At 38.5% G+C, this 72,089-nt stretch overlaps 3 protein-coding genes across 3 annotated transcripts; 1 reads left to right on the top strand and 2 right to left on the bottom strand.

The window, feature by feature from the left end:
- Positions 1-39,013: 39,013 nt before the first annotated feature.
- LOC132628789 (F-box protein PP2-B10-like) lies at positions 39,014-41,108 on the bottom strand. Its single transcript, XM_060344555.1, has 2 exons — positions 39,819-41,108; positions 39,014-39,641 (listed from the first exon to the last, which is right to left on the bottom strand). The coding sequence occupies exons 1-2, from the start codon at positions 39,941-39,943 to the stop codon at positions 39,014-39,016; spliced, it is 753 nt and encodes a 250-aa protein (XP_060200538.1). The 5' UTR covers positions 39,944-41,108.
- Positions 41,109-43,467: 2,359 nt separating this feature from the next.
- Positions 43,468-53,969, bottom strand: LOC132626889 (uncharacterized). The gene is made up of 6 exons (XM_060341918.1): positions 53,604-53,969; positions 53,352-53,469; positions 52,488-52,699; positions 44,867-44,894; positions 44,216-44,324; positions 43,468-43,719 (listed from the first exon to the last, which is right to left on the bottom strand). The coding sequence occupies exons 1-6, from the start codon at positions 53,853-53,855 to the stop codon at positions 43,638-43,640; spliced, it is 801 nt and encodes a 266-aa protein (XP_060197901.1). The 5' UTR covers positions 53,856-53,969; the 3' UTR covers positions 43,468-43,637.
- A 10,613-nt stretch (positions 53,970-64,582) lies between these two features.
- On the top strand, positions 64,583-68,408 carry LOC132628788 (uncharacterized). The gene is made up of 7 exons (XM_060344553.1): positions 64,583-64,686; positions 64,874-65,027; positions 66,043-66,096; positions 66,180-66,278; positions 66,571-66,877; positions 67,069-67,321; positions 67,505-68,408. The coding sequence occupies exons 1-7, from the start codon at positions 64,583-64,585 to the stop codon at positions 68,406-68,408; spliced, it is 1,875 nt and encodes a 624-aa protein (XP_060200536.1).
- Positions 68,409-72,089: the final 3,681 nt, after the last annotated feature.

The raw sequence follows: 72,089 nt of genomic DNA, 5'->3' as shown, positions 1-72,089 counted from the left end.
TTGTTGAGGGTTTCTCTTCTATTTCTGCACCGCTCACAAAGTTGACTCAGAAGTCAGCTAAGTTTCAATGGACAGATGCTTGTGAACGTAGTTTCCAAAAGTTGAAAGACAGATTGACTTCTGCCCCAGTCTTGACACTTCCAGAGGGAGTGGAAGGATATGTTGTTTATTGTGATGCTTCAGGCGTCGGGCTAGGCTGTGTATTGATGCAAAATGGTAAGGTGATCGCGTATGCTTCTAGACAATTACGGAAACATGAACAGAATTATCCTACCCATGACTTAGAATTGGCCGCGGTGGTCCATGCTTTAAAGATATGGAGACATTACTTATATGGTGTCCACGTGGATATTTATACAGATCATAAGAGTCTCCAGTACATCTTCAAGCAGAAAGAGTTAAATTTGCGGCAACGACGATGGCTAGAGTTGCTAAAAGACTATGACGTCGAAATCCTGTACCACCCCGGAAAGGCAAATGTTGTGGCCGATGCTCTTAGCCGCAGGTCTATGGGAAGCTTATGCGATGTGCGACAAGAAAAGAGAGAAATGACCCGTGAGCTTCAGCAGCTAGCCAGCCTAGGGGTCCGAGTAGTGGACTCAGGTAGCAGCAGAGCTACCATTCAGAATTCGGCAATTCCGTCGCTAGTAGTGGAAGTAAAAGAGCGGCAAGGTGAGGATTCCTGGCTAATGCAGTACAGAGATACGCTCGCTCAGAATGGGGGGTCACCATTTGATATTTCGGGAGACGGAGCCCTCCGATGCCGAGGCAAGCTATGTGTCCCCGATGTGGCAGACTTACGCCACCAGATTTTGAGAGAGGCTCATTGTTCCCGTTACTCCGTTCACCCTGGAACGACGAAGATGTATCATGATCTTAAGTCTATATATTGGTGGAATGGGATGAAGAAAGATGTAGCGGAGTTTGTAGCCCAATGTTCCAATTGCCAACAAGTAAATATAGAACACCAAAAGTCGGGTGGCTTATTGCAAGCTATAGAAATCCCAACTTGGAAGTGGGAAGTGATTAATATGGATTTCATTACAGGGCTACCTCGTTCTCGACGCAAGTATGATTCCATATGGGTGATTGTGGATAGACTCACTAAATCAGCTCATTTCTTACCGGTCAGGACGACCTATGTGGCAGAAGATTATACAAGGCTTTATGTTAAAGAAATAGTGAGACTCCATAGTGTCCCAGTGTCTATTATCTCCGATAGAGGAACTCAGTTTACGGCCAAATTTTGGGAGTCCTTTCAAGAGGGTCTAGGGACCCAAGTGCGCCTTAGCACGGCATTTCACCCACAGACCGATGGGCAAGCTGAACGCACCATCCAGACTCTTGAAGATATGTTACGGGCATGCATGATAGATTTTGGGGGAAATTTGGGATGACCATTTGCCACTCATTGAGTTTGCTTACAATAATAGTTATCACTCCAGCATCCTAATGGCACCATATGAAGCTTTATATGGGCGAAAGTGTAGATCCCTGATTGGGTGGTTTGAAACGGGAGAGGCCAAGTTAATGGGGCCCGATTTGGTCCAACAAGCCATAGAGAAAGTCAAGCTCATACAAGATCGGTTGTTGGCGGCTCAAAGTCGCCAAAAGTCTTATGCGGATAACCGTCGAAGGGACTTAGAGTTTCAAGTTAAGGATTGGGTGTTTTTGAAAGTGTCGCCGATGAAGGGCGTTATGAGATTTGACAAAAAGGGGAAGCTTAGTCCCCGGTATATAGGGCCTTATGAAATTGTGCGAAAGATAGGCAAAGTGGCCTATGAATTAGACTTACCTCCAGACTTGGAGTCAGTTCACCCGGTTTTCCATGTCTCGATGCTTCGGAAGTGTGTTGGAGATCCTACGAGGGTCGTCCCAGTGAATGATATTCAAGTGACAGAAAAGTTAACTTATGATGAAATACCCATTGCCATATTAGATAGGCAAGTACGGAGGCTTAGAAACAAAGAAGTGGCCTCAGTTAAAGTTTTGTGGAAAAATAATAATCGAGAGGAAATGACATGGGAAGCGGAAGAAAATATGCAATCCAAGTACCCGCATTTATTTCAGCCCTTGGGAGAAGTCCAAGGTGAGACGTCAAAAATCATAAGGTATGGATGTTTTCCTTTTATGCTTCTGGGTCGTGTGTGGCCAAAATTTTCATGTTGTTATGATGTGGCCCTGTGTGGCATCGATATTATGGGTTGTTGTGACAGGTTGTTAGTGCCATGTTATAGGGGAAACTCTGGCGAAATTTTTATAAAATCCCGGGTGTTCTCGACATTCGAGGACGAATGTTCTTAAGGGGGGGAGAATGTTACACCTCGGAAAAATCTTCCGTTGGTACGCAAGTGAATGAACTAGCGAAATACGAGTATCGGGTTAATGATGACTTAAGGGCATTTTGGGAAAGAGTTATAACGTCCCTTAGATTAGTATTGAAGTGTTAACCAAGTGTTAAGAAGGTTCCATGAGGATCGGAGATCAAACGAAGTGGCGAAACTAAGTTCAGTGACTGATGAGTTCTACGACTCATTATACGGACCGTATAATGTTATACGGACCGTATAGTGGACCGTAAAACCATCACAGTGAAGGTTGGTTGCTGGTGGAATTTTACGGTCAGTTATACGGACCGTATAAAATTTATACGGACCGTATAACGAATCGTCGAATGGTCACAGTGAAAGGTTGCTCACTAGTAACGTTTTACGGTCAGTTATACGGACCGTAAAAATGTTTTACGGACCGTATAACGGACCGTCAAGTAGTCACAGTGAAGGGGTGCTGGGCAGACCCATTTCACGGTCTATTATACGGACCGTATAACCATTATACGGACCGTATAATGGACCGTATAATGGAACCCGACAGTTCGGTGATGATTTAATAAATAAAGACCAAGTTCATGAAAATCATTTCCACATTTCCTCTCTCTCTCTAAAACATCTCTCTACAACTTTTGTACAAGTTTTCAAGGGTATTAATCCATCAACCACATTAAACAAGTAAATCCAAGGTAGAAACCCATCAAGGATCATCTAAAGTCAAGAAACCCAAATGGAGAAAAACTAGGGTTTTACCCAAAGTGGAGTATTATCAACAAAAGCTTGTCCCTACAACTTCTAAGGTAAGATTCATGATTTTTATATGATGTTTACGGTATTGGAGAATTAAAATGCATGGATTGTAGAAAACATGGTCCACTAGGACATGAATGATGAATAGTGACGTTTTTGAGACATAGTTTGAATTGAATCATGATTGTTGTTGTATTGTGATATGAGTGTGTTATAAATGACGTTAAGATCATGAAATAAACATTGTATATGGATGAACGAAGTTGGGTGTTGTGACCATAAATAGGGAAAAATGGAAGTGAATTGAGAATGTGGATAATGTAGATGATTAATGGCCATGGAAATGATATTATAAATGTGTTGTTGACGTTTGGGGTTGAATTATGATATGGACAAATGTTGTATAGATAAAGGAGATGCTGTCCAATTTTCTCTAGTTCTAGCCATGTGCACTAGTTATCGATACTAATGATAGTATGGCCTTAATGAAGGTAGAAACGTGAGCATCGAAGGAGTACGTGCAAGTGTAGAATAATTCGACAAAGAGGTATGTAAGGCTAACCCTTCTTTCATAAGGCATGGTTCTTTGGCCAAACTCCTAATCCCTCTATATGAGCATGTTGACTACAAATGTTTCACATTCCGAGCTCATAAGCTCACTATCCTTGATTGGTACTACGAATGCGCTACGCACCTCAGGTGACGAGTAGGACTACGATATAGAAGTAACAATAACGATAATGATAGTAATGATGATGGTGATAATAATGATGCTAAAAGTGCCTACGGGCTGTTATGCTCATACGTGCCCATGAAGGGCTATAATGAAACCCCAAGCTTATAACGCCGGGTAGAATATATGTGTATGAATATGTATAGAATATGTATACGATTTCGAAACGCGCGCACAAATCTGCAGATGGTACGGATAACCCTGAAGCCTTGGTAGGGCCAGGTATGAGTAACATTGAGCCTTGGTTGGCCAAGTATGTATATGAAATACTGATCCAATGAGGTCGGGTACGCTATGTAAATGCCATGTATACGAAATGATTATGTATGTATATATATTATGTAAAAGAATGTGATGAGACTATGTATAAGAATACGAATGAGGATATGTACACTAATACGAGCACAAGCATGGTACGAGTTTTATTATGGGGCACGAATGACGATGTGAGTAAGTAAGCGACATGATGATGATGATATTATTGTCTCCCCTCCTATGCTATTCCATATATTGTTCATTATGTTGTATATCAATGTTAATCATGCTTTACATACTCAGTACATTCTTCGTACTGACGTCCTTTTGTTTGTGGACGCTGCGTCATGCCCGCAGGTGCACAGGGAGACAGACTTGACCCATAGCTGCCTATTTGAAGATTTCATAGAGAGCTCCATTTCCTTCGGAGCCATATCTTTTGGGTACTCATTCTTTTGTGTATATAACTATGGGCATAGCGGGGTCCTGTCCCGCTCATGATATGTCATACTCTTAGAGGCTCGTAGTCATGTGTATGTGGGTAGAGATGTTTGGCCATGTCGGCCTATGTTTTGTATATCTTTTGTTGGCCTCGTCGGCCTTGTATATTTGACATGGCATAGATGCCCATGATATGTTAATTGATGATGGTCGTCCAATGGGACTAGCTTGATTAATGATTTAAAATGCATGAAATGAATTATGGTTCACCTGGATGTTATGATATGCATGATAAGGGGGTGCCCGGGTGGGGTAGCACCGGGTGCTCGTCGTGGCCCCCTAGTCGGGTCGTGACAGAACTACTAAGGTCCGAGTCAAGGATCTTGGCGGCAAGGTCAAGGGAATCAAGGTTGGAACAAAGAACAAGGTCACTCTAATTGGAGAGATAATCGTGTTATGACCCGTGTTTTCACACGTTTGGAAAGACTTGAATTACATTGGATTCTTGAGATATAAGATCAATTTGATATTTTGTTGAACATAGGAGTTATGCATGAAAGAATAGAGTCATGAAAGTGTGGGACAAGGTTAAGGGTAATTTTGGAATTTTGGAAATTAGTTTCGGGAATTACAAAATGTGATCCATAAGTATTGGGCTCAAAAAATAATTGAAGCAAAGTGAGGCCCAAAATGGGGTGCTTGGCCGGCCACTTTGGCTTGGTCCAAGCCCATTTTATGGGTCATGTGCTTGGTCATGTGACCAAGCACTTCAATACTTATATAATTGAAGACTATGATAAGTATGAAAGGAGATAACCAAGAACAAAAAAATAGAAGAGGAGAAAGAAGAGGGTTTCGGGTTTGCTAGGAAAAAATAGGTACCAAAAATCTTGCTTCAAAAATTTATTTCTTGTTGATTTCCTACTAAGTCAAGGTTCCTTTGTAACTTGGTATAGTTGGATTGGAGTGGGGAGCATTAGAATCATCAAAGTGACTACATCTCCAAGTGAAGGAAACTTGAAGAAAAGGTATGAATTTCTACCTTTTTATTGTGTTGTGAAGTTTTGATTGTGTTGTAGTATATGGAAATGTGTTGATTGTATGAAGAAATGGAAGTTTGCAATGTGGGTTTGGTATATGGCTTGTAGCCGTGTGTATATGCATGTTGTATAGCCAAATTGTATTGAATTTATGTTATATTCTAGTTATGATTGTGATGAAATGCATGTGGGAATTGAAAGTTGGATGAATTTAGTTGATATGGAAAAATAAGCATATGGCCGTGTGGTATGTTGGCTATGGAGTGGAATTGATTAAGTTTGTTTAGTGTATTGGAGTGTTGTTGTAATGCTTGGCATAGAAATGAAGTTAGAATGATATAAGTTTGTATTGAATTGGAATGTAGAAACTTATGTCGTTTTAGTATGATTTTCCGACATTAAGGAAATGAAGTTGTTTGGTTGTTAATGGTGATAATCATTGATGAATTTGGAAGTTGGAAACTTGTTATGGAATTGCATGCCAAAGATTTGATGTTTTGCATAAGTTAAGACTTTGGCGGACAATTGTATATTATGTATATCAAGTGTATATCTTAAGGCAATCGATATGAAATGTATCTAGAACTATATGGTGATGATCTTGTTTGTTGATGAATGTGAAATTATTGATATTAGTGAAAGTTTGGATTGAAATGAAGGTTATGTCAACTTGTGAGAAAAATGTCTTGTTGAAGGATATTTGTGTTCTTAATGTTCTTTGTTGATGTTAATGTCGTCGTTTGGGTTGTTGTTGATGATTTATAGCCGAGTTGAATTCTCGGGGTGCCATATGTATAGGGGAAGTGCTGCCGAAATTTCGGTAGCCAAATATGATTAAAGTTGTAATAATGGCATTAATAACTCACAATTGGTAAACTTGACCAATTGCAGTTTTTCGACGAAACGGGAAGTGAGTTTGGAAAGGCTTAAGGAGCGTGAAAGGTATGTAAAGCAAACCCAATTCTTCCCTTGGCATGCCCTTAGTGTGTTAGAGTCAGATCCGGGCCTCGAAGGACCTCTTGGCCCTCGGAATCCGCAAGACAAAATTTCAGTTTTTCCTTCAGTAGAATTGAACCATCTTTGATACGCTATTTCTTGAAATTATGCAACTTTGCTCCAAATTACTTGGAAAGTCATAGAATGTCTGTATAACCTTTTTAGGTGATACCATAAGCTTAGAGGGCATAATTTGAGCCCGCCGCCTTATTTGTCCCGAGGCGGGCCCACTATTTCCGGTTTTGCCCCTAATATGCTAAAGCTTACTTTTTAAGCGATTTTTGAAAGAAATGTTTTGATTACCTTACTAATCGCTTAAAGAATATTATTTTAAATATTCTATTAAATCTTATAAATTATTTTGACACTAGGAATGACTTCAGGAAGGTTATATTCCTGTAAATTATTATGATATCCGAATTGTATTAGTTCTGATTCCGTCCGACTCCATTGGATTTGTTTGGCTTTGATACGCTTCATCGAGTCTTTGAAACCATTTATGATATTTTTAAATTGCATTAGTCTCTCACTACTCCATTCGTGGATGTCCCAATGTTTCCCACACTGAGCCCGGGCCAGGATATGTTGTCAAGCGTAATTCTCTGCATTGTTCGCCGCATCCCGATGTGAGGGGGCAGGTATACGCGTACATGGGTCTGTGGAGTATGATGTGCCATGTCCGCCTATTCTGATCTGATCTGTTATGGCCATTTTGATATGACATTATATGATACGGGGCCACGCCCCTTTTTCTGATTCCTCTGTATAGTGGCACCAGCGTCGGGAGGGTGGCCACATTCTGTCTGCCGAGTCCTGTGGTAGGGACCGGATATGATATGATATGACATATGTTTCTGTACACATTCTGTCTGATTTGGAAATATGCATTTGACACTCTGGATTTTGTACCCATTTTCTGTAATCATTATGATTTGACTTCTGTGATTCCGCTTTACATATTCAGTACATATTTCGTACTGACCCCCTTTCTTCGGGGGCTGCGTTTTCATGCCGCGCAGGTACGGACGACAGGTTTGCTGATCCGCACGTTTAGGATCCCATTTTTGCTATTTTCGGGCGCTCTCTTCTACAGAGCCCATCTTTTGGTACAGTCTGTCACTGATATCTGGATATGTACTTTGTTCAGGGTATGACGGGGCCCTGTCCCGTCTTATGATTGCGATATGTTCTGTAGAGGTCTGTGGATACATCTGTGTGGGTTCTGTACATATGTTTGGGATGCTTTGTTATATGACAGCCTTATCGGCTTCTGTGTGCCAAGTCTGCTCTTCTGCTAAATTCTGTAGCATCCACTAATGTTATTATTATATTATTATTCTGATAATATGCTAATTTGGGCATCGGGTACGTATAGGTGCCCAGCTAGGGCACTGGTCGCGGCCCACGGGGTTGGGTCGTGACAAATCGTGACAACAATCAAGGGGGTTACAATAATAATTACAACAATCATTGGAGCACAAATCCGTATGTCCCTCCAAAGGGAAATCAACCAAGCTCTAGTCAACCGCCCACTAGCTCAAAAATTGAAGATATGTTGTCAAGGGTGTTGAAGAAAGTGGAATCCACCGACACTTTTTGCAAGGAAACTAGAGATGAGGTTAAATCCATGGGTCAAGTTGTAAGTTCACACTCCACCTCCATTAAATAATTGGAGTCTCAACTTGGCCAAATCTCGGCAATCCTAAACCAAAGGCAAAAAGGCTCACTCCCTAGTGACACAGTTGCAAATCCAAGGAATGATGGTGATCATAAATGCAATGCAATTACTACTAGGAGTGGCAAAACAATTGGGGAAAAGGCGTTGGTGAAAGAGTATGTGTTGGGTGACGAAGAGAAAATGGTTGAAGAACCCATGGTAATTGAAGAAGAAGTGAACCCAAAGAATATGCGGGCTAGTATTGAAAAGCCCATTGTTAATGAGGACCTTTCGAAACTTAATGATGCTTCGAAAAGCAAGGAAGCGGCAGAGGAGGTACCAAGGGCTTCACCGCCCGTTATGAGGCCTCCCTCTCCTTTTCCCCAACGATTGGCAAAGAAAGCGGACGATGGAAAATTCCTTAAGTTCATCGAGCGATTAAAGGGGCTCTCAATAAATATTCCATTGGTTGAGGCACTTGAGAAAATTCCCGATTATGCGAAGTTCATGAAAGATCTTGTGACCAAAAGAAGAAGTCCTGGCATTGAAACATTGGGGGGAACTCATCATTGTAGTGCAATCGTCACCAAAGCTTTGGTGCACAAAAAATAAGACCCCGGAGCGTTCACAATTCCATGCACCATCGGTAAATACAAGTTTGCAAAAACTTTATGTGATCTTGGAGCAAGCATCAATTTGATGCCGCTATCTATATTCAACAAGTTGGGATTGGGCACCCCCCGTCCCACCACGATGAGATTGCTTATGGCGGATAGGACTGTAAAGAGGCCTATTGTTATTCTTTATGATGTACTTGTGAGAGTGGATCAATTTATCTTTCCGGCCGATTTTTAGATCTTGGATTGTGAAGTTGACTTTGAAGTTCCCAAAATCTTGGGAAGACCATTCTTAGCTACTGGGCGTGCCCTTGTGGATGTGGAGAGAGGTGATCTAAAATTTAGGATGAATGATGAAGAGATCACTTTCCATATTTGCAAGTCAATGAAATAACCGACGGATATGAGTGTTGTGTCAGTTATTGATACAATTGATGAAGCAATAGAGACAACCATAGAACATGAGCATATATGTGATATGTTGGTTGCGGTGATAATGAACTATGAAGGGGACAATGAAAAAGAATTTGAGGAGACGGTCAATGCATTGATTGGAATGGGGTCTTATCACCTCAATCCAAAGAGACTTGATCTTGACTTGGAAAACCGAGAAACTCCTCCTGCAAAGCCTTCAATTATTAAACCTCCTACTTTGGAACTCAAACCTATTCCTTCACATTTGAGGTATGAGTTTCTTGTACCCAATAACACATTGCCCGTGATTATATCTGCCCGGTTGACGGATGAGCAAAGAGAGAGGTTGATGGTGATCTTGAAAAGATACAAAAAATCTATTGGGTGGTGTATTGCGGATATCCAAGGGATTCCGCCCGATGTGTGTTCTCATAAAATTCAACTTGATGAAAAATGTGAGCCCAGTGTCGAACATCAAAGGAGGTTAAATCCTCCTATGCAAGAGGTTGTGAAGAATGAGATCATCAAGTGGTTAGACGCCGGTGTAGTGTACCCGATATCGGATAGCTCTTGGGTGAGGCCGGTTCAATGCGTGCCCAAAAAGGGTGGAATCACCGCTGACACAAATTCTAAAAATGAGTTGATTCTCACCTGCAAGGTCACTGGATGGCGAGTGTGCATGGATTATCGGAAGTTGAATAAGTAGACCAAAAAGGACCACTTCCCAATGCCATTAATGGATCAAATGCTTGATAGGCTTGCGGGAAGGGACTATTATTGTTTCCTTGATGGGTATTCCGGGTACAACCAAATCACCATTGCCCCCGAGGACCAAGAGAAAACCACTTTCACTTGTCCTTATGGGACCTTTGCTTTCAAGAGAATGCCCTTTGGGTTATGCAATGCACCCGCAACATTTCAACGTTGCATGATGTCTATTTTCTCCGACATGGTTGAGGAGTCCATTGAAATCTTCATGGATAACTTTTCCATAGTTGGGGATTCCTTTGATGAATGCTTGGAGAATCTTGCCCAAGTATTGAAATGATGTGAAGAGACAAATTTGGTTCTAAATTGGGAGAAGTGTCACTTCATAGTTAGAGAAGGCATTGTCTTAGGACACAAGATTTCGGAAAAGGGGCTTGAGGTCGATCAAGCTAAAATTGAGGTTATCGTTAAACTTCCCCCTCCAATTTCCGTTAAAGGTGTTCGTAGCTTCCTCGGGCATGCCGGGTTTTATAGAAGATTCATAAAGGATTTCTCAAAAATAGCCAACCCCCTATGCAAATTGTTGGAGAAGGAGTCGAAGTTTGTGTTTGATAATGCTTGCTTAAAGGCGTTTGAGGGTTTGAAATGGAGGCTCACATCGGCTCCTATCATCATTGCTCCCGATTGGTCTCAACCCTTTGAGTCGATGTGTGATGTAAGTGGATTTGCCATGGGGCAGTTCTTGGCCAAAAACTTGATAAGATCTTCCACCCAATTTACTATGCAAGCAAGACTCTAAACGGTGCCCAATTGAATTACACTGTCATATAACAAGAGTTTCTTGCTATTGTGTTTGCTTTCGAGAAGTTCCGGGCTTATTTGTTGGGCACCCATGTGGTTGTTCACACCGATCATGCAGCTCTACATTACCTCGTGACAAAGAAAGATGTAAAATCGAGGTTGATATGTTGAGTCCTTCTCTTGCAAGAGTTTGACTTTGAAGTCAAAGATAGAAAGGGTTGTGAAAATCAAGTGGCGGACCACTTGTCTCATCTTGAAGAGGGTGGGCGTCCACTGGATAGCCTAGAAATCAATGAATCATTTCCGGATGAGCAAGTAATGGCGGGGTCGCATGACATGATCCCTTGGTATGCCGATTTTGCTAACTTCCATGCAAGTGACATTATGCCGGAGGATTTGAACTCCCACCAAAATAAGAAGTTTTTGAGTGATGCCCGAAAATTCTATTAGGACGAGCCATATCTATTCAGGGTTTGCGTCGACAACATCATAAGGAGGTGCATACCCAAAGTAGAAATGATGCCCATCATCGAAGCTTGTCACTCATCACCGGTTGGAGGATACCATAGTAGTGCAAGAACGGCGGCTAAGGTTCTTCAAAGTGGCTTTTATTGGCCTACAATGTATCAAGATGCACATGACTTTGTGAAAGACTGTGATCAATGCCAAAGGCATGGAGGCATCGCGAGGAGGCATGAGCTACCGATGACCCCGATTCTTGAGGTCGAATTGTTTGATGTATAGGGTATTGACTTTATGGGTCCATTTGTGAGTTCCTACAACAACAAGTACATTCTTGTGGCGGTGGACTACGTGTCTAAATGGGTGGAAGCCGTTGCGCTCCCTAATAATGAAGGAAGAAGTGTCACCATATTCTTGAAGAGGCATATTTTCTCAAGATTTGGAACCGCAAGGGCAATCATTAGTGATGGGGGCTCTCATTTTTGCAACCGGATATTCAAGAATCTTCTTGAGAAATATGGAGTAAAGCATAAAGTTGCCACCCCATATTATCCCCAAACTAGTGGACAAGTTGAAGTGTCAAACAGGGAGATCAAAAGCATACTCTCTAAAACAGAGAATGCCAACCGGACCGACTGGTCAAAGAAATTGGATGATGCGTTATGGGCTTACCGAACGGCTTATAAAACACCAATTGGTATGTCTCCTTACCAGCTGGTGTTTGGCAAAGCTTGTCATCTTCCCGTGGAACTTGAACACAAGGCATTGTGGGCGTTGAAAAAGTTGAATCTGGATTGGAGTGATGCCTCAAACTTGAGGACAGAACAACTCAATGAGCTTGACGAATTGCGACTTAAAGCCTACACTAGCTCGTCACTCTACAACGCCCGCATGGAGCACTTTCATGATAAGAAGATTTTGCAAAGAGAATTCAGCATCGGGGATCGCGTGTTGTTGTTCAACTCAAGGCTCCGGTTGTTTCCCGGAAAGTTGAAATCCAAATGGTCCGGCCCGTTTGAAATCACACAAGTATTCCCATATGGAGCAATTGAACTTGTTTGCCCAAGTGGAAATAAAATCAAAGTGAACGGGCAAAGGGTGAAACATTACGTGGGATCTCAGAATGAAGCAAATATTATCGAGGTCTTCCTCCTCGATGAGCCATGAATGGGATGAATAGGTACCAACGTCGTGCTGCGACGTAAAATCAAGCGCTTCTTGGGAGGCAACCCAAGTTTCATTTTCATGTGTTTGTTGTTTTTACTTTTGTGATATTTTTGATGTGTGTCCAAGTGTGTAGGAATCAAATCGTGTGCACAAAGAAGAAGAGTTGGGAAAATGCCAACAGGCATAACATGCCACTCGCATGTCGTGCCTGCTGCAGCACCTGCGTCTCGCATGTGATGCCACATTTCAGGCCATGAAAGCCAAACTCTCTATCAGCAGATGCGAAGTAATGGCACAACATGCGACTCGCATGTTACACATGCGGCACCACCTGCGAGTCGCATGTTGTGCAGGTAGGTGGGATTCGCGGGTCGACCCGACCCGACTCGAATCGGTTTGATTTCAAATAAAAGAATCGTAACTGATGTTTTCATCAGTTACGATCTTCATTTTCCCTCTCCCCCTTCTCCTTATTTCCTCCTATATTATCCCATAATCCCACTTCACTCTAATCACCCTTAATCACATCCCAAAATCTTAAATAGTGTTTCCTTCCCTTTTACTCTGACAAAGATTTTAAGGGTTCCAACTTTCATCAACTCTCAAGGTATGTCAACTCTTCTCTCCTTTACATTAGGTGGTATCTACGAATTGCTCAATCCCATGTTATTATCATGTCCTATCATTTGGTGTAATTAGTTAGTTGGGTAGATTCATCTTATGCATTATGTGGGTTGTTGGAAATTGATGAACAATGGGGAATTCTTGAGTACCCATGCTTGTGTAGTCCTTCTAGGAATTGGTTGTTGATGTATAATTATACAGCGATTGGGGAATTCTTGAGTACCCATTTGTTGTAAGAACTGATAGTTGATGCATGCTGAAAACGTGTTTGATGAAATGCCTCAAAGACCCTATGAGTGTTTGGATGTTGTGGAAATATGATCATTCACCAAAAATGGGGAATTTTTGAGTACCCATGGCACATTACCTGCAAAATAGGACCCATGATGCCTTCTGATTTGCAAAGTGTTATTGCCTTTTGTGAGGGACAACCATCGAACATAGGCGTGAGTAATTAAATAGCTTTTCTCAATGATAGACGGGATGACAACCCTCTTAAGGGAAAAAGTTACATAAGTATGTTCTTGTGTGTGTGCATCTGTGTTGTGTGTAAAAAGAAAAAAAAACGCAACAAAAGATTTCCTTCAGTGACTCACTTGCGAGCAGTATCTGCGATTCACATGTTTGACATGCGAATCGCACCTGCTGCAGCAGGCGTTGACAGTGAAGACCAAATAATTAAGTATCACCTGCGACACTACCTGCGAGTCGCAGGTCACACATGCGACTCGCATGTGGTGTTTCGCAGGTGGTGCCACCCTTCAATGCTATGCTTTTTTTTCTTACTTCTTTATTGTTGCTAAAGGAACACCATAAATAATGGGTATATTTTTTTTATGTTGTGCAGGATGACTCGATCAAATCAAGCTCAAGGTGGAGGAAAACGAGTAACACGACAAACCTCCACCTCTAGAAGAAAAGAAAAGGCACCTACGGATCCTGTTCCCCAGTCTGAAGAGGGGACACATGAGGCTTCCTCTCCTGAGCCCGAGGATGCCATCACCAGAGGTGAACGAAGGGAAGCAATAGAGCAACGGTTCACCGTGCCTGGATCCAGGGAACTGTATAAGGCTTGGAGTGTCATTAAGCCCGATGGAAATCCAGTCCGGGGCTTCATTATAGAAAAGAGGGTCACTGTACATGGTCTACACGACCAATGTCCGGGCATCATTCGCAAGCTTGAGGCCTTGAGATGGACCTATTTCATGCAGCCCGCTGAATACTACCCGACCCTGGTAATGGAATTCTATGCAGCTTATGCGGCCAAATTGAATGCGAAGAGGTCGCGCCGCCAACCAAATAAAAAGATGGAACACTTCTGTTGGGTTCCGGTTCGGGGGAAGGAGATTGATTGTGCTGTCGATACCATAACATCTATCCTATATGAGCAACGCAGCAAAACAGAACCTGATGAAGGTTGTCCTCCGGTGAGTTCTGAATATGATTTAAAGACGGAGAACCCGGAGGAGCAGCGAGAGTGGGTTGCTTCAGTGATTGCCTCAGGGACTCCACGATGGCTAGATCCATCTGTCTCGATTGAGAAGAACACTTTCAACCGCGAAGCCAAGTTTTGGCTATCCCTAGTATTATCGTGGGTGATTCCTTCCAAGAATAACACCGATATACCCATTGCAAAGTGTATTCTCATTGCTTCACTCATGTCCGGGTACCTCGTCAATGTGGGGGTAATTATCCGAGACGAGATCAAGAACAAGTCCACTCAAAAGGGCACATCACTCTCTTTTCCTTGTTTGATCACTGAATTATGCCACCGAAAAAAGGTTCGTGATATTTCTCGGGTGGACAGGATGTTAAAGGCTGACCAAACGATCGATTACACCAAGTTAGAACCGGAGACTAGAAAGCGAAAGCGGGTGAGCTCAGAGCCACGAGCTTCGGCGATAACACTTGATGCTCATATTCTTAATCCCGAAGACTTGGCCACAGACGATGAGGAGACAGCTCCTAGCACTGATCCTCGGGCTCCGGGGTCTGACCCTTCGAGTTTTTCCACTACAGTTCCCTCTGCCCTCGTTCCACCATCCACCACAGCAGCTCGTGGAGTGTCTACCGAAGGTATGCGAGTGCTTCGGGCAGCGGATGCTAAGGTTAATTGGTTGGTTGAGAAGCTTCCCAATTTTGTGAAAGAGGCTATTGAGGCAGCAATGGCACCCTACACTCAGGCGGTCACAGATATTAGGCAAGAGCAGGACAAAATTAAGGAGCATGTTTGCCAAATCGACCGTCGGTTGGAGCGTATTGAGGGGGGCCGTGAAGGCGGCCTTCCAGCCATTCGGGCGGACCTAGATAAGGTCAAGGAGGATATTCGAGTATTGAAAGTCCCCGACATTGAGCTCAGTGCACCCATTCTACCATACGGTGCCTCCTTATTCTCCACTGGGCCCACAACACCTGCCATGCCTTCGGGTAAAGGGGTTGAGGAGCCCGCTAGGGAGGAAGAAGAAACTGAGGAAGAAGAGGAAGAAGAGGAGGAAGAAAGTGAGGAAGAGTTTGACGAGGAGCTGGAGGGTGACCCAGCTGTTGAGGAGGCACGTACTTCCGCGCGGGCTGCTGGTATTACTGAGGATGAAATTGACACATATGTGGCTATGCAGCAGTCCTATGAGGCGAGCAGGAAATCCAGGGGGGCCTCCCGACCCCCGAGGGCGGGCGAGGCCAGTTCATCGGCCGCCCCTCCAGCTGACACACGATTGACCCCGTCTGTGGGGCCGGAGATAGTGACACCCAGGCCGGAGGGTGATACTGCGCCGCCTCCATTGATAGTACCTCTGTCGGAGGTCCTCCCTGCTGATCAGACACCATCGGACGCCTGATGTGTCCATCGTGAGTTACTCATCCCTTGTACTACATTTGATGCATTGGGGACACTGCATATTCCTTTTGTTGGGGGTGGGACAGCTCACGCTTCATATGTTTGTTTTTATTATTGTAGGATAGGTCATATGTTTGTTTTTATTGTTTTAGGATAGCCCATGTTTAAGTTTGTGCACTTGTAGTTTGTCATTGCCAAGTATAATAGTGATGATTGATCGGTTTATAGCATAATTTTTTTTGGCTTGTTTCGCTTTTCCATCGTTTTTGAATAACACCCCTCTCCCAAAATTCTTGCATATGTACTCAGAGGGGAGGAGCAACACTAACATGACTCATTTGGTGACACACAAATGTTTGCAAAGCCTAGAATGATGGGTTGAGAAGTAGCTAGAAGATAGCAAAGTAATCCATGTGCCATGTGTGTGATAGGTTATTGTTCTAGTCTTGTGCATAATTGTGATCTAGAACTTTCCCGGAAAGTATCTCAAGGTGAAATACTAAACTACACTTGTTTGAAAAAGGATATTAGGCTCTCTTTGGACCGTCACTAAACCTAAAAATTCCTACCCGTTGCAATGATATCATAGTTAACCCATTTTTGAGCCGTAACTTTGTTTTTCTTTTCTTGCACTACAACCTTGTGACAGGCCCCGTCCCTTTTGCCCTTGTTTACCCACCTTTTGGCACCCTATCTCCCTAAGCAAATCGAATACGCTAAAATAGGCTAAAGCGCTTAAGTTTGGGGATGGTAGCTGGCAAAAAAAAAATTATGTAGATATATGTCTATAGAAAGGTGTGTATATGTACATATAAATTTTATGTTTAGCAGTGAACACAAGGGTGTGAATAATGGTTGTGACGTAAGAAATAAATGGGGAAACTAGAGAGGCAATAACGATATTGGCTAAAGGAGGCACGAATGGGCGGGTAATGCTCAAATGCTGAAGAAGGGACAGATTAGGTGAAGGAAGCGTGTTCGAAAATGCTTAGGGAGACGTCAAGTCACTCTTACCCAAATTACATCCCACCTTAACCCCGAACCTTAGCTATGACCCACAAGTCCTAATTGATTTTGAACAAAGTGTGTTTACATTAGTGGAGAAATACTTAAAGGGCAAGCTTATGGCACCACATTTTTGTACTTGTACATTATTTTTTCTGAGTGTGAGTTGTTCTCCCCTTATTCGTATTTTGTTCCAGTTGCTATTTGTGAATATGTGTGTGTGGGACTTTCTTTGGTCTTTTGTGAGGGCATATGGATTACTAAGCTCAACGAAAGAATTACTTCTTGACGATTCATTTGAAGCCGTTTCCTTAAAAGATAGAGTAACATTGTGTCACCAAGTGCAGCGGTTGGTTAATGCTCGCCCTTTGAGGAAAGGCACCATGTTTCGCAACAAGAGGGAGGGGAACTCATATTTTAAATGATTATGTTTTGACTGATCACGATCATCATTGTAGTACCTTAGCAATTGGCATATATTGTAGTTCTATTTTAAATACTTGAGGACAAGCAAAAGTATAAGTTTGGGGGTGTTGATGTGTCGTGAAATTACGACACATTCGACGCCAACTACTTAGTCTTTTGTAAATCCCCAAGTACTTTTGATGTCATTTCTCGTGTTTTTGTGTTAATCTGTAGAATAACATGTGGTGGAAGCAACTTGAGGCAAAATGAAGCAAAAACCAGCTGAAATGAACCATGGCATCACCTGCGAATCGCATGTACTGCATGCGAGTCGCAGGTGTTGCAGCATTTGTTGACAGAGATAGGCCAAAGAAAACAGGACAGTGGTGCAACACATGCGACACCACATGCGAGTCGCAGGTGGTACCTGCGAGTTGCATCCCATGCCGCAGATGCTGCACCACAGCTGATTGAAGATGCGGCACCTACGATGATTTGGTGCAACCTGCGACTCGCAGGTTGCACATGCGACACCAAGTGCGATTCGCACCAGATGCGCAGGGGTATTTTTGTCTGGAAATTGTTCCCGTTTTGGACATTCTATAAATAGATTTTCTAGGGTTTTGGACTGATTATCTTACATATTTTTATCCTAGATTTTTGTGGAGCTCATTTATTATTGGTTGGTGAAGCCTTTAAGAGATTTTTTTTTGGCTTTTGTCATCTTCTCCATCTAATACTTTTGTAAGCTTTATGAATACACTTTACTTTATTGCTTTACCTTTAATGAATATTAGTAGCTAATCTTTTTAGCTAAGGTTGTGGGACCAAATGTGTTAGTTATGTGATTGAGTTTCATATTCATACTACATTTATATGCTAATGGTGTTTTCTATTAACTCTTCAAGCATTAATATCTTGTGATGGTGTACAACATTACTTGTGCCTTAATACCAGTACTTTGCTTGGAAAAGAAAGTAGAGGTTAGGAAAAGAGTTAATAGCGACAATTTGGGTCATTAAATCCATCTAATAGCTTGAGCTAGGAATAGGAAAGCTAGTTGAGGCTACATGGGTGTTCTCTTATAAAACATTCTAGGGCTTGGAAAAGCCTAGAATGAAATTTGCTAATTTGGTTGGAAAACTTTTGGCAAGATTCGCGTGACCCTTGGTTTAATACGCTTAGGCATATAAATAAGTTGAATTGATACCCAATCGCATTACTTTCCATTGTAACCACAACCTTAGTCTCATTCACCAATAGTTTACATCTCATAACCATTCTTAATCTTTATTGAACAATCAACAATCAAACTACTATTATATTCCCCTCTCCCTTGAAATATAGACTAATAGTCGGGTGTTACACTTAACAATTATATTTCTTCATTGTATTCTCTGTGGAATTCAACCCCAACCTCGTTGGGTTCTATATTTGACAACGACCGCTTACTCCTGATATTAAAGGTGTAATTTGGGCGTATCAAATATATGGACTAAATGGTTTCAGATTATATATTTTAAATAAACCAGAAATATTAATTAGAACATATTGTGAAGCCATAGTTAAATTCCACCAAAACTAGTAGTCGAAGAAGATGGTTAAACTTTATAGATACTATATCAATTTATAATCTAATTTTTGAACATATTAAAGGAAAAGGTAATAACTTAGCAGACCGGTTAAGTAGGTCAAAAATTACTGTTAACTAATAAAAATGTTTTATATTGACAGCATGAGACCAACAGTTCAAAAGACTGCAGACAAAGGAAAGGGCATCCAAGCCTCACCCCCAGACATTTACAGACAGACAGTATTTGGTAATCTCCATTTTAGACCACAAGCTTCAATAGGAAGTAAAGTTCTAGAAAGAATACAGTTTGGGACAAAGCATAACTTAATATCTTTTCCACCATCAAACATGACATTTAGAAAATTACCAGACTGTCACGACCCAACTAGAGGCCACGACGAGCACCCGGTGCTAGCCCACCCGGGCACCCTATTAACTTACCCTTATGCTTACATCTAGGTGAGCCATATAATTAGACATACATTTCCTTTTTATTACATTATACTAATCCATTTCGGACAATAATATCTTTCATATCATCAAGGCACTTATGCCACATCAATGTACATGGCCACATGGCCGACAAAATGCTATACAAAACATAGGCCGACAAGGCCAGACGTCTAATCATACACACGTGGCTACGAGCCTCTAAGAGTAGTACAACACATCACATGAGCGGGACAGGACCCCGCTATGCCCATAATTATATACACAAAAGGATCAGTACCCAAAAGATCTGGCTCCGAAAGAAGTGGAGCTCTCTATGAAATCTCAGGCTAAGCAGCTACGGATCAAGTCTGTCTCCCTGTGCACCTGCGGGCATGACGCAGCGTCCACAAACAAAAGGACGTCAGTACGAAGAATGTACTGAGTATGTAAAGCATGATCAACATCGGTATTGAAACATAATAACAACATATGAAGTAGTATAGGAGGGGAGACAATAATATCATCATCATTTCATATTCCATAATAGAACTCGTACCATATTTGTGCTCATATTCGTATACATGCCTTTATTCTTATTTATATACATAATCTTATCTCCTTCATATTCATAGTACATATATAATCATTTCATATACTTATCATTTACATAGCATACCCGCCCTCGTAGGATCGGTGTTTCATACATACTTGGCCAACCAAGGCTCAAGGTTACTCATACTTGGCCCTACCAAGGCGTCAGGGTTATCCGTACCATCTGCAGAGGTGTGCGCGCGTTTCGTAATCGTATACATACTCTATACATATATTTACTCTACCCGGCACTATAGGCTCGGGGTTTCATCATAGCCCTTTCATAGGCACACATACATACAATATCCCGTGGGCACCTTTAACATCATTATTATTATCATCATCATTAGTATCATCATTTTCGTTACTTCTATATCATAGTCTTACTCTTCACATGAGGTGCGTAGTACGTTCGTGGTACATAGCAAGGGCAATGAGCTTATGAGCTCGAGAGGTCAATCATTTGTAGTCAACATACTCATATAGAGGAGTTAGGAGTTTGGCCAAAGAAAACCATGCCTTATGAAAGAAGGGTTAGCCTCACATACCTTTTCGTCGAATTATCCTACACTTGCACGTACTCCTCCGATGTTCACGTGTCTACCTTCAATAAGGGTGTACTATTGTTAGGATCGACAACTAGCATACATGACTAAAGCTAAAGAAAATCGGGCAGCGTCTCCTTTGTTTATACAACATTAGCCCATATCGTAATTCAACTCCCAAACGTCAACAATACACTCACAATGTCATAACAATAGTCACTTATCATTCATATTACCCACATTATCAATATTTCTCAATTTGCCTCTTATTCACCCATTCTCATGGTCATAATGTCCCACTTCGTCCATTCGTCGAAAGTGTCTAGTTCATGATCTTAACACCATTTATAACACATTCATATCACAATGCTACAACATTCATGATTCAATCCAAATTACTCCTTAAAATGTCACTATTCATCATTCATGACCTAGTTGACCATATTTTCTACAATCCATGTATTTTAATTCTCCAATACCTTAAACATCATGTAAAAATCATGAATCTTACCTTGGAAGTTGTAGGAACAAGCTTTGGTTGATAATACTCCACTTTGAGCAAAACCCTAGTTTTTCTTCATTTGGGTTTCTTGACTTTAGATGGTCCTTGATAGGTTTCTACCCTTGAATCACTTATTTAATGTTGTTGATGGATTAATATCCTTGAAAACTTGTATAAAAGTTGTAGAGAGATGTTTTAGAGAGAGGAAGGAAATGTGGAAATGAATTGGTGAACTTGGTCCCTTATTTAATAACTTTCAACTGAACTGTCGGGTTCCATTATATGGTCCATTATACGGTCCGTATAATGGTTATACGGTCCGTATAATAGACCGTGAAATGAACCTGCCCCGCACCCCTTCACTGTGACCATTTTACGGTCCGTTATACGGTCCGTAAAACAGTTTTACGGTCCGTATAACTGACCGTAAAACGTCACCAGTGAGCAACCTTCATTGTGACCATTTGACGGTCCATTATACGGTCCGTAAAACATTATACGGTCCGTGTAATGGGCCGTGTAACCCACCAGTCACTGAACTTAGTTTCGCCACTTCGTTTGATCTCCGATCCTCATGGAACCTTCTTAACACTTGCTCAACACTTCAATACCAATCTAAGGGACGTTATAACTCTTCTCCAAAACATCTTTAAGTGCCCAATAAATCGTTATTCATTTTTCCTTTCCGATACTTATCAAATACTTTAGCCCTCTCTTGGCAATCCTCTTCCCTCATCTCTAACATCTTAAAATATCTTGTCTAAAGTCGTCGAATGCCATTCCTCACTCATGAACATATTGTATACTCGTACTCTTTACTAGTTCATTCCCTTGCGTACCAACGGAGAGTTTTCCGAGGTGTAACATTCTTCCCCCCTTAGGAACATTCATCCTCGAATGTTTAGGTGTTCGGAAATTCTATAAAAATTTCGCCAGAGTTTCCCCTATAATATGGCACTACCATCCTGTCACAACAACCCATAATATCGATGCCACACAGGGCCACAACATACTAGCATAAAAATTTGGCCACACACGACCCGAAAGCATAAAAGGAAAACGTACATACCTTATGATCTTGACATCTCACCTTGGACTTCTTCTAAGAGATGAAATAAATAGGGATATTTGGATCGCATGCTTTCTTCCGCTTCCCACGTCATTTCCTCGCGTTTACCGCTTCTCCATAGAACCTTAACTGAGGCTACTTCTTTGTTTCTAAGCCTCCGTACTTGCCTATCTAACATGGCAATGGGTACCTCTTCATAAGTCAATTTCTCTGTCACTTGCACATCATTTACTGGGACGACCCTAGTAGGATCTCCAATACATTTCCGAAGCATCGACACGTGAAATACTGGATGGACTGACTCCAGCTCGGGAGGTAGATCTAACTCATAGGCCACTTTTCCTACTTTGCGCACAATTTCATATGGCCCAATATACCGGGGACTAAGCTTCCCCTTTTTGCCAAACCTCATAACGCCCTTCATTGGGGACACTTTCAAGAATACCCAATCTTTCACTTCGAACTCTAAGTCTCTTCGACGGTTATCCGCATATGACTTTTGACGACTTTGAGCCGCTAACAACCGATCTTGTATGAGCTTGACCTTTTCTATGGCCTGTTGAACCAAATCTGGCCCTATCAACTGGGCCTCTCCTGTTTCGAACCACCCAATCAGGGATCTGCACTTTCGCCCATATAAAGCCTCGTACGGTGCCATTTGAATGCTAGAATGATAACTATTATTGTAAGCAAATTCAATGAGTGGCAAATGATCCTCCCAATTTCCTCCGAAGTCTATCACACATGCCCGTAGCATGTCTTCAAGAGTCTGAATAGTACGTTCAGCTTGCCCATCGGTCTGTGGGTGAAATGCCGTGCTGAGACGCACTTGGGTCCCTAGACCCTCTTGAAAAGACTTCCAAAATTTTGCCGTAAACTGAGTCCCTCTATCAGAAATAATAGATACCGGAACGCCATGGAGTCTCACTATCTCTTTGAGATAAAGCTTGGCATAATCTTCTGCCACATAGGGCGTTCTGACCGGTAAGAAATGAGCTGACTTGGTGAGTCTATCCACGATCACCCATATGGAATCATACTTGCGTCGAGAACGAGGTAGCCCTGTAATGAAGTCCATATTAATCACTTCCCACTTCCAAGTTGGGATTTCTATAGCTTGCAACAACCCACCCGGCTTTTGGTGCTCGATTTTCACTTGTTGGCAATTAGGACATTGGGCTACAAACTCCGCTACATCTTTCTTCATCCCATTCCACCAATATATAGACTTAAGATCATGATACATCTTCGTTGCTCCGGGGTGAACGGAGTAACGGGAACAATGAGCTTCTCTCAAAATCTGGTGGCGTAGATCTGCCACATCAGGGACACATAGTCTGCCTCGACTTCGGAGAGTTCCGTCTCCTGAAATATCAAATGATGACCCCTCTCTCTGAGGAAGTGTATCTCTGTACTGCCTTAGCATGGGATCGTCATATTGGTGCTCCTTCACTTCCGCCACTAGTGACGAGACTGCTGAATTCTGAATAATAGCTCCACTGCCACCTGAGTCCACTAATCGGACTCCTAGGCTAGCTAACTGTTGAAGCTCACGGGCCATCTCTTTCTTTTCTGGTCGTTCATCACTTAGACTTCCCATCGACCTCCGGCTAAGAGCATCAACCACCACATTTGCCTTTCCGGGGTGATACAAGATATCAACATCATAGTCTTTTAGCAACTCTAACCATCGTCTTTGTCATAAATTCAACTCTTTTTCGTTGAAGATATACTGAAGGCTCTTATGATATGTATAAATATCCACGTGGACACCATATAGATAATGTCTCCATATCTTTAATGCATGGACCACCGCGGCCAATTCTAGATCATGGGTAGGATAATTCTGCTCGTGTTTCCGCAGTTGCCTTGAAGCATACCCGATTACTTTGCCATGTTGCATCAATACACAGCCTAGCCCAACGCCTGAGGCATCACAATACACAACATATCCTTCCAACCCCTCTGGAAGTGTCAGAACTGGGGCAGAAGTCAATCTACCCTTCAACTCTTGGAAACTACGCTCGCAAGCATCTGTCCATTTAAACTTTGCCGACTTCTGGGTCAACTTTGTGAGTGGTGCAGAAATAGAGGAAAAACCTTCAACAAACCTCCGGTAATAACCTGCTAAGCCCAGAAAGCTACGAACCTCTGTAGGAGTTGTGGGCCATGGCCAAGTTTTCACGGCCTCGATCTTTTGACTATCCACTCGAATACCATCAGCTGCCACAATATGCCCTAAAAATGCCACCGAGTTCAACCAGAACTCGCATTTGGAAAACTTTGCAAATAACTCTCGAGCTCGAAGAACTCCAAGGACAATACGCAAATGATCCGCATGTTCTGCCTCGGATCTAGAATTCACCAAGATATCATCGATAAATACTATCACAAATAAGTCCAGGAAGGGTCTGAACACATTATTCATTAGATCCATAAATATTGCCGGAGCGTTAGTTAGCCCAAATAACATTACCCGAAATTCAAAGTGGCCATATCTTGTTCTGAAGGCTGTCTTAGGGATATCTTTCTCCCTAACTCTCACTTGGTGATACCCGGACCTCAAATCAACCTTGGAAAACCATTTAGCACCTTGCAATTGATCAAATAAGTCATTAATCTTCGGGAGAGGATATTTGTTCTTAATTGTCACTTTATTCAGTTGCCTATAGTCAATGCACATTCTCAAGGAACCATCTTTTTTTCGGACGAACAATACGGGTGCTCCCCACGGGGATGAGCTAGGCCTAATAAAGCCTTTATCGACCAGATCCTTCAATTGCTCTTTCAACTCTTTCAACTCTGCGGGTGCCATCCTATAAGGAGGAATAGATATGGGTCTAGTGTCTGGCAACACATCAATGGCAAAATCAATCTCCCGCTCGGGAGGAAGGCCTGGAAGCTCTTCCGGGAACACATCCGGAAATTCATTCACTACCGGGACTGACTGGAGAGTTGGCGATTCAGCTTCTACATCTTGAACCCGCACTAGGTGGTAAATGCAACCTTTCGTGATCATCTTTCTTGCCTTTAGATAGGAAATAAACCTACCTTTTGGTGACGCCGTATTCCCTTTCCATTCTATGACTGGTTCTCCCGGAAATTAGAAACGAACCATTTTCATTCTACAATCAACATTGGCATAACATGAAGCCAACCAATCCATGCCCATAATGATGTCAAAGTCTACCATCTCTAACTCATGCAAATCAATCATAGTACGACGGTCACAAATCATAACTACACAATCTCTATATACTCGGCTAGCTATTACCGATTCACCCACAGGTGTAGACACCTCAAAAGGTTTGATCGACTCCGGCTCAACTGTAAATTGTCTCGCAACATAAGGAGTAACATACGATAATGTGGAACCCGGATCAATCAAAGCATATACATCATGAGAGAATACCGATAATATACCTGTGACCACATCAGGAGAAGACTCAAGATCTTGGCGTCCAGCCAAAGCATAAATACGGTGCTGAGGACCGCTAGTACTGGGAGCTCTGCCTCTACCTCTACCATGGCTGACTGGCGCATGTGAACCTGGCCCCGTAGGGCGTACAGATGCCGACGATCCGGCTACCGACCCTGATGGCTGGGTCCTACCTCTACCATGCACTGAGGGGCAATCACGCATAACATGACCCGGTCGACCACACGAATAGCAAACATCTGAACCCAATCGGCATCGACCCCAATGCGACTTCCCACATTGGGAGCACTGTAGTACAGGTGGCCTTGACTGGCCTGAATCACCTCTAAACTGGGACCCCGAATAACTCTAACTCGGCCCGAAACGAGCAGATCTATCAAGAATCAGGCCTGGGAATCGTGGAGGTGCACTGGTCATGGAATAACCTGAATGTCTGGGGAACTGCTGCCTGTGTCCACCTCGGGACTCACTCATCGGGCCCGTAGATCTGGCCCTCTTGCTATGACCCCTGTCCAGATCACGCTCACCTCTTCGCTGCTGTAGACATTCCTCTAAGTTCTGAGCATGTGCCTGAATGCGTGTAATATCCATACCATCCTGAAGGGACGCAGTCAAGCATTTGTCCACCAAATGTGGCCCTAGGCCCTTTACAAACTGGTGTACCCTGTCGCCCATATCGGCTACCATGGCCGAAGCATACCTAGCCAAGGAGTTGAAACGAAGGCTATACTCTAGGGCACTCATACTACCCTGCCTCAAGTTTAAGAATTTATCGGCCCTAGCCCGCCGAACTTCCGGAGGCATATAATGACGAAGAAAAGCATCAACAAACTCCTGCCATACCGGGGGAGGTGCATTGGCTCCCCGTGAAGCCATCCATACCGTGTACCACTGGATTGAGACATCCCTCAACCTATATGACGCCAACTCCACCGACTCGGTGTCTGAAGCATGTATCAATCGGAGCGTCCTAAGCATGCCATCAATGAAGTCCTGAGGATCCTCCTCCGGTTTTGACCCAAAGAATTCCGGAGGGTTTAGAGTGATAAAATCACGGGCTCTTGCACTAACAGCCCGGTCACCATGCCCTGAACCTTGTCTCTGAGCCTGGGCCACAACCAACTGAGTCAACAAAGTGATGGCCTCTTTCACATCTTGGCCAGAAGCATTTGGTGGAGGAACTAGAGGTGCTGGAGCTGGGGTTGAGGCTCCCTCATGCTCCTCTGTAACAGGCAATGTCTGGGAGGACTGAGACTGAGCCTCACTCTGGGACTCATTTTCCTCTACTACCGGTGGCGGTGCTTTCTTAGCCCACTTTTGTGCCACCGTCTTGCCCTTTTGGGCTACCATAGCCTTTCCCTTTTTAGGCATCTCTGAAATACATAGCACACGATTTAGGAAACCAGAATTTCTTACATCATAGCTCTATCGCACGATTATTATGAAGAAAGAAGGTCATTCATTCCTAAAATGTCCGCAGCTTCTTGTTTATAAGTGTGGCGCGCAACACACCCATAACCAAGACTCTACTAGACACGGCTCGTAGACACACCCTAGGACTGAACTGCTCTGATACCACTTTTGTCACGACCCGACTAGGGGCCACGACGAGCACCCGGTGCTAGCCCACCCGGGCACCCTCTTAACTTACCCTTATGCTTACATCTAGGTGAGCCATATAATTAGACATACATTTCCTTTTTATTACATCATACTAATCCATTTCGGACAATAACATCTTTCATATCATCAAGGCACTTATGCCACATCAATGTACATGGCCGTCAAAATGCTATACAAAACATAGGCCGACAAGGCCAGACGTCTAATCATACACACGTGGCTACGAGCCTCTAAGAGTAGTACAACACATCACATGAGCGGGACAGGACCCCGCTATGCCCATAATTATATACACAAAAGGATCAGTACCCAAAAGATATGGCTCCGAAAGAAGTGGAGCTCTCTATGAAATCTCAGGCTAAGCAGCTACGAATCAAGTCTGTCTTCCTGTGCACCTGCGGGCATGACGCAGCGTCCACAAACAAAAGGACATCAGTACGAAGAATGTACTGAGTATGTAAAGCATGATCAACATCGGTATTGAAACATAATAACAGCATATGAAGTAGTATAGGAGGGGAGACAATAATATCATCATCATTTCATATTCCATAATAGTACTCGTACCATATTTGTGCTCATATTCGTATACATGCCTTTATTCTTATTTATATACATAATCTTATCTCCTTCATATTCATAGTACATATATAATCATTTCATATACATATCATTTACATAGCATACCCGCCCTCGTAGGATCGGTGTTTCATACATACTTGGCCAACCAAGGCTCAAGGTTACTCATACTTGGCCCTACCAAGGCGTCAGGGTTATCCGTACCATCTGCAGAGGTGTGCGCGCATTTCGTAATCATATACATACTCTATACATATATTTACTCTACCCGGCACTATAGGCTCGGGGTTTCATCATAGCCCTTTCATAGGCACACATACATACAATATCCCGTGGGCACCTTTAACATCATTATTATTATCATCATCATTAGTATCATCATTTTCGTTACTTCTATAACATAGTCTTACTCTTCACATGAGGTGCGTAGTACGTTCGTGGTACATAGCAAGGGCAATGAGCTTATGAGCTCGAGAGGTCAATCATTTGTAGTCAACATACTCATATAGAGGAGTTAGGAGTTTGGCCAAAGAAAACCATGCCTTATGAAAGAAGGGTTAGCCTCACATACCTTTTCGTCGAATTATCCTACACTTGCACGTACTCCTCCGATGTTCACGTGTCTACCTTCAATAAGGGTGTACTATTGTTAGGATCGACAACTAGCATACATGACTAAAGCTAAAGAAAATCGGGCAGCGTCTCCTTTGTTTATACAACATTAGCCCATATCGTAATTCAACTCCCAAACGTCAACAATACACTCACAATGTCATAACAATAGTCACTTATCATTCATATTACCCACATTATCAATATTTCTCAATTTGCCTCTTATTCACCCATTCTCATGGTCATAATGTCCCACTTCGTCCATTCGTCGAAAGTGTCTAGTTCATGATCTTAACACCATTTATAACACATTCATATCACAATGCTACAACATTCATGATTCAATCCAAATTACTCCTTAAAATGTCACTATTCATCATTCATGACCTAGTTGACCATATTTTCTACAATCCATGTATTTTAATTCTCCAATGCCTTAAACATCATGTAAAAATCATGAATCTTACCTTGGAATTTGTAGGAACAAGCTTTGGTTGATAATACTCCACTTTGAGCAAAACCCTAGTTTTTCTCCATTTGGGTTTCTTGACTTTAGATGGTCCTTGATGGGTTTCTACCCTTGAATCACTTATTTAATGTTGTTGATGGATTAATATCCTTGAAAACTTGTATAAAAGTTGTAGAGAGATGTTATAGAGAGAGGAAGGAAATGTGGAAATGAATTGGTGAACTTGGTCCCTTATTTAATAACTTTCAACTGAACTGTCGGGTTCCATTATACGGTCCGTATAATAGACCGTGAAATGGACCTGCCCTGCACCCCTTCACTGTGACCATTTTACGGTCCGTTATACGGTCCGTATAACTGACCGTAAAACGTCACCAGTGAGCAACCTTCATTGTGACCATTTGACGGTCCATTATACGGTCCGTATAATGGGCCGTGTAACCCACCAGTCACTGAACTTAGTTCCGCCACTTCGTTTGATCTCCGATCCTCATGGAACCTTCTTAACACTTGCTCAACACTTCAATACCAATCTAAGGGACGTTATAACTCTTCTCCAAAACATCTTTAAGTGCCCAATAAATCGTTATTTGTTTTTCCTTTCCGATACTTATCAAATACTTTAGCCCTCTCTTGGCAATCCTCTTCCCTCATCTCTAACATCTTAAAAAATCTTGTCTAAAGTCGTCGAATGCCATTGATCACTCATGAACATATTGTATACTCGTACTCCTTACTAGTTCATTCCCTTGCGTACCAACGGAGAGTTTTCCGAGGTGTAACACAGACTGTGTAATAGATAGACCAGAGACATGCTTGGTAGACAATCTATGGATATCATACAATAAAAAAGACACAAAACATTTTATAGCAACTTTAAATGCTCTATGCCAGTATTTTACAGACAAGAATCAAGATAAAAAATTTAAATATTATGTTGTAATACATGACAAGACAAATGGTATTTTTCAAACTTGGCCTGAAGTTATAGATTCAATAAAAGAAATGGAAAAACCATTTTTCAAAGGTTTTCATGATTTTACTGAAGCATTAGACTATGCTAGAGGAATACTGGGTCCAAATTACTATATTTCTCTAGCACTTAGACAAAATCCAGACAAGGTTCCTCAATACAATATCCAAAAGGACACAAGCAAAGTGATTTTTTTGTGACTATTGTTCTTCAATGACTGAGGCATTCAAAAGACTAAACCAGAAAAATGAGATATTGATCCAAGAAAAGACAAGACTCATGGAGTAAGTGAGAATGCTAGAACATAGACTCCAAACAGTAAAATTCGAATTGATTCAATCACAGAGTTTTCCATCTCAAGACGAAATGGATGAGACGAGTGTGCATTCCCCAAAATGCAGTAAAATCCACTGTATCGGATAGAGATACAGCTAGCCCTGTTGAAACGGTAACCGGTAAAGACTTATCAAATCCATTAATGGCAGTCACTTTGCCAAAGTGAAGATGAAGGATGTTCATCTCTTCAGACAAGACGAAGACTACCAAGGACATTAACACCAGGAGACAATGCAAAAAAGAAAAGTTTATTATCGAAAAAGAAAAAAAATCATAAAATAGAAGACATAGTAAAACAGACATTAGAAAAGATTTTTCAAGAAAAAATCAAGAGAAGCATATAATTAAAAATCCTAGTCCACAATTATCTCCTAGTCCAGAAATGTCTCCAGTGCATAGTTCAGACCCTGAAGGATTTATTGAAGATTTTCAGAATAGTGCATTCCAAGATTCACAAGACCCAAACGATGTCGATTCGGGAATGAGTTTTGATTCTGTTGCACTACACAATCTAGACACCTAAAAAGGGATGATAGACATATAATCATGACAGCTAAGACAAAGAAAAAGCAGATTCGTTGAAGAAAGCAACAAAGACGGATGAAGACAACTTTGATAAAGTAGCTTTAATAAAGAAGCTACAGGACCAACAAGGACAATAATACATAGACTCTTCTGAAATTTTCACATGACGATGGGGCCCCAAGCGCACCCGGCTGAATTCAGAAAGATTCTTTAACAATTTGAAATCCGAAGGTGAAGTCCGGAAGCTCCTATAAATAGAGGACATTTGTGAAGACAAAAGACATCATCAACAACACATACAAGCACCAAACACCGAAAAATCCATATTCCCCTTCCCTTTCACCAAATGCTTCAACTCCTTTTCCCAAACCAAACCTTTGTAATATAAACCTCTAGTGTAAAATAGCATTAGTTTTCCAATAATCCTCCAAGTGTGAGAAGTAGTCTCTGGGGTTCCCCGAAAGGGCAACCTCTCTCCGTCTTTAAGTCATGTAAGTTTTTATAACTATGTTTATGTATTACTCTCCCAGTTATGTACATTATTAAAATGTTTATTGTAAATCTATGTTATATAAATCTATGTTTAAGTAATTTCTTGTTATTGTGAATCTGTTACTCTTAGTATATCGTATTCTCTTAATTTCTTAATAAACTCGATGGATTAATCTGTAAATTCCTAGGTGTTGAGAGGCCATTAAAATATCCAAAAATGATAAAGGAAGAATTGTTGGCCATGTCCGGGGTACGGTTAAAGAAGAGGATTATTAAGAACAGAGGTTAAGAAAAAGAGATGAACAGTGTAACAAGATTCATAACTGGACAGAGTCCATATTAAGTAAAAAAAAAAAGGGGGGGGGGGGGGGGGGGGGGATAAATAGAAACTTAGAGATACAACTATATGATAAGAAGACATTTAGGAGTGAGGAAGTACCGAGTAGCATTGTTTAAAAACTGAACTTTTCTATCTATCTCTAATTCTTGTGATTTTAAGAAATCGAAATTCTGTTCTATTTTTTTCAAGATTTTCTTTTGTTTATGCTGCGAAGATTCTATTATGTCTAATATTCAACTTGTATTTTTATTATTTTCTTGAGATTTTTCACTTAAGTAACTCTAAAGACAATCAACAAAGATTACAAGAGTTAATAGATATAATATCAGGTTTATAATATAGACTATTAGGATATATAAGATCTTGAAAATTCTCTCAGAAACAAGTACCAAAACGCTTTAAACCATATTAATTATCTTTATATGAAAACACAGCTTTTCGCAAGACAAATAGCTATTAATTACTGGAATTTATATAGAGATATAGAACGTAAACAAGAGCTAAGAAAAATCCATATTCCCCTTCCCTTTCACTAAATGCCTAAACTCCTTTTTCCAAACCAAACCTTTGTAATATAAACCTCTAGTGTAAAATAGTATTAGTTTTCCAATAATCCTCCAAGTGTGAGAAGTAGTCTGTGGGGTTCCCCGAAAGGGCAACCTCTCTCTGTCTTTAAGTCATGTAAGTTTTTATAACTATGTTTCTGTATTACTCTCCCAGTTATGTACATTATTAAAGTGTTTATTATAAATCTGTGTTATATAAATCTATGTTATATAAATCTATGTTTAAGTAATTTCTTGTTATTGTGAATCTGTTACTCTTAGTATATGGTTATTCTCTTAATTTCTTAATAACTCGATGGATTAACCTGTAAATTTCTAGGTGTTGAGATGCCATTAAAATGTCCAAAAATGATAAAGGAAAAATTGTTGGCCATGTCCGGGGTGTGGGTAAAGAAGAGGATTATTAAGAACAGAGGTTAAAAGAAAGAGATGAACAGTGTAACAAGATTCATGACTGGACAGAGTCCAGTAAAAAAAAAAAAAAAACTCACACTTAGAGGATTATTGGAAAACTAATGCTATTTTACACTAGAGGTTTATATTACAAACGTTTGGTTTGGGAAAAGGAGTTGAAGCATTTGGTGAAAGGGAAGGGGAATATGGATTTTTCTATGTTTGGTGCTTGTATGTGTTGTTGATGATGTCTTTTGTCTTCACAAATGGCCTCTATTTATAGGAGCTTCCGGACTTCAACTTCAGATTTCAAATTGTTAAAGAATCTTTCTGAATTCAGCCGGATGCGTTTAGGGCCCCATCGTCACGTGAAAATTTCAGAAGAGTCTATGTATTATTGTTCTTGTTGGTCCTGTAGCTGCTTTATTAAAGCTACTTTATCAAAGTTGTCTCCATCCGTCTTTGTTGCTTTCGGCGTCTACACTTACTATAGAATATTTACTTTCATTATCAGACATGTATTCGTCCACATTTATTAAAGTTTCTTGAAAATCTTCTATTAATTGGGAATTTCTTGTTTTATTGTTTATTCATTTGGGCATGTATAAGCTAAATGTTCTACACTTCCACAAGTAAAACATTCTAATCTATTCTTGTAATTACTTTCTATTCTATATTTTCTAACATATATATATATATATATATATATATATATATATATATATATATATATATATATATATATATATATATATATATATGTAATATAAAACTAGGCATAGACAAGGTGATGTGACACCTCTCTATGATCAGCAATGGTATTTATCTTTTTTCTCCTAATTTTGGCATTTTCCCTAATTTTTTCCCATTTATTTGCTATTTTAAAAAAAACTCAAAAAGTGACTCATTGAATTTTAATGCTGTTTAAATCGGGTAATTGCTCATTCTCACAGTTCTTCCCTATTAAATCTCTACACGACTACACCGACGTCCCTTGCCCATTAAATTAATTAATATCATTAGCATTATCATTAGCGTCTAGTATAACGTAAGTAATCAATTTCAAAGGTCTGACAACCACACTCATTGCAACAGGCTATAAATATTAGTAGCGGCCTAATTCCATGTGCACTGCAAGAAATACAGTTCAAGAGAAAATTGAACACTGCTTCACGGCGTGAAATAATATTTTTTTAGGCTTTTTAGTGGAGTATATTTTTCGTTGAAAATTAGACAAAAATGCAAATGTCATGGTCATGCCTAGAAGAACTAAGATTAAGTTTACATGAAAATGCGACTTTTTTTTTTTAATGCCAATAATATAGAGCATCCAATCGAATATCTCTAGGGTGTTGGAGGCTATAGTATAACAAGGTTAAAGGAACTATGTGCTATATCTGAGAATTTAAAGTGGAAATCAAATTAACTAATGGAATTTATTATTTTTCTTAAACAAACACTCACACTTATGTGACAGATTTAAGTTCGTTATTTAAACTTTTGAGGATCATGTTCATTACTCAAAACTTGAGTGATTACAATTCTCACCGAGTCCGGAGTTTTGAATGGTTAAGTTAAGATTGAAATAGGAGGATAAAGATAGGATGAAAATCTACAAAATAAATTAAGAAAAGGGAAAGAAAGTATTAGAAGCGAGGAAATTTGATCGCATAAATGATGGGATACATTTAATTAATCATTGATCTTTTTTTTAATTTCTTTTCCTTATCTATAACATTTTTCGTATCCTATTCTTTTTACTTTTTTAGTCTTTATTTATATTTTATGAAATATAAGTGTCAACAATTCATACTACTAAGGCACAATATATTGATTAAGAAAAAGGCCTAAAAAAGAAGAAGAAAAGGTGAGTTATTATTGCAAGGTTACAACACCATTAATTTGTTTTCTTTTCATTACTTTTTTATTTTATTTTTTTCTTATATACTGATCTAAACATGCTATTTTTTTTTTTGCCCTGTATTATTTCTATCAAAATCAATAAAAAGCTAAAAGAATCATGAAAAAAGCTATTTGATTGTAAAATTGATTTTTTTAATAAAATTATGATACCCATAATAAAGTATATTTATTTATGACCGCGCGAGTGAAGCGCTACCAAGCACACTAGTTAACTTATCCGCGCTTCGCACGGTAAGAAATTACAAAAATCACGAAATGATATATTTTTTTTTAAATAAAAATTAGTCGACATAGAAAAAAGATAACTTTAGCAAAACAAAAATTAATATGTAATAGTATAAAACATACGTATAAGGAGATCCACGATTGAATATATAAGGAAAAATACATTAAAACATAAAATAGAAAAGTATACCTAAACAAAAGCCTCCCACTTTTGGTAGTTAAACTCTACAATATGACATTTCTGTTTAGTTTATTTTAGAAATTTCAAAAGTCTCAAAATATACTGGTACTAATAAACATTATTTATAATAATTAATATTATTTGAACAATATATTTTGCATTACTTTATTATAAGAAGTCAAAAGCAACTAAATATACCTACTTGATTTTTCATCTTCCACTATAATAGTCATCTTCCACTATAATAGTTACTGTAAATATATCTACTTAACGTTTCCTTTTCCATTGGTAATAGTTAATATCATTATACCTATTCAACTTTTTCTCTTCCACGGTAATACAGTAGTTATTTATTATATAGAATAATATTTACCATTAATAATTAAAATTATCTCTACTATTTGTGATTTTTTTTTTTTTTTTTGTTTTTACCTTGTTTTAAAAGATCAAGAGTCTAAATATAACTATTGAGATATTCCTCTTCCACTATACTATTAGTTTTTACTCGATATCAAAAATCATTTTTTGATCTTTATGACATTATAAAACCTTTTATCATTTTTTTTATAATTGCTCTTTTGTTAATTATTTTATGTTTTTTTAACCACAATATATAACAAATTTTATTTTTCTGCAACGATGAAGAACGACAATCCTGTATTACCAAAAATTATTTTGCAGAATAACAATCATGTATCAACATTTTTCCACATAAGCCACATGTAGAGTAGTAAATTTAAATCTTAGTATTTAACTGAAGCAACTTTTAAATCTCAAATTATACGTAGTTCATCTATTAAAAATAATGTTCATATCTCTAATTGATGTTTATCTAATAAGGAAAAATGTATATTATAAAATTTCCATATGATTCGATATCTGAGAAATTAAATAGTCGCACAAACCTACGGCTTCAAGTTGAACCATCTCGGATAATGAAATGGACTATTAATTCAAATGTCAAATACCTTATTGGAACTATTTGACTTAAGCGAATTAATGAAGGTCTGAAATTTCTGACAACCTTTTTCCATCCATCAATTGTGCTTCTGCAACATCTACTTTAAACTCTTTCACGAAATAAATCGAAATTACAAAAAAAAAAATACATTAAATTAAATCAACGACCTCGTGCAAGATTCGACATTCGTCGAGTGAAATTTCACATGAGAAAAAGTGTCTTACTTAGTAATAAGTGCTTTGTAGCCCGAATAAAACTCATTTGTTCTCCGAACATGCTCTTTTCCACAAAATCAACAACCATAAGATCCCAATTGATATGAACTTATACAATTATACATGGAGGAGGACCATTGGTTGTCATTAAATTATACAGTAATAATTTGGAGGTTATTGACATGGAAAGGAACGGTGGTGATGGACATGAAAAGGGATGGAAGTTATGAATATCATTAATTAATTGTAATAAAGATTGTAATTATGTACAGTTCCTGAGACATTTTCATTAGCCACCTACAATTCATGAAGTCTTTCAATTGCCCATAGTTATTTTCATTAATTGTTGCAATATTTCATTTGTCTTTGGAAGAAAAAAACTTAAGCACATTTAATATAATTAAGAGAGTTAAATGAGTGCTTTTTTAGATTATTTTACATAGACTATAAATGAGAAAAATAGAAAAAAGCCCAAAAAAAGGAAAAAATAGATAAATAAGAATGGTGGTTATAGAGAGGTGCCACATCACCTTGTTTATGCCTAGTTTTATATTATATATAGATATAGATATAGATTTGAAAGCATGCTTAGGTTAAAGAGAACAATTTGCATTTGCTAGCGAGAAAAAGGAAAGACCCCTTCTTTAACTGGTCCTATTTGTGTCTTCTAGAATGAACTTAAGAATATACTTTTCAAATAAAAAGGAAGCCAGATAGACTTTTAAATCTTCAAGGGTTATAGGTTCTTGTTGAAACTAAATAAGATTCACAATCATCATTTTAAAAAGGGGAAACGTGCAAATATACCCCTCGATTTTGCGATTTAGAGCAGATATACCGCCCGTTATACAAGCGGTGTAAATATACCCATGCAGCTACAAAAATGGTGTAAATATACCTTTTTTGCTGACGGAATTCTTTTTAAAAATCATTTAGTTTATTTTTTAATTAAAAACAATACCATGTGGCTTTAAAAAAAGTCTACCCATTTTTTTTTAGTAGACAAATTTTATTTTATTTTGACAATAAAATGTAAATATAACCATACCAACAAATTGAATACACCTAAGTATTACCTAGTACTTAACCACCAACTGGGGTCAAGAGAAGCCAGGCCTCAAGAAAACTAATTACAAATTTTAGCCAAAAACCAAGCACATTCCTAGTTGCTTTGTATCCTCTAAACATAGTAATTCTCTCCCTAACTATTGTCTTTATTTGTTGAATGACAAAATCTTTATGTACACACAAAATCTATACACTCTGCCCTTTGAAAATTTTCCCATTTCTAGCTTGCTATATATGGTATAACACCCATATCCAGTAGCTATTTTTTCTCATTTAAACTTACTCCACCTCATCTGCTTGAATTGTTGTAGAGTTAGCTGGACACTTCCCAACTGCAACTTGATCCCCAACCAATCTTGTATTCCATCCCACAGCTCTTTAGCCCATTCACAGTCCACAAATAGGTGTGCTGAGTCTTCTTGTTTTTGTGCATTACACAACACACACATGTCATCATCACAGTCAATGCCCAGTCGGCTTAACCTTGCTCTAGTTAGCAATCTCTGTTGCATTGCCAACCATACCAGCACTCTATGTTTCGGCAGCAAAATCTTGCTCTGAATCAAGTGAGCTTCTGCAATTTTAGGCCTGTCACCGAGCAATGCAAGAGCACTCATAGTCACAGAATATTTGCCATTGCTTGTGAGACAGTAACTGTCTTGTGAGTACCAATTGATCATGCTCAGTTTTATCTTGTGAAGTTGCTTCCAATACCAGCTACAGTCTTGCTTTGGGACATGATTCCAAAAATCTACCTCGTCTTTCATATAAATGCCATGCACCCACCTTACCCACAGTTGCTCCTTGCGATGCATAAATTGACAAATTAGTTTCCCTACAGATGCAATATTCCACAATCTGCCAGTTTTTCACATTCAAACCACCCTGTTTCTTTGAACAACATAATTCATGCCAAGCTACTAATGCAATCTTCCTTCCTTCCTCTTTAGAACCCCATAGGAACTCTCTACATTGCTTGTTCACCAGTTTCAGTACACTCTGAGGAAGTAAGAATACTGATCCCCAAAAATTATACAAGGAAAATAGCACTGAATTAATTACATGGATTCTACCTGCATATGACAAGTGTCTAGTAGCTGAGGCCCTGGTCTTCTCTGTGAATTGTCCTTTACCCCTGCTATGAATGTGCTTGACTTGTCACTATTTGCAGTTAAGCCAGTGGTATCTCAGAAACATTGTATAGCCTCCATGACTCTAGTTACTGAAGCCTCTGTCCCTTTGCAAAATATCATTAGATTATCAGCAAAAGTGAGGTGAGTAAGCTGTTGTTCCTTGCACATTGGGTGATATCTAAAATCAGGCAGCTTACTCATCCTTGCCATGAGTCTGGAGAAATACTCCATTACCAGGACAAAGAGGAGGGGTGAAACTGGGTCACCTTGCCTTAACCCTCTTCTACCTGGAAAGAACCCACAACCCTCTCCATTAACTTGGACAGAGAACCAAGTTGTAGTCACACACTCCATCACCAAATGAGTAAATTAGTAGACATATTTTTCTAAAGCCACATGATAATTTTTTTCTGGTGGGTCTGGTCTGGTTTGTTTAAAAACAATGGATAGATTTTTTTTTTTAAAGCCTCGGAAATATTTTTTTAAACAAGTCAGACCCGATCCACCAAAAAAAAAAATTACCATGTCGCGTTAGAAAAATATGTCTACTAAAAAAAATGGGTAGACCTTTTTTTTAAAGCCACATGGCATTTTTTTTAATTAAAAAATAAGCTAAATGATTTTTTTTTTTAAATCTCGTTAGCGAAAAGTGTATATTTGCACTATTTGTGTAAGGGCAGAGGTATATTTGCACCATTTTGTAACGGCAAAGATATATATACCACACTTTTTTAACGGGAATATATCCACTCTAAATCGCAAAGTTGAGGGGTATATTTGCATCTTTACCCTTTTAAAAAACTTGTACTTTTTCATTTTACATTTTTTTTAACTCATTAAAATTTCATACTCATTGAGACAAGGTATACGTGCAAGGCGGGTACCCTAAGAATAAATTATACAAGTAGATTATCCTCTTACAATAGTTTAGATACGTGAAGAATGAGTGGCTTATTTGTGTTAAGTTATGGTTCGTTCGGGGGAGGAAAGCCGAGAGCCAATCATTGACACTACTGATTAGAGTCTTGATATAAATTCATTGTTACATCAAGAAATACAACCATGTACTCTACATAGGCTATAATGGAACACAGAAAATTACAGCAGAAAGGAGATGTTTTCAATGATTCACATTCAATTTGGTACATGCAACAAACAATCAAGCTACAAAAAGAAATTAAAACAAGAGTTATATTTAGATTCATCACTGGGGGGCGAAACTCAATTCCTTCAACAATAAGGCCGCTTTTGTCATGCAGGCGCTCAATCTCCATACATCGCGCTTCTACTTCTTCATCATCACCTTCCTTGTTATCAAACTCTCCCAATTGTACTTCCATCCATCCATTGCCTCTTTTCTTTGCATACTTTTCATACAGTGGGTCCGTTTTATTTTTAATAAAGAATCTTGACATACTTGGCATGTACACTTTTGTAGCTCGTTTTGCAGCTTCATTTTCATTCTCATGGTTCACAATTCTGATCATTGCATTCAACGTTTTAATACCATATGTGTCATTCAGTAGCTTGAATACAAGATACGCTGCGTAGTTTGTCCCTGGAGACAGCATTTGAGTTTCTATCTTCCCTCGAATATCCAACCAATGTGTACATTTAAGAATTGCCACTTCCGAGAATCTTCGAAATGATTTGAAAAACACATCTATAAGTGGCAATATATATATATATATATATATATATATATATATATATATATATATATATATATTATGTTTTGTGTTCTATTACAAACAAATGAACAACCTTGCTAGTGCAGAGATAGAGAAGATATTAACGAAAAGGAATACATAAAACCTGGAGTCCGGATGAGTAGTCCATTCCAAATGACGTGGGTTGTCAACAAATGCAATGCTAAGTGCCCTTGATGCCACCATGAAACATTTCTTTCCACTCCACCTATCAAGTAAAAGACTCTGCATTTAGTTCAAATTAGAACATTAGGTGAAGTTTTGTGGAAATTTAAAAAGTTTTTTTTTTTAAAAAGTAAAAATTGTAGTTCAGGAGTTTGTTAGCAAGATGATAAACCAAAATCTTTCAACACTCATATATACGAATGAGTGTCTTACAAGGCTGAAGCATAAAGCGGAGCGTCATACCTATCATGGAGTGGGACGTAATTGCAGAGGCGGATGCATGACTTAGATTTAATCGAACGTTAGTCCCATGAGACTCAAAGTTCTTAATCGTCTGGCAGTGTTTTGAGACAGCCTTGCCTTGCCCCAGAACCACCACCCGAACACGTGCAAAAGAATAGTGCTAATTTAAGGAATTCCTCATTTCTACATATCAGATTCTCAGGCTGCTAGCTAATTCCAGCAGATTACATAATATGATCAAGATTCATGATTAAAGGACAATGATCAAGAAAGGCTTAATACCTTACACGTTTAAGACAAGAAAGAGACAGAACTCATATAGCCAATAAAAATTCGAACTCCCACAAACCACATAGTCAAAGTCCTTTGATCACTCTCAATAGTTACTGGCTGGGACATAACTAACAAACCATCATAAACATAAGAATGAGACTTAGGATTTACACCACTAAGAGTGTCGTGGGATAAATAAGACCCTTTCACTTTTAATCAGAGGTCTTAAGTTCAAGTACTAAGAATGAATTAGGAGACATGGGATTTACCAATTTGCCTCCATCGAGGAGGATATGTGAGTGACATAAGAGAGTAACGAAAAGCTCCTTCTTTGTGGCGCAAATGGGAAGAGACGTTGACCTGGGGATTATTAAATCTTGATGAAGAAATCTCTCCCAAACAACATCTGATTCAGTAGCTGACTTGAATCCCTTCGAAACAGCTGATGATCTTGCTGCATCTGCTGGAGTCGTCAAGGAAAGGATTGCCGATAGGCAGCCCTCCGGCAATCTCAAGAAATGGTTCATTGTAACCCTGTTTGATAATCATGTTACTTGCTGGACACAAGGGAATATATACAGTATAGTATTTGTTTTGCTTTGACCATTCGCATTTTGCTTCCACTTCTTGCCATGAATTTCAGGGTAAGTACTATACACGATTTTTTTTTTCTAGTTTCATTATACTACTTTACTACTACAAACAGTAAGTGAGAGTTAACAAACACCTTTCTGCCACATGCTTCATGGAGTTCAAATTTTATTGGAGGGCAAGTTCATCATTTTATTGAGTTTTAAACTTCCAGTTCATAACATTTTTTTGCGCGGATTGCCCTTCTTTTGGAGTGGTCTTTAAATTTTGCCCCTCATATTTGTGGTCTTTAAATTATACCCCTCATATTGCTGGTCTTTAATTTTTGCCCTTTGCGTTGCAACCCTGAGCGTTCACGCAGAAATCATGAGGATCTGGGTTCGAACCCCCGCTCAAGCATAAATTAAAAAAAAATTGCAAGGCAAGATTTGGGTCGCGTGTATGCCGGACCTGGCATACATTTGTTAAGGAATTACCAAAGTTATGCCAGACCCGGCATACTCTGCCTTATGGGCAGACTTGGCATAAGTATGTCGGGTCCGGCATAACTTTGGTAATTCCTCAACAAGTTTATGCCGGGTCCGGCATAACTTTGGTAATTCCTCAACAAGTTTATGCCGGGTCCGGCATAACTTTGATAATTCCTTAACAAGTTTATGCCGGGTCAACCATATTTATGGACAAACTTTTAATGGGACCAGACCAGTAAATCATAACAAACCAATAAAGAATGTGGATGTTTTGTTCTACCTGAATGTATCTTAATGCATATTCAGGTCTTAAAATGTTGCAAATGTACCTCAGTCTGTTAGTATTTGCACTTACCAAGTTGTGCAAATTGACACATCCTACGATGCACCAGTAGATAAAATATAAAAACAATATCAGCCTTTTATGAACATGCTTTGTTTCTGCCAATGTATGATCTGTTTCTTTCCCAGCGTAACTGCTTTGCTGATGTTAAGTTCAATTTGGTTGCCAATATGCGGAGTTTGAACTAATCAAATTTGGCTTATAAAACAAAGTCTATGTCTTAAGGAAAAGTTATGCCTTATGGGGCACACTTTTAGTTATGCCTTAACTAAAAGTCTACCCCATAAGGCATAACTAGGAAAAGACTTTTAGTTAAGGCTTAACTAAAAGTTTGCCCATAAGTATGCCGGATCCGGCATAAACTTGTGAAGGAATTACCAAAGTTATGCTGGATCCGACATACTTATGCCAAGTCTGCCCATAAGGCATAAGTATGCCGGGTCAGGCATAACTTTGGTAATTCCTTAACAAGTGTATGCCGGTGGGGGCATAGCGAAGTTTAAACTCTGTCTTGTGAATTTTTTAAAATTTTTGACTGAGTGGGGGTTCGAACCTGGAACCTATGGGTTTTAGCCGAAGGGCAAAATTTAAAGATTTCAAATATGAGGGGCAAGATTTAAAGACCACCCCAAAAGAAGGGCAATTCTGTGAATTGCCCTTCATTTTATTTCATTGGAGGGCACCTTCAATACACTGACATTGCATGGTCATACAAAAAAGGGAAAAGGGTCAAAAATGCCCTTCTGCTTTGGGAAAAGGGCTAAAAATATCATCCGTTACAAATTTGGGTAAAAAATAGCCCTTTCGTCGTTAAAGGTTTCAAACATACCTCTATCTTGATGGAAATTCCCAAATCCCCCAAAATTACCCGATTTCATTTTTAAACCCGCTTCATTTAAACTCGACCCAACTACATAAAAAAAACCATATGCGACCAACTTGTTTCCGAGTTCTACACCTGGAGCCACTAGGCACAGGAGCAGGTAACCCATATGCGTTTTTATTTAATTGGGTCGGATTTAAATGGAGCGAATTTAAAAATGAAATTAAGTTATGTTGAGGATTTCCGTTAAAACAGGGATATGTTTGAAAACTTCAATGATGGGAAGGGTATTTTTGACCCAAATTTGTAATGAAAGATATTTTTAGCCTTTTTCCCATAGTAGAGGGGTATTTTTGACCCTTTTCCTACAAAAAATATCTCTAACCTTCCATTAAAACTGAAGTTTATAATCTTGAAATTAAAGCAAACTACACGACATAGCAGGTAAAGATAAGCTAGTATTGTAAAGCTGAGATGCGTAGTCTTAAAAATGAAGCAAGTTATTTGATACAGCAGGTAAAAATAACTTGATACTCCGTATTAATAATCTCTTTATACTATCCATGCATACAAGTTAAATTCTTTCTTTTCCATGAATAGGAGAATATGAGTTGCGGTTGACCATATTCCATGAACCAGAGTCACTTATTTTGATCAAAAACCATACAAACTGTGGATGCGTATAGATAATCATCTAAAGGAACAATGAACCAAAAACGTTTAAATCTCTCAGGCTCCATGTTTACCACTTATTAAGTCCAGTTGGTTCTAAAAGAATTGAAAATCAATAATCATTATTATCCTAAATTAGTATGATGGGGTCGAATCCGCAATGAAAATTGCAATATCAGCAAAATAAGAATCTTTTCAAATTAACAATATTTACAATATTCCCACATAAATGACTTCGAAGTCAAGCATGACGCAGATTCAATTTACACAACTGTACACAATGTTAACATTTACACGCTTTATTCACACAACCAATCCTGTTGAAAGCACACAGCAGAAGCATCTTCAAAGAGCCTTAAAAACCATTTTGGTTGTCTTGTGAACACCTTTAGCAGCAAGTCTAACAACAGATCGGCTCTTGTACAACCTGCAGAAACAACAGGTTTAATCACTGCACTTTTACGTCCTAGCAAAAAATGCCAAGCCCTTCAAAAAATATAGTTCATGCACGTGTCGCGAGTCAGATGCATTTGATGTATGGAGATTAGAAGAACAAAATCTGCACTGAAAACTTGATCATGTCTAACGAATCGGTCTAGCAATGGAAGCATCAACTATGAAAGCAAAATTAACAGATCCACATAGTTCAACCCAAAGTTCTGTATTTTACACAAGGGCCTAAATTATCCAAGAATTTCATAGATTACATTCACACATTTCAATTGATTATCCCTGTGGACGTCACTGATGTAGCAGTCCCAATAGAAAAATTTATAAAACATGTAAAATAAGAAATATGTAAGAATTGGAATGGAGAAACATGGTTAGTGATGATTCATACAGCCAACCTCAACTTGTTTGGGAGCGAGGCCTTGTTGTATGAGATGGAAACGTAGAAAAACAAAAGAAGAATAAGTACTAACCCCACTGCAGCAAGTCCCCAGGTGGAAAGGACATAGAACATTTGCGCAGCATGCCAAATATTGAACAATCTTTCTACTTTCCCGGTGCCTTCTAATGCTTTTGTCAAGGCTGTGAGTCAAGTGGAAGACCTCATAGTAAGATGATGATCAAGCAAAGATCACAAACACACAATGGAAAATATTAAGGAACAGTCAACCAACAAATCAATCAATCTCCTCTAACAATCAATTAATTAACCAATCTCTAACAATCACTCAACCAATCCATCTTTTCTCATCGAATCTATTTCTAAATCTAGCACTTAACCAAAAAGGTGCACTTTCTCCGCTCCTTATCGAATATTTGAATGCAATTCTCTAACAAGATCGAATAAAATCTCATAGATTTGGAGCTTTCATAAAAAATGAAAAATGAACGGCCAGCATTATCTAAAGGAAGACTATATCACAAGTAACCTATCACCTAATCATTTGTTCCTAACCAGCTTTTGGCTAGACCCAGCATTACATTTTGTCAACCTATGCATGTAAATGTCCATTATCCAAGAGAGAAAAAGTATCAAAAAGAAAATGTAGAAGCCACTGTAAAATAAATTTCTATCATCAAATTTAGCACCCGACTCTGGATAGAAAGAACAAACAGTAACTTACTCTTTTGCAGTTCTTCAGGAGACATCTTCTGCAAATGCAATACACATAAACAGTGATAAGAATGACATGACCCAATAAAACTGGAAAGGGGAAATACACTTTTAGTCCATGACTCATTGAGTTACTCTTGTTTCAATCCCTGAGTTATTTGACAAAGCGCATTTAACTTCTAGTTAAACCTTTTTTTTTTTTTTGGTAAAGTAATAAAATTTCATTAGTAAAGCATCAAGAAGATGCAAGGTTACAGATGGGCAAAAAGCTGCTTCAAACAAAAACATGAAGCAGACTTAGCAAAAAACTGTAGAACAATCTAAAGATATCCCATCTCTATTGTACTAGAGAAAAGGAGCAAACAAAATCTAGAAAGTTATCCACACTGTTTACAGGGGCAAAAAAAAGCCAACTGAAAAGACTAACTAAACACCTATACTTTAAAGTGCAAATAGGAGTTGAGATTCCATCAAAGCATCTACTGTTTCTCTCCTTCCATAAGGTCCAAAAAATTACTGCTGGGATCATTCTCCAGATTCTTTTAATAGATTTGTCAACTCTCCAGAGTATCCAGCTAGCATAGGCATCTTTGATGTTGAAGGGCATTACCCATTGGAGACCAAGCATACAGTAGAAGAAATACCAAAGATTAGCTGCTACAGGGCAGTGCAAAAATAGATGGTTGACACTTTCATTGGTCTGCTTGCACATGGCACACATGTTAACGACGATTACACCTCTCCTCCTAAGATTGTCTTGTGTTAGGCATGCTTCCTTCAATGCAGTCCAAGTGAAGCAAGTAGCTCTGAGAGGCTGTCTGGTTCTCCATACAAGCTTCCAAGGCCAGACCTCTAAAAGGCTATTTTGATAACCCCAGTTGCTGTAACATTCCTTCACAGTGAAAATCTTTTCCTTAGAATTGCCCCAGAGGTCCTGAGATTCTGCCACCAAAGTACTTTGTCCCAATCTTTCTAATAGAGAAAGAAAATCATCAGCTTCCCAATCCTGTAAGTTTCTCCTTAAAATTGGTGTCCAACCGTTGTTATCTCTATATTAAGCTAATGTTGCTTCTTTGTTAAAAGCTATCAGAAATAGTGAAGGAAATGAGTCTTTTACTAAAGTGTCCCCAAGCCATTTGTCCTGCCAAAATCTGATCTTGAGCCCATTTTCAGCCTTGAAAGAGACAATCTGGAAGAATTCCTCTTGGAGACTACTGATGTGTTTCCATACTCCAACACCATGTGGTTCATTGCTTCTCTTTGCAATCCAGTGGTCTTGAATACCATATTTAGCTTTGATGAAAGAGAGAATCTGGAAGAATTCCTCTTGGAGACTACTGATGTGTTTCCATACTCCAACACCATGTGGTTAATTGCTTCTCTTTGCAGTCCAGTGGTCTTGAATACCATATTTAGCTTTGATGATTTCCTTCCAGTACCCTGCCTCATTTTGACCATATCTCCAAAGCCACTTCATGAGTAGGCTGTTGTTATGAAGCTTAAGATTTCTGATTCCCAACCCCCCTTGGCCTTTGGGTTGAATAACTGATTGCCATTTGACCAAAGAGAATTTGTGAGTAACACTGTTACCTTCCCATGAGCCTGTCAATTTGCTTTAGAACTGAGCTTGGCATAGGGAAGAGTGACATACAGTAAGTGAGAATGCTGTCTAGGACACTGTTGATAAGGGTTAGCCTACCACCCAATGAGAGGTATTGCATCTGCCAAGTGGCTAGTCTTTTCTCCATTCTTTCAATGACCCCACTCCATATTCCAGATGATTTGAATTTAGCACCCAAAGGAAGTCCCAAATAGGTGGTGGGAAAGAAGCCTGTTTTGCAGCTAAGAATGCCAGCAAAAGCTTCTAGGTTGGCCACTTCATTCACTGGATATATAGTGCTCTTAAGCATATTGATATGAAGTCCATAAATGGCCTCGAGGATCATGAGGGTGGTGTTGAGATTAGAGACCTGCTGACAATGAGCTCCACAAAATATAAGGGTGTCATCTGCATATAGTAGATGAGAAACTAAGACTGAGGTGGAAGGATTTCTGCCTACTTGGAAACCTTGAATCCACTGAAGTTCTTTGGCCTTTGCTAACAGTTGAGATAATCCTTCCATCCCAATGATAAAGAGGAAAGGGGACAGTAGATCCCCCTGCCTGAGTCCCTTTTGAGAAGAGAAAAACCCAACTGGACTTCTGTTCACCAGAATTGAAAACTTCACTATCGGAATACAGAAATAAATCCACCTTATCCACCTTTCCCCAAAACCCATTTACTTCAAAATGTTGACTAAATAAGCTCAGTTAAGCTGATCAAAATCTTTCTCAATATCCAATTTGCATAGGATCCCAGTCTCTCCACTTTTAATTTTCCAATCTAGCCCTTCATTAGCAATCATGAATGCATCAATGATCTGCCTATTCTTCAGAAAAGCACTCTGATGTCCAGAAACTAAGGAATCCACCACTTTTTTCATTTGTAGACACTGCCTATAAGACTTATAGGCCTATAATCTCTAAGTTCTGCGGCACCTTTCTTCTTTGGGATAAGAGCAATGAAAGAGGCATTGCATGATCTCACCATTTGGCAGTTCTGATGAAAGAAATTAAAAGCTGCTAGCAAGTCAGCTTTGATGAAGTTTCATGATTTCTAAAAGAAGGCCATAGTGAAACCATCAGGACCTGGAGCTTTGTCAGGGGCACAAGTCATGAGAGCTTCTGAGATCTCCAATTCGGTGAAAGGAAGTTCAAGGTCCTCTTTATCAACTGTGTTGAGACTTGGCAGACCTTCAAAGAAGGCTGAGGGTCTCCAAGATTCAGTCTCTTTGTAGATTTGTTGATAGTACTCCAGAATACCATCCTTGATCCTTACTTTATCTTCAATTACTTCATTCCCTATTTTGAGTCTGTCAATGGAATTGCCCTTTCTATGAGAGTTGGCCACTCTTTGGAAAAACTTTGTATTCTTATCCCCCTCTTTCAACCATAAACATCTTGATTTTTGTCTCCATGAGATCTCTTCTCTTCAGCGGTTGCTATTTGCTGAAGTTCAAGTTTAAGATTCAATGTCTGACCTTTCTCTTCTGTAGAGAGAGTTCTGAGCTCAGCTAACTGATCCAGCTTTCCAAGTTCTTTGAGTGCCTTCTTCCTTTGAGTCTCAATTCTTCCATAGACCTCCCTATTCCATTTAGTAATTTCTTTCTTGAGATTCCTTAGTTTCTGCATTAGCACAAAGTCTGGGGTGCCTAATACAGTGTAAGAAATCCACCATCTTTCTACCATGTCCATGAAACCCTCAGCTTGAAGCCACATGTTTTCAAATTTGAAATAAGAAGGTGTGGCCTCCCAATCCCCACTTTCCAGGACAATTGGTTTATGATCAGAAAAAACTCTAGGCAAAGGGTACTGTTTGATAGCATTGAACATCTCACTCCATTTTGTCGAGATAAGGAACCTGTCAATTCTAGAGGCTTGGAGAGAATTCTCCCCTCTTGACCAGGTAAATTGTGCTCCCTGAAGTGGAGGGTCAATCAAATCCAGGTCCAGAATAGTGTTGGAGAAGCCCAACATCGCCCTTGATCTTCTAACACAGTTCAATCTTTCCTCCACAAATCTGCACACATTGAAATCCCCTCCTATGACCCATAAGTCAGACCACAATCCCCTGATGGATGCTAACTCAAGCCAAAGATCCTCCCTTTCTGGATTGGTATGAGGACCATAAACACTAGTAAAAACCCATTTGAAGTCCTCAGCAAGACTTTCAAATCTACATGATAAAGAAAAGGCTCCTGCTTCAAAATCAACACATTTCCAAGCTCTTTTGTCCCACATTATTAATATCCCTCCTTTGGTACCAATTGCTTTGACTTCTGCCCAAGAGATCCATCTGTTTCCCCAAATTTGCCTGATTAGAGATGGATTCCATGTCTCTATTTTGGTTTCATGCAGACAAATAATAGCAACTCTCCACTTGTGAATAAGAGATTTCAAAGTGCTTCTCTTGTCTTTATTGTTGAGACCCTGCACATTCCAACTGAGTGTTTTAACTCTCATCTGGAATGAGCCTTGTGAGACCTGCCCCTTTCTTTCCTCCCACTCCCGTCATGGAGACCCCAATTCAATATTTTATGTTCAGTAACTGCTTTGCTTTTCCCTTACTTTAATTCCCCTGTTTTATTTTTTTGCTCAAGAATCTGCACTTTCCTTCTTTCCTCCATTCTCAGAATAATACCCAGAAGTTCATGCTCAAACCCAGCAACATTTACCCCTAACACTTTGCAAGCTTTCATCATTGTCAACTTAGTCCATTTTGAGATCTCCACCACATTCGGGATATCAACAGTTTGAATTTGAGGATCATGCCAAGGCAAAGGAAGGACTGTTGAAGGACTGAGATGAGATACCATAGTCAGATTCATCTGGAGCTGACAGTACTGAGAATATCAGTTTGGGTATATGAGAGTCCATCGAGTGTCCTGCATGGTCTGCTTCAGGCTCAGAAAGTGTCCCCTCCATGAGTTCTAAATCCCTGAGACTGGATGCTTGAATTTCTAGTTCAAAAGGATCAAATGAGGATGAAGCATTCAAGGAAGATGAAGCTCTGAAGCAGCATGGGTCCAGCTTTTATACAGATGATCTCCACACTTGCTTCTTTTTGTGTTGCTTGAAGTGTTTGCTTGTAAGTGGGCCTTTAGTGTAGTAACGGTTGTTCAAACCTAATGAAGTTCTCCCTTTGTAGTGTTTCTTACTACCCTGGCTATTATAAGAGAATAAGGCCTACCCATTTGTGTTTAAATCCTTCGAATTCCTTCTTTTCTTCTTTTCTCCACAGGTTCTCCCACATGTGTGTCGCGTGAATCATTAATGGTATTAGCACGTGGAACTGAAAAAGAATTTGACCCCATCTTATTACCAGCCTCAGGCAAACCAGTCGAAGGACCAGCAGGTAAAGAAAAAGACCGAATTTCCGAAATTATTGGCAATTCGAAGATCCTATCATCAAATTCAAAATTCAAACTTGCCGGAAACTTCATAACTGATTTTTGACACAGATACGAGCCCAGATCAGGTGGGTTCTGTTCTTCGTATCTTCATCAACACCAATAAAACCCCACAACGAGCCCCTATATGTTCAAAAGTGTCCATTGACCAAGCATTTAGGGGGATTCCAAAAACTTTCAGCCAGATGTTTTCCAAGCGGTTACCAGATTGTAATGAGAAAATGTCATGCGACCACCAAGATAAAGAAAGATGTCTTCCGTTCCAGAACCAATCCCTACCTTTACCTTATTGCCTCTTGCCTGGAAGGAAGCTCAAAGAGGAACCGATTGTGGTCTAAAGGTATGACTTTGATGCCAGCAGTAACTCCCCATCTACTAATGAACCATTTCTGAATAGTTTCGAGATTGGGACTGTGATGGAATGGATCATTGAAGGTGCCAACCAAGCTTCTGTGCAGAGGATGCTTTTCATTCAATTCTCCTTTGTTCGTTCCTTGACTTATTTCTGGCCATCTCTCAATGCTAGCAGCTGCACGATAAGATTTTGTCAATGGGGGAGGAGGAAGTAGTGGCTCTGTTTTGCTGAATTCCCCCAGAAATCGAAGGATTTTCTTCGAAATATCTGACCATCCACTGTTGAGGCTGATCTCAGGGATTATCACTGCTGCTTTAGATGAACCATGCCAAACCTCTATGCGAACAAATCTACCGTAAACATTGAAGATTGTGTTGTTGCTTCCTTCCCCACCTTCTGTATAATCGTCCAGTACCTTTTGATGCTTGAATAAGCGCGTTGCACACCCATCTCAGGTTCTGAATATCCATGTTGATCTTGCTTGTGTATCTCTTGCCCCTTTCTATTAACGAAAACCAGTTATATTATTTGTTCCCCATATTCCTGAGTTCAAAGGATTTATCCCCACTGATGAAAAAAAGGTTAGAACCCTGCATGTTTCTAATGGGAAGTCACTGAAGAGACTGAAGAGGCAACTGTAGGATTTTTATGTTGATTGAGGTGCTCGCCGGCACTGACAGAGGTCATCGGTTATGTTACCGGCACTGACTCAGGTCGCCGGCGATGTTTCCGGCACTGACAGAGGTCGCCGGCGTCACTAACAGAGTCGTCAGCGTATTTCCAGCACTGTTTGAGTCACCGGTTATGTTTCCAGCACTGACAGAGGGTCGCCGGTGCTGAGAAGAAGATCTGAAAAGATTTTGGAGGAGAGAGAAAACGAAAAAGGACGAAGGGGAAGTGGTCGGTGGAGGCTATGGAGGAGAGAGAAAGCTGGATTCATGTTGGAATGAGGGTTGAGGTGGTGGTTTGAGGAGAGAGATAGTCGGATCTGGGTCTTTTACCGCTTACCTCGGGATCTGTGTCTGGGAGCATTTTTTTTATCTGAAAGTGACCTACACTTCTAGTTAAACTTAATGTGCAGTTCTAATCCAATCATTGATTAAAAAGTAAACAGAAGTTAGATAGCTCATAGCTCTCGCTCTGTTTTTTTAAGGTAAAGGTAACTTTATATTCACACAAAAAACTCATCATTCAAAAGTGATGAGGTGGGATCTTACAACCCACAGTGGACAATGTTATCTTCAAAAAAAAAAAAAAAAGTTTACAATTGTCATATGAAATCAACTAATCATTCTGCACTAGCTTGTTATTGATTAAAGTCTATTGCCAGATTCATTTACATACTTTGGGAGTCCACATCTAGAGCCTGTTTGGATGGGCTTATGGCTTTTGTCTTATAAGCTAAAAGCCGTAGAAATTCTAAGTTATGGCTTTTGGCTTATTTTTGCTATTTTGACTTAAAAACAAGTGTTTAAAAGTACTTTTTTATTTTACCCAAACACTATAAAAGTGCTTAAAAGCTATTTTGCCTTAAAAGCACCTAAAATAAGCCAATCCAAACAGGATCCTACAGTACAAATTAGTTATTCTAAGCAAATTAACAGATGACAAAGGGTTCACCAATAGCAATCAGATCATTGTTCACTAAAGCCTAACTTGAAGAGACAAATCATGAAGGAGGACACGGGTGCGATGAGAGGGAAGTGGTGATAAAGGTTGGTGACAGTGGTGAAGTCTCAGCCAATCTAGAAGGATCATCAGGAAAAGCTGGCGGATATCAACTTTAGAACCTAGCTAATCAATTGGAACGATTTTTGCAGTTCAACAAAGTTCTTTTACATCTCCATTGCCTTTTGACTGTCCAAAAGACTTGCTCTTAAACATTATCCATCACTTTAGAGTGGTGCAAGTGAGATTTATAAAATCTGAAAAATCCTCCCTACTTCCAACATCTTGTTTCCCCTTATAACCCACCACAAGCATGAGACAGCACCAAATCATCTAATGGAATATAGAGTGTTGGGGCGTGCGCAAAGAAAGCCAATATATCAGATGCAAAGATAGGAATGTGAGCTACCTAACGTCTGTTATTCTACAGTCAATAATGGGATTAAATCCACACAACTGTTTAAGTTGAAAGTTAAATGTGCTTCGTCAAATAACATGGGGACGAAAACAAGAATAAAACAATAACTCAGGGACTATTTGTTATTTTCCCTAATTGAAATAAGATAAATATGCATAAATATATATAAATTGCCTCGTACCTGAGCCTTCGAATTGGATACTACGCATCTAGCCATAAAGTTGGCAACTGCATCTACAACATACTCCTCACTAACAATCACGTAATTATCAGTATCTATTCCACTTCTTTCTTCAAAATTCCTGGGGACCATTTCCTCAGTCACCCAAACCCACCAACTTGGTTCTTCAAGGCTCATGTTTACCAGAAGTTCTGCCGTCTCCATATCAGAACCTAACAACATTTTGTTTGGGGTAAATCACAACCTAACAAAATCTTCCTTTCTTTCTTTCTTTTTTTTTTTTTTTTTGATAACGTAAGGTAACATAAGATAACAACATATCAAGAATAAGATGAAGGGAAAAACCATGTTTTGGAAATGCTAAAAATTTATGAGAGGGAACCACCAGTTTCCATACTACTCATCAATCAACTACTCAACTTTGGTAAACCTTTAGACGCTTATGTTCTAGCACATCTTACTTTTCTGCATTGAGTAGTTGTCCTTTATCAACAAACTGGATGAGTCATATAGAGATTAAGTTAAGAAAAATGAATTAGTTAAATCCCTATGGCTCGACCCAACTCCAATTAATGAATATATTCCTGAATTCATCCAGTCCCGTTCGATCCTAGTACCACTCAAGATAATCTCCGTTAATATACTTGAATCAACAAATATCACTACAACTATTTTTCAATAACGCGGCATCAGTTACCTGCTACCTTACTACGCCCACCAAGGTTAATATGCAATTCATTGACCACTAAACCACACCCTTGGGGCAAATATTACTACAACTTACAAAATTAAATACCATCCATAAAATTACACTTTACAGGTATCACAAAAGCAAAAAAAAAAAAATAAGACAGAATAACAAACCAGTAGCCTCCTTGAAAGGAAATTGACAGCCATTTCCATCAACCGAATTTCGATTGAGTGATTCCAGCTGTTTCAAAAAGCTTCCAGAATCCACAGCAGCTAAGAGACGATCATGAAGCTACACAAAATACAAAATAAAAATTAAATATTTTACTAAGAACAAAATCCTACTCCCTCCATCCCAATTAAGTGTCTTGCTTTCCTTTCCTTTCCTTTTTGGTCAAGGAATCTAAGAGAAAAAAGGGAACATACATCGGGGGGACAATCGTGTTCAAGTAAGGAAGGAGATTGTGAGATGCTGTGAAGAAGCATTAGATTCTGTTCAAGCAACCGTTTAAGCCGTTCATTTTCAGACCTCAACGCTTTCAATTCATCTTCTTCACATACAGCTGACGCCGTCGTTTCTGTATGATGATGGTGATGACAGTGTTCCACGGCTGACCATGCCACGTCAGCAACCTCCAACACCGTCTTTGCCACCTCAACTGGATTGTGTCCCTTCATAATTGTCGGATCGATTTTGTAGGCTTTGATATTTGGGGATAAATTGAAATAATTGGGGAACAAAGTAGATTGTTTTTCCAATCTGAGCAGAGAAATTGGATGGAATTTGCGTAAACCCTGTCTCAATTAATACATATATAGGAAGTTTTCTCAAGCTACTCCTTTGTCTTTTTTATTAGTGGCACTTTGGACCCTTATGTTTTTGAAATTCCAAAAGTATATTTGTCTAAAGATGAGGCAGCCGGAACTTTATAAGATAGCGAGGAAGGAGGCGAAGTCGGCGGTTTCGACGACAAAAACGGCAGCTTTTGAACGCCTCTATGCTGAACTAGAAGAGAAAGGTGGGGATAGGAAATTGTTCAGGCTAGCCAGGGTGCGGGAGAGAAAGGCGCGCGATGTGGATCAAGTGAAGTGCATTAAAGATGAGCATGGAAAAGTATTGGTAGAGGAGACTCTCATTAAACAGAGATGGCAGTCATATTTTCACAAACTCTTGAATGAAGAAGGGGAGAGAGACATCGTGTTGGGAGATTTGGAGCATACAGGGAGGCGTCACGATTTTGGGTATTGCAGGAGTATTAAGGTCGAGGAGGTTAAGGGTGCTGTCCGTAGGATGCGCAGGGGAAGAGCGACCGGACCTGACGAGATCCCTGGGGAATTTTGGAAGAGCGCGAGCTCGGCAGGTTTGGAGTGACTGACTAGGTTGTTTAATGTCATCTTTAAGACGGCAACGATGCCCGAAGAATGGAGGTCGAGCGTAATGATCCCTCTATACAAAAACAAGGGGGATGTCCAGAGTTGCGAAAACTATAGAGGTATCAAGCTACTAAGCCATACTATGAAAGTGTGGGAAAAAGTGGTGGAGATGAGGGTGAGGAGAGGCGTGTCTATTTCAGAGAACCAGTTCGGATTTATGCCGGGACGCTCAACTACAGAAGCCATTCATCTTGTGAGGAGACTGGTGGAGCAGTATAGGGAGAGGAAGAGGGACTTGCATATGGTATTCATCGACCTAGAAAAGGCTTACGATAAAGTTCCAAGAGAAATCCTATGGAGATGTTTGGAGGCTAAAGGTGTACCTGTAACATACATTAGGGTGATCAAGGACATGTATGAGGAAGCCAAAACTAGAGTAAGGACAGTAGGAGGGGACTCAGAGCACTTTCCAGTTGTGATGGGGTTGCATCAAGGATCAGCTCTTAGTCCGTTTTTATTTGCCTTGGTGATGGATAGATTGACGCGACAAATTCAAGGTAAGGTGCCATGGTGTATGCTTTTCGCGGACGACATAGTCCTGATCGATGAGACTCGTAGCGGAGTTAACGCTAAGCTGGAGGATTGGAGACATACCTTGGAGTCTAAAGGATTTAAGCTGAGTAGGACCAAGACAGAGTACTTAGAGTGTAAGTTCAGTGAGACACCCCAGGAGGTTGGCGTGGAAGTTAGGCTTGGTGCTCAGGCCATCCAAAAGAAAAGTAGTTTCAAGTACCTTGGGTCTATCATGCAAGGCAGCGGGGAGATTGACGATGATGTCACACATCGTATTGGGGTAGGGTGGATGAAATGAAGGCTAGCTTCAGGAGTGCTATGTGACAAGAAGGTGCCACCACAACTGAAGGGCAAGTTCTACAGAGTGGTGGTTAGACCGGCTATGTTGTATGGGGCGGAGTGTTGGCCAGTTAAGATCTCTCACGTTCAAAAGATGAAAGTTGCCGAGATGAGAATGTTGAGATGGATGTGTGGGCACACTAGGAGCGACAGGATTAGAAATGAGGCTATTCGGGATAAGGTGGGAGTGGCCTCGGTGGAAGACAAGATGCGGGAAATGCGACTGAAATGGTTTGGGCATGTGAAGAGGAGAGACATAGATGCCCCAGTGCGGAGGTGTGAGAGGTTAGCCATGGATGGTTTCAGAAGAGGTAGGGGTAGGCCAAAGAAATATTGGGGAGAGGTGATTAGACAGGACATGACGCAGTTACAGCTTACCGAGGACATGACCTTAGATAGGAAGGTGTGGAGGACCCACATTAGGGTAGAAGGCTAGTATATAAGTCTCGTTATCTTTCCTTATTAGTAGGCGCATTAGCGCATTATAATTTCTTGTGCTTTGATTTATGTTATTATTTGCTACTTTCTGTACTTTGATTACTCTATTTTATCTGTGCCGCTTTCGTGATTTGCATTTCCATATCGCTTTGAATTCCTTGATTATCCTGTTTTACTGTGTCGCTTGCATTATTTCATTGCAATATCGTTTTAAATCTTTTAACCTTATCTGACCCCCTTTTTATGCTTCTATTGAGCCGAGGGTCTCTCGGAAACAGCCATCCTACCTTGGTAGGAGTAAGGTCTGCGTACATTATACCCTCCCCAGACCCCAAGATGTGGGATTTCACTGAGCTGTTGTTGTTGTTGTTGTTGTTGTATGAGGCAGCCGAAAATAAATAAAGACAAATTAATAGATTTTTGTATTTCCAAGTATTTGAAAATCAAGTAGAGGCTTTTGAAGAAAAGATTAGTACATGTACTACCTGTTCCATTTTAATTATGGGAAAATTTTATAAATATACAATTTGGTCATTTACATTGTAAAAAAATTTCAAAACTTACATTCCAAAACTTTAATCCATATACACTAATATACAATAATATAATCTATATATCCATATACACTCATATACAATATTACAACCCATATACCCATATACACTCATATACCCATATACATAAACACCATATACACCCATATATACTATTATACAATATTATACACCCATTACCCCTGCACCCCCACCCCTCACCCCCCGATTTCTCCATCGCCAACCTCAACCACTTCCGACAACCCATCGCCGTCACCTGCGCTCCACCACCGGCTACTCTACCACCGCCGTAAAAATTTATCAGAGACGTGGCAAAACCAGCAAACATGTATAAATATATAAAAACAAAAGGGCACTCGCCGGAGTTCATGGAGGTTGCCGGAAAAACGTGAATCTGGTCAGATCTGAAACAATACAATTAATATTTAAACAAAAACAAAAAGTCACCGGTGACGGCGTTAAAAAGAGAATCCGGTCAAATCTGTAACAATACACCGCGAATCCGGGATCGTTGGGCGTTGTTTGGCCGGAAATGGCTTGCTTCGTCGGAGTTAGACCTGAAACACAAATAATACAGAAGAAACGTGACCGGGGAAATGGGGAAGAGAGAAGAGGGGCGAAGCAGTGAGGGAGGGGTCATGGTGGAGCAGTGACGGTGATTGACGTGGGAGTGAGTGTAGAGAGAGAGGGAGGAGGAGCGAGTGGGTCATTTTTTGAAAGATTTAGCAAAATGGGTCAATTTTGGTAGCATTGCTACCCTAATTGACATAGGGGTGTAATTTCCTCTTTAATTAATGTATCTTCACTTTCTTTTTATGTACTATTTTAAAGAAGAATTTCATAATTTTAATTTAGTAAGAATTTCAGCATTCTCATTTTAATCTTAATTATACTCAATTGGAGTGTGTCCCTTCATATCTTTTACCTATATTGTGGATTTTGTAGGGTTGATTTTTGGGGATTTTGTAGAAACCCTAAATTGAAATATTTCTGGGATGAAAGTAGAGTGTTTCCTTTCTAAGCAAAGAAATTGGATGGGATTTGCGTAATCTAATCAATCAATACATATATAGAGGTTGTTTTCTCAAGCTACTCCTTTGACTTTTTTCTTAATGGCACTTGGACCCTTTATGTTTTTCAAATTCCAAAAGTATGTCTAAAGAATACTAAATAGGCGTTTGGATATGCGATTTGAAACCATGGTTTGAAATCAGCGTTTGGACATGTGATTTCATCTCAAACCATGGAATTTCATCTCAAACCATGGAATGAAATCTCAAATCATCCAAAAAGGCATGATTTGGGGTTTCAGACCATGTCCAAACGGCACCGAAGCTACTGAAAATAAAATAAGACAAATCAAAGAGAAAATGATCAAAATGGCTTATTTAAGCTTTTGTTCTATTTAGTTCTTATTGTATAAATATGATGGAAATGGTCATTAATATATTTAAAGAAGCGATCAACTTGGTTCTAAATCATAAAAGTAAAATAATTGCTATTTTTCTGTCAAAATAAATCGAGTCTATCGCATCTCCCTCCATACATAACCTGCTTAGTCCAATTAAAGACATCTTAGACTTTTCATACTCCACTAATTATATTCATCATAAAATGATAATTCTTTTCAAGCCTTATTGTGGATTTTGTAGTGTTGATTTTTGGAATTTCGTAGAAATCCTAAATTGAATTATTTGGGGAAGAAAGTGTTGGATTGTTTCCTTTCTGAACAGAGAAGAGAATTGGAAGGAATATGCGTCATCCGATCAATCAATACATATATTGTTATAAAATATATATATATATATATATATATATATATATATATATATATATATAATGTCCATAGCCTAGGTTTTCCACATGTCCTAAATAAGAATAGGTACATGTACATTTAGTGACATGTATGAAATGAAGAAAATGAAGCTAACACAAGTTTGATTTTAACTCTTGGTGTTGTCATTGATAACTTCATCAAGAGATTTACCATCTCTATAAATAGATGGTTAAGTTCTCAATTTGTAAAGGGATATCAACAAGAAGTGAAATACAATCTCTCCCTCCTTTCTACAAAGTTCTTAGTTTGCTTCTCTTGTTTATTTCCAAATATATAGTTTTATAACACGTTATCAGCACGAGTCTCTAATCTTTTATTTGAGTTCAGCCCATATCGGTACTACCGTCTTTGTGTCATCCATGCCTTACTGAAAATCAAGGTATTTTCCTATCCATCTAAAATAATATACTTATGCAGAAGTTTTTGTTATTTAAGGGGTTGCAATTATAAATCATCCGGGAAACTGTTCACGACGGTGTATGTAATCAAGTATTGTTTGCAATTCTTCATGAGGTTTGGGTATCTAGTAAGTTATACTTGTATCGTATAATAAAAACAGTTTTCATCACAGGTAAAGTGATTTGAGCCTTTTTGCTTATTATTGTTGGTTTAATATTTTTAATTCACTTCTAATATTACATGCTATGTTTATATATGCGTATATCGTGATTAATTTGGTACTTGTTTTTAGAATGATCCCAGAAGTGACATTCATACTTCACAAGTCTAAAGTATCACTAAATTTATTTATATTTATGGATCATGATCACTGGAAGTGATGATTCATATATAGGCCTCCATATTGTGATTTATATTGAAAATATGTTAGAGAAAAATCTCTACATTATATGCATATCTCGATTTGCTCCTGAAGTAGCAATATCTTAAAAGAAATTTTAAGCTATCACAATTTGATATGCTTAAGGCCTGCACGTTCAGATGATTGTGTTCCATTTTTTAAGAATGAGAACTTTTGATATAAGCTATAAATATAGATCCATTCCCTGAAGTGAATGTGATAATATGTAGTAAAGCCTATAAATATAAACGTGCATTTGATTTTGAAAATATCACGATCCATCTCCAGAAGAGATAATTATTTATTTACAAGTATCATGACACTAGCAATGTCCAAATAATATCTGATTATGATAAATAAATTGAAGTCTCTTGAAGATGTTATATATGATAATACCATTCATCGTAAATCGTAATTGGTACGATCGGAACACTGTAGTAGACCTGAAGTTTACTAACAATAAAAATGGTTATCATATTGAGACTACAAATGATCGGAATATTAAATATCTTCAAGTTACTATGGGTAAGAAATACACAAGTGCAATGTTACCCGAGCATGATGAGATCACATACCACGATAAACCAGAAGTTTATTGATATACAATTTCATGCAATACTAAACCAGAAGTTTATTAAAAGAAATAACACTCGTCATAGTAAACTTGAAGTTTACGGGTACAGATAATTTTATCAGTTGACAAGACCATTTTGATCGTCCTGATTTAAATCTGATGTGCTAATTGAGTATTAAAAACATATTGAAGAACTAGAAGATTCTTTAAGAATTTGTTTGTGTTGCTTGTTCTCATGATAAGTTGATTACACCAGCTAATGTTGGGACTGAATCCCCAAAATTTTGAAAAATATAAAAGGTGAATGTGGGCTCCTTCACCTATAATGTGATGTATTAAATAGATGCATCTATGAGACGGTCACATGTATGTTTATTGTCAACTGGCAGTTTGACATTTACGAAGTTGCTTGCTCAAAATGATTGAGTTGGAAGCACAATTTTCAGAATATGTAATCAAGACAATCATCTTGATAATGCTGGTTTATATCTAAGTTGGTTTGGCATTAGATGCCTCCATAATACAGCTAAACCATTGCTTATGAGAACAGAGTTTCAGATGTTAGTCTGAGATATGATATATTGCATACAACAACACTTGTATGCTTCAGATCAATAAATTTTGATAAATTCTCCCCTCATATTTGGTTCAGGGTCAGGAACTAGATATTTCCATCTTTTAGCATTTGATGTGTGGTACATGATTAATGGATATACCATGATGCACACAGATGGATTTTCCCAAAGAAAATGGGGACATATGTCACTAAAATAAGGGGGAGAGAATAAGCAACTAAGAAATATGTTGTGAATTATCATCAGTATGATCCTCAGATAATTCAAGTCAAATGCTGGAAGCATTTGCTGACCCAACTATTTCATATTTCATCTGCTAAATGCTCCTAATGTCCCTGAAGGACAGAGTCTACAACATGCATGGAGCATGGTAGACCAATCGGTTCCAAATATAATAATCCTTGGAAAGAAAAGGAGGAGCAAATGATCATAATAAGGAGGCAAAGTGCTCTTGAAGAGCCGACGACATAACACTTCATGAAACCTTATGCGAGGTTCAGGTACCTGAAAATAATGAAGTGATGAGATCTCAGTAAGTTATGTCGAATTACGAACCGATACAACATGATATCTTGTCGACAATATTTTGATACAATATAGCGCAATATTGTAAAAGACTGTGAGGATCTAAATTCTACGTCTATTAAAGCATGCTGACTTAGAAATTATTATCAAGTGAAATGACGCATCTTGGTAAGCATAAAGCTTATTTGACCTGCTGTCCAGACACCAGAAGATGTCATATCATTTAAATAGAAATAGATGTTTTCACATCCTATATGAATTACTTGACAAAATTTATATGAAAATTTCTGAAGGATTCAAAATGCCTGAAGCATATACAAATTCTTGGGAAACTTGTTTATAAATCCTTAAATGGATTAAATGAATCAAGGCTGATGTACTGAAATTGCCTTAATGAATATTTATTGACGAAGGGTACCAATAAGATCATGTTTACCCTTGTCTCTATATGATAATCAGAACCTTTCATATTATTATGCAAGTTGATGACTTGAATATTATTGGAGCTCTTGAAGAGTTTCCAAAAGCACTTGATTATATCTGCTGAAATGAGAAAATTGAAATGGTCCTGAAGTACCATATATTTGTGCAGTTGATGCATTTATATATCTTGCTATAACTACAGACATGATATAATTTACTCCAACATGGAGTTATTGAAATAGATCAACTGCATATTGCAAATGAAAGCCCTGACATGAATATATTTGTCCTAACCAATACTGTCAAGTGTTTTGGACATACAGGGCATTCATCTGATCGACATAAGAATTCAATCCAGATGTGTTATCTATTTCCATGAAGGATTATTGTCATGACAGTCAAAACATAGAAAGACAACAACAGATTATGAAGAAAGTCATGATGTACTTGTCCTGATTGCAACAATATTATACGGCGATGATGCAACTCTATCTGAGAAAGGAAGGTGCAGATCATCAACCAGTTCGTCAAATGGTCATTTGACAGATCTGATAAAAGCTCTGTCAATCTCAAGATATGATAAGTTGGTATACAAGATTTGTTACATCATCGTCAAGAATTATGTGATGCTTTAATCAGAGGGAGCAAATACGCACTGTACTCTTTTTCCCTTGACCAAAGTTTTGTCCCATTTGGGTTTTCCTGGCAAGGTTTTTAATGAGGCAGTTCTCAAAGCGTATTACTAGATATGTGTACTCTTTTTCCTTCATTAGGACTTTTTCCCACAGGGTTTTTTCTTAATAAGGTTTTAACGAGACATGTCATCTATTAATGGTTTGAAGCAATCCGGGCGCATGTGGTATAACCGTCTTAGTGAATATTTGTTAAAGGAAGGCTATACAAATGATGCAATTTGCCCATGTGTTTTTATAAAGAAAGTAAGATCGGAGTTTGTTGTACTTGCTGTATATGTTGACGACATAAACCTTATTGGAACTCCTGCAGAGTTCAAAAAGGCAATTGATTATTTAAAGAAGGAATTCGAGATGAAAGATCTTGGAAAGACAAAATTATGCCTTGGTTTGCAAATTGAACATTTGACAAATGACATTTTTGTCCATCAATCTGCCTATACAGAGAAAGTGTTGAAATGATTTTATATGGATGAAGCACGTCCATTAAGTACTCCGATGGTTGTTCGATCACTTGATGCGAATAAAGATCCGTTCCGACCTCAAGAAAAGAATGAGAAAATTCTTGGTCCAGAAGTACCAGATCTTAGTGCAATTGGTGCACTAATGTATCTTGCCAATACCACAAGGCCTGAAATAGCATTTTCAGTTAATGTGTTAGCGAGAGATAGTTGTTCTCCTACAAGGAGACACTGGAACGGAATTAAACACATATTGAGGGTATTTATCTGACCCACACAAAGCTAGATCTCAAACAAGTTATGTATTTATTTGTGGGGGGGCTGCCATAGCTTGGCGATCTACAAAGCAGTCTATTGTGGCTACCTCATCAAATCATGCTGAGATAATAGCTATTCATGAAGCGAGCCGTGAAGTTGTGTGGCTGAGGTCAATGATACATCTCATTCGAGAAAAGTGTGGTTTGAAATGTGATAAAATACCCACAATCTTATATGAAGATAATGCAGCATGCATTGCCCAATTGAAAGGAGGATTCATAAAAGGAGATAGGACAAAGCACATTTCACCAAAGTTGTTCTTCACACACGAGCTCCAAAAGAATAGTGATATCAACGTGCAACAGATTCGTTCAAGTGATAATATGGCTGATTTGTTCACCAAGTCTCTACCAACCGCAACTTTCGAGAAGATGGTGCACAAGATTGGAATGCGAAGACTCAAATACTTGGACTGAAGTTCTCATCAAGGGGAGTTAATACATGTTGTACTCTTTTTTCCATACAAGGTTTTGTCCCACTGGGTTTTCTTGTAAGGTTTTTAATGAGGCAACCAAAATGTATATTATTAGAAATATGTACTCTTTTTCCTTCACTAGAATTTTTCCCACTGGGTTTTTTTCTAGTAAGGTTTTAACGAGGCATATTATCTATCAATGGACATTCAAGGGGGAGTGTTATAAAATATATATATATGAATGTCCATAGCCTAGGTTTTCCACATGTCCTAAATAAGAATAGGTACATGTACATTTAGTGGCATGTATGAAATGAAGAAAATGAAGCTAACACAAGTTTGATTTTAACTCTTGGTGTTGTCATTGATGACTTCATCAAGAGATTTACCATCTCTATAAATAGATGGTTAAGTTCTCAATTTGTAAAGGGATATCAACAAGAAGTGAAATACAATCTCTCCCTCCTTTCTACAAAGTTCTTAGTTTGCTTCTCTTGTTTATTTCCAAATATATAGTTTTATAACATATATATATATAGGTACTTTTCTCAAGCTACTCCTTAAGTCTTTCTCTTATTGGCACTTTGGACCCTTTATGTTTTTGAAATTCCAAAAGTATGTCTAAAGATGAAGCTACTGGAAATAAAATAAGATACTCCCTCCATCCTAATTTCTGTAATATAGTTTGACTAGACATGATATTTAAGAAAAAAAGAAAGACTTTTGAAATTTGTTGTCTAAAATAAGTCATAGATATTTGTGTGACTCTAAATCATTTCAGATAAAAGGCGAAGTATCAAGTTAAATTATTTCTAAATATATAAATATACCATTCCTTTTTAGACTAACTAATAAGAAAAGTGTATCATATAAATTGGAACAGAGGGAGTAAATCAATAGATTTTTGTAGAGAAAATGATCAAATGGTCCTTAATGTATAGGCTTCCGTTCCATTTAGTTCTTATGTTTAAATATAGTATAACGAAAATGATAGTTAATATTTTAAAAAAGAGATCAGTTTGATCCTAAATCATTTAATCAAAAAATTGTTATTAAAATAAACTGAGGCGCCCGACATCTTTCTCTATTCAAAGCCTACTTAGCTGAGACATTTTTTTCATACTCCATTAATTATATTCACCATAAAATTGCAATTTTTTTTATTTTTATTTTTTTGTCAATAAACGATATTTCATATTAATGAAAAACTAGTTAGCATAGTCAGTGCCACTTGCAACATTCGTGCTACACCATGTAGCGTCATAGTTTACAAGTTTCACAAAGTATTACAACCCGGAATAAAGCGTTTAGAAGTAGTTCCTAAAATGCTTGCCCAAAATACTTCATTTGCAAACACTGGAGGAACTATCAAAAACTTTGGGTTGTCAAAAACTTCATCCTTCATTCCTTGCTTTGCTAAGGCATCTGCCACTCTATTTTGCTCCCGATACACGTGCTGCACCAGCGGCTTCCTCAGCTTCATTAGCAAGGACCCGCATTAAAAAATAATGGGGTTAAAAATTTCATGTCCATTGCTGAGCATATTGATTATCTCACTTGAGTCAACTTCTACCCTTAATGGCATAATATTGTTATTCACTGTGCCTTACCAGTACATCGAAAGTTTTTCCGTAGCTTTTTCAAGTTTGAATTAGGCATATAATTTCAAAACTGCAGCTAAATTGTGTATTCTATTGGGTTCCCATGCTCTTTCAAAAGTTACAAAAAAATAGTTGTAGTAATTAAAATATGTAATGGCTAAATTGTGCATTCTCTTGGGTTTTCATGCTCATTTACAGATCAACTTTTACTCTCAGGTACATGCTTACAGCTCAAGTCCTCCATCTCTTGAAGATGCCTGCATTTTCACGCGCTCCTGAAGAAGCATGTTTTTCTAAGGAAAAGCGGCAGATCTTGAATGAGAATTTTCGACAAAAAGTTAAAAGGATAGAGGTCTGTTGGAAATTATCACCTCCATGAGGCAGGGGATGATCTAGGTATAGTCCAGGGTGTTCATCCGAACCCCCTCAGTCGAAAAATTACGCTGTTTATATAGAGTCAAATTTTTATTTTATGTGTATATATTTAATACCGAACCCCCTCAACACAAATGAAAGGCGCAGCTCAGTGGTGCAGGGGGTTCAGATTCGCACAAGACGCGCGGGTTCGAACTTGGCTGTCAACATTTGTTTCAGCATTTTATTTCAGGCGTCCACTAACAAAACGATGTAGTTTAGTAGTAAGGGGGCAGATCCAATTGGACTCAAATCCCTAAGCTCAAAGTCAAATACTAAAAAAAAAAAAAAAAAAAAAAAACCACTACGTTTTCTTTCTCTCTTCCTCCACTGTCCTCAGTCCTCACCATTCTCTTTTTTTTTCTGTTCAGTTCTGTCCGTTAATTTCACCATTGCTGGCCGTCAGTCATCTCTCTGGTCTCCGTTAATGGCTTCCTCGGTAAGTTCTTAGTTCCCCTTTTTTTTTTCTTTTCTAAAATTCTATATATTTGCTGACCCTCCCCAATCGATGATTGGAGCTTAATGCAGTCCCTTGAAGAAGTAGATTAGCAGTTTTAGTTGTTGCTTCTTTGTTTACGAATGTATATATGGGAAATAGTACTAATAGAAGCTAGAGCTACAGTGCCGAGTATGATTATCCATTTTTCCATCTTTGATCATTTTGTACATGAATGAATGAATGTATGTTTTGGTGTGAAGAACAACCTTCTGGCATTTAATATTGTAGTTCCTTACCTTTATCAATAATTGTAGTTTTTTTTCTTGAAACTGGTAACTGTTATCAATAATTCTAGTTTCCCAAATATACATTCATAAATGAGGAGATAAATAGTACTAATATATTAACTCGATAGGATTATTAAATAAAGATTCAATCAATCTGTTACAACTAATTGTACTCTTTATATACATCGTTTATGCAACCATGTTCTTCTCTATGTTGGTTTTTACAGCTTGTTATATACAGAAGTATAAACGTTTACAACACTTTAAAACACAGTAACTTGGTAAGTCAAGGAACAAAACTTGTCTACAGAACTGTTTTTTTTTTTTTAAGTTCTAACAAAATTCTTACTTTTTTACTATTCAGTCTCAACATTCAGTAAAGAAGTATTTTACCAAAGTACTGAAATCCAGTGTAGCTTCTTCTAGTCAACCTAACCAGGAAGCAAATGTCCACCATTCAGAAGTACCATTACCTTCTTCTTAAGAATTTAATTTGAGTACTTTAAATTATGATCTGGGTGAAAGAACCCCAATCTTGGACTATCATCCAAACCATCGTGATGTTATTAGAAGAGCATACCTTATTAATGGTCCTTGTCAACCTCGGTTGCTTCAGCATGAGTATCCTCAAACGAATATTTCTGGATCAATGCGCCATTTTAATTCTAAATGATTTGATGATGTATATCATGATTGGTTGGAGTATAGTGTTAGTAAAGATGCAGTCTATTGTTTGTATTATTATCTATTTAAAGGTTACAACACTAATCAAGGTGGGGGTGAAGTATTTTCAACTATTGGGTTTAAGAGTTAGCAGAAAAAAGAAGAATCTTGGAAAACATATTGGTCTACCGAACAGCCCACATAGCCAGTCAAAAAAGAAATGTCAAGATTTATTGCGGGTACAACAGTCTATTCATTTTGCACTTGAGATGCAATTTAGTCAATTTAAGCATGCATATTGGGTCCGGTTAAGTGCTTCAGTTGATGTAGTAAAACTTCTTATAACTCAAGGATTGGCATTTCGAGATCATGATGAATCTAAATCATCACTTAGTAGGGGTAATTTTCTTCAAATTCTCTCATGATATGCGAAAAAGTGTGATAATATTCGTGATTATGTATTGGAACATGCTCCTCAAAATGATCAAATGACTTCTCCAATAATTCAGAAAGATATTGTGAATGCTTGTAAGATAAAAAAATTAAAGCTATTCTTGAGGAATTAAATGGTGACTACTTTTCTTTACTAGTTGATGAGTCTTTTGATGTGTCACGCAAGGAGCAAATGGCTATTGTCTTACGATATATTGATAGAAATGGATTTGTGATGGAGCGGCTTCTTGACATTGTTCATGTTCAAGATACTAGTGCTTTATCTCTAAAGAGGGCAATTGCTAATTTACTTGCTCAACATTCCTTAAGTCTATCATATGTGTGTGGACAATGTTACGATAGGGCAAGCAATATGCAAGGTGAGATCTATGGCCTTAAAATGTTGATTAGGCAAGAAAGTAGATTGGCCCATTCCATTCATTGTTTTGCTCATCAACTTCAACTAACTCTTGTTGCGGTCTCGAAAAAATGTATTCAAGTGGGAAAACTTGTAGTATTAGTTTCAAATATTTTGAATTTATTGGGATCTTCTTTTAAGCGTATGGATGAATTTCGAGATTCTCAAAAATAAAGAATTCAAGAGGCATTAGATTTGGGTGAGCTTACAACCAGTAGAGGCTTGAATCAAGAACTCGATCTTTCAAGAGCTTGTGATACGCGTTGGGGATCTCATTTTAAATCTTTCAACAATTTTATTCTTATGTTTGGCTCTATTCTTAATGTTCTTGAATCACTTGTTCTTGATGCACGATTATTGGATGACAGAGCCAAGACAATGGGATATCTTGAAGCTTGTCGAACATATGAGGTTGCGTTCATGTTGCATTTGATGAGTGATGTTTTAGCAATCACAAATGAGCTTAATAAATGCTTACAAAAAAAGGAGCAAGATTTGGCAAATGCCATGCTACTTGTTGAAGTAGCAAAAATAAGGTTGCAAGCGTATAGGGATGAAGAATGGGATTCTCTTATTGCTAGGGTGTCTTTATTTTGTATCAAGCATGACATTTTGGTACCTAACTTTGAGGAGCCATATGTTAGCTCTTTAAGATCACAAAGGAGACTTGGTGACAATAAAGTCTCACATCATTATCGTGTTGAGGTATTTTGCAATATTATTGATTGGCAACTTCAAGAACTTAAAGATCATTTTGGCGAAGCGACGACTGATTTTCTTCATGGAATTTCTTGTTTGAATCCAATTGACTCATTTTCAAGTTTTGACATCAGGAAATTAATGAAAATGGCTAAATTATATCCTGATGACTTTAATGAATTCAATATAGGTTCTCTTGAGAATCAACTTGCAAGTTACATTATTGATGTTCGTGATGTTGATGAAAGGTTCTCCAATCTAAAAGGGCTTTGTGATCTTTCAAAAAAAATTAGTACAAACAAAGAAGCATTCAAATTATCCTCTTGTATCCCGCTTAGTGAAACTTGCTTTGTTTCTGCCGATTGCCACAACATCCATTGAAAGAGCCTTTTCAGCAATGAAGTTTATCAAGAATGACTAGCGGAGTCAAATGAGTGATGATTTTTTTAGTGGTTGTTTGGTGCCTTATCTAGAAAAAGATATATTTGATAATGTTTCTAATGATGCTGTTATTAAGACATTTCAAGATATGAAACCTCTAGAGTACAATTGTAAAACTCCATGGTTCTTATGTAGTCTAACTTAGTTTCCTTGTTTTTGCTTCAAAAGCTCACAAGCTTTTGCTTTTGTAATGTGGCATCTTCAAGTTGCCTTTGTTAATGGAAACTTCTTACTTTATTAACTTTTGCTTAGTTTATTAGCCTTTATTGAGGCATTTTATTGTGACTTGTGAAGCTGTTAATTATTTTGTTGTGATGGTTTACCCTTACTGAGTATGACTGATCTAATCCAGGTTCTCTGTGTATATTTGTCTACAAATATGAACAACTTATATGCGGTGAAAAAAGCTATTATGGTGCTATGTTGTGTTTTGCTTGAGGTGAGTTTTTATGGTTTTCTATTCATGACATATTTGTAACTTGAAGTGTCACTTTTGCCTTGCGAATTGGATGCAATCTCTTGTTTTGAGTAGCGGTAGGCTGGTTACTGATGTTCTGAATCCTATGTAGGTTACTGATGTTGTGAATTAGATGCAATCTCTTGTTTTGGGTATCGTATGATTTCCCACCAAATGTTAGAGAAAAGCTAAGGCATCAAAAGGGATCTAACTGGAAAGGTCAAGCACATAAGCGGTAGGTGCATCTAAATCATCAAATCTGCAGTTAATTGATACATGAAATATATTGCTTTTGCAAGGCTGGTACCTATAAAATGTCATTATCCTAAACAAATGTCTCAAGTTTACCCACCCTTGCCCACCTAATATACTTTAGTTCATATTTATCAATGTGCCTATAAGGTACTGCTAGCAACAATTAAAATTAAAACATAAGAAAGGTCATGTTCTAACTCATTGTTCATCTACACGTTGTGTAAATTAAACTTAGCCTGCCTATGATGTTCTAGGTAGAGCTGCAGTTTGTATTTTTTTTATTGTTTCTCGTCGCATATCTGTCGGACTTTTATGTCCTGTCTTGTGCTTGGTTTTTCGTAGAAGTAATTGATTTTGTTGGGCTGCTTTACTTTGTTAGTTTTTACCTAGTTTATGATGCTTTCAGATTGGAAAAAGTAAATTTTCTTTTTGAAAATTCTACATGGATGATGAATATTGAACTTTGATCCGACCCGTTTTTTTTCCCTGATCCGACCTGCTCTTTTGCCAATACTAGCGTGCTTATTTTATTTTTTGAACCTCCTGAATGGAAATCCTGCCTCCGCCACGTGAGGAGTTGAACTTAGATATATATATATATATATATATCATATGGAACTATTCTACCATTAAACCACTATCACTCATTGGTATAAGGTTTTCATTTTTTTTAATTATACTCTTCAATTGTATTGCGTGAAACTAACCGATGAACAATTTTCTTAAGAAAAAAATGAGTTAAAAATCGGTGGATTTTTGTCGATTTGCTTAAAGATATTTTGTGATTTGAAGCAATGTAAAAAAAATTCTTGTTTTATGGCATTATGATTGTTGTATCTTGACTTTGAAACGAAGGATTATTTTAGCAAGTGCTTATCCTACTTCAATTCTGAAAAAGATTAAGAAATAAAAAAAAATCAATTTTATTAGAAAAAAGAATTTTATCATTATCTAGATGAAAATTAATGATGGGGCTTACTATGATCTTATATTTATGACTTATATTATCAGTTTAAAAAGTACAGAGGATAATTTTATATTAATTGATAAAACAAGATTAAGAAGAAAAAAAATTACTTCCCACTTCTTTTATTAGTTAAAGGTATTTTAAAAGGAAAGAAACAAGAAAATGTTTTTTTTAAAATAATATTCTTATTAAAAATGTGTTTCTTAGGAAAAGGACATTTTTTACCAATTAAGTAACAATAGGGTTATTTTTGTTCAATTTCGCATAGTTTAAGGGCACTTTTGGACCAAATTATGAATGGAGGACATTTTTGTTCAATTTCGCATAGTTTAAGGGAATTGTTAGAGTGCTGATGATTTTTGTATTGACTTGTTTCTAGAGTCCAGTGAGTAGGTGGTGTCAATAGTTTCAATTGGTTTAATACAAGTTAGAACTTTTTCAACAAAGACAAACCATAGTTTTATTACTCGAAATCTGTAATTTTTTAAGACGAGCTACCTAGCTAGCTCAGACAGCACTGTCAACACTTGGGTGATTGGGGGGGGGGGGGGGGTAGTACACAATAAATATATGAGAATTGTACATTTTAAATTTGAATAGGGAGGTTTTTAAAGAACCATATTGAAGAAAATTATGATTTATATGTAAATAATATTTCATTTTGTGTCACAAACACCAAATACTTAAAAACTAGATTTTATTAGAAAGAAAGGATAGAGTTGAAAGTTGAATTATTACGTCTCAATTTTATAATTAATTTAGCTTTAATTGCAATAATATTCAAATTTGGTTTCAATTGAAATGTCTAATTGATTTATGTGATAGTTATGTCCACAATTGAAATACTTTCGATTAGAATTTAAATCAGTTAATAGCTACATTTGCGAAAATTATTGGGCAATTTGCAGGATTACCGTTCGCTGGGGGTGGTCTTTAAGTTTTGTCCCTCAAATTGGTGGTCTTTAATTTTTGCCTTCTGCCTTTGCAAATTCTGCCTTAAGTCAGAATTCTGCCCATGCAAATTCTGCCTTGAGGCCCAAAGGCAGAATTTGCAAAGACAGAGGGCAAAAGTTAAAGACCACCAATTTGAGGGGCAAAAGTTAAAGACCACCAATTTGAAGGACAAAAATTAAAGACCGCCCCAAATGAAGGGCAATCCGCTAAAAACAAATGATTACCTTTTCGTTCAAAAAATCTATTCCCTCTTAAGTTGGGTCGAGACCTGGTCAACATCCAAGTGACCCAGCCCATGTGCGCCTTAAATCGTTGAAACCCCTTTTTTCATTTTTATTTAATATTTCTTTATTAAATTTTTAATTCCTCAATGTTTAAAAAATTTAATCTAATTAGCGCATAACAATTTAGTTGGTCAAACGGAGTCAGAACTCTTTGAGGATTATGTTGGGCAGCTGTGGTCCTGGTCCTTCAGTAAAGGGTATGTTCACCGGGTCTTCGTGTTTAGAGGAATGATAAGGATATCGTGGAATCGAGAGCTAGTTGATTTGAGGATTATATTGCGGTCATGCATGATAGAATAGACATAAGGGTTTAGTGTCGAGTTGGTATGTTTGGTTATGCCGTGGGCCAATGGAAGCCGGTGGTTGACTAATAAGAACGACTTTAGTGTTGGTCAAGTGCGAAGTTCTAGTACTCAAGGAACTATCGGGTTTTGCATATAATATTGGATTAGGGTTGAGAGCCTTGTACCTATTGTGTAAGTTCGACTAGTTCCTACTACTACTGGTGTTACTGTTCGGTTGAGTTGATCGAATGAAAGGGATAATCACGCGAATGGTTAGGGGTGTTCTGGTTCGACAATTGGGACATTCGAAGTGGTAAATCAATGATGAAGTTCGAATTAATTTGAGTTGTACAGAACATTTCAGAATTTAAGTTAAGGGAATTTAAGTAAAGGCACCTTGGTGGAGGTACGTGGGGACAT

The sequence above is a fragment of the Lycium barbarum genome, chromosome 2, assembly GCF_019175385.1.
Source record: "Lycium barbarum isolate Lr01 chromosome 2, ASM1917538v2, whole genome shotgun sequence".
Taxonomy (NCBI): domain Eukaryota; kingdom Viridiplantae; phylum Streptophyta; class Magnoliopsida; order Solanales; family Solanaceae; genus Lycium; species Lycium barbarum.
The sequence above is the reverse complement of the archived record's forward strand: the minus strand, read 5'-3'. Positions and strand labels throughout refer to the sequence as shown.

Excerpts from the sequence above, each read along its gene's own strand:
- LOC132628789 (XM_060344555.1), bottom strand. The coding sequence starts at position 39,943 with ATGCAGAGTCTTTTACTTGATAGGTGGAGTGGAAAGAAATGTTTCATG. Across the intron at positions 39,642-39,818 it reads ACTACTCATCCGGACTCCAG|ATTCTCGGAAGTGGCAATTC; the intron begins GTTTTATGTATT and ends ATCATTTCGAAG.
- LOC132626889 (XM_060341918.1), bottom strand. The coding sequence starts at position 53,855 with ATGAAGGGACACAATCCAGTTGAGGTGGCAAAGACGGTGTTGGAGGTT. Across the intron at positions 52,700-53,351 it reads TCCTTTCAAGGAGGCTACTG|GTTCTGATATGGAGACGGCA; the intron begins GTTTGTTATTCT and ends AAATGTTGTTAG. Across the intron at positions 44,325-44,866 it reads TCCTGAAGAACTGCAAAAGA|CCTTGACAAAAGCATTAGAA; the intron begins GTAAGTTACTGT and ends CTTGACTCACAG.
- LOC132628788 (XM_060344553.1), top strand. The coding sequence starts at position 64,583 with ATGGGGTTAAAAATTTCATGTCCATTGCTGAGCATATTGATTATCTCA. Across the intron at positions 65,028-66,042 it reads AAAAAGTTAAAAGGATAGAG|CTTGTTATATACAGAAGTAT; the intron begins GTCTGTTGGAAA and ends TGGTTTTTACAG. Across the intron at positions 66,279-66,570 it reads CAAATGTCCACCATTCAGAA|GTTACAACACTAATCAAGGT; the intron begins GTACCATTACCT and ends ATCTATTTAAAG.